We start from the raw sequence: 71,618 nt of genomic DNA on the forward strand, positions 1-71,618 counted from the left end.
GTTGTTGCTGTTGTTGATGGGTGCCATCGGTCCTGACCCATAGTCACCCGTGCGCAGCAGAACAAAACCCTGGCCAGTCCTGCAGCATGCTCACCACTGTCCTTATGCCTGAGCCCATTGTTGGCGGCCACCGTGTCGATGAATCCTGCTGAGGGCCTTCCTCCTCTTCACGGCCCCTCCACCTGACCAAGCACAATGTCTCCAGGGACTGCTTTCTCCTGAGGTGTCCAAAGTATGTCAGACGAAGTCTCACCGTCCTTGACTAGAAGCATTCTGGCCTTACTTCTTCCAGGACAGATGCATTTGTCCCTTTGGGCAGTCCATGGTACTTTCAATGTTCTTCTCCATCACCCCAATTCAATGCATCCATTCTTCTTCGGTCTTCCTTCCCATAGGAGCCAGCCAGCCCTCTGCTGGGTACCCTCCCTAATGAAGTGAGGTCCATCACAGGAGCAGACAGGTGCGCCCCATGTCATCGCTGCAGCGCTGTTCACAAGAGCAAGAGGGTGGAAACTGCCCAAATGCCCAGCAGCAGACGTGTGGATAGAGGAGCATCGGTACAGACACTGTGCATCGCTGACAAGCAGCGAGGAAGCCACCTAGCACCTCCTACATGGTCAGACGTGCAAAACATCATGCTGCGTGAAGTTAGTCGATCACAAAAGGACAAATATTTGTGAGGTGACTGTCATAGGGGAGGGGAGACAAAGACTTTCATAGTAAGGGGAGCAGACCTTGGAGATTGCCAAGGTGGGGGGTCAAGAGCCAGGGGAGGGAGGATAAAGCAACAACGACAGTTAACAGGTCAAAGTGTGGGGGAAGGTAAAGTATTGGGGGGCTGTATGTAGTTTAAATGGGTAAATACAAAACTGATCATCTGAAATGCAAACTTCCACATAATTTACAATCAGATTTGTTTAAAGAAAAGACGGGACATTGTGTTAGTCCAGGTAGACTAGAGAAGCAAATTCAGAGACACTCATGTGTATGAGAAAGAGCTTTATATAAAAGAGCAATTAAATATTGAAAAACATCCCAACTGAGTCCAGATCAAGTCAATAAATCCAATATTAACCCCGATGTCCAATACCAATCTATAAAGTCCTCCTCAGACTCATGCAACATCTGCAATGATGCTGAATGCAGGAAGATCACAGGCCAGTGGGTGGAAAGTCTTGTGGATCCAGTGGTGGTGGAAGCATCTCAGCACTGGCATGAATCTCCATGTGGTTCTTCCAGCTCCATGTGTCTTATCAATAGGAATGTCTCACTTGGAGTGAGTGTGTCCCGCCTCCAGAGAGCTATTTATCTCCTTAGCTCCTCCAAATGAGGTCATCAAGCTGCAACCTGATTGACAGATTAAACTCCACCCCTTCACACTTAAGTCTCAAGTTGACACCAGATTATGTAACTACTACAGGCGTCTACATACAGGTGAGTTGTGATGAAGAGTCCTTGCAATTGTCTTTGGATCTACTTTACAGGTGAAGGCATCGATGTTCAGAAGGGGCTATTGCCCTGCCCCCATGTCCCATCCCCCCGAGTGACCCAGACTGTTGATGTTGCGGTACTAACAAAACTCTGAAGCGCTAAGTCTTAAAGAACCAAAGCGCTTGTTTCCACACTGGCTGGTGTCTGGCTACCATGACTGAATATTTTGCTCAAAGAGTCCATAAGAACCGTGATCAAAAGGGGGGACATGTAGCACAGAATTTTAATTTCCCCTGGAGCCCAGAGTTTTCTGGAGCCATGGAGACTGAATGAACCCCAGAAACTATTGCCCTGAGGTCACCTTTAAACCATAAACCAAAAATAGGTCTTGGCTTCTGTAAACCAAACCCTTGAGGTTGTTAGGTGATGTTGACTCGGTCCTACCCACAGCAGCCCTATCTGTGTACAGTCGATTGAAACGTTGCCTCGGCTCCATACTCACAATTGTTCTTATGTTTGAGCCTATGACACCGACTGCAGGAGGAAAGTGGGATCAGTGAGCGTGTAAGCATCTCAGCGCTGGCAGGAGTGTATCCACACGGCTGCTCCAGCACCCAAGACCCTCCTCCTTTTCTCCACTTTACCAAGCCTGATGCCTTCTCTGGGGACTGGTCTCTCCCGACAACATGGCCAAAGTGCTTGAGACAAAGTCTCACAACCCTTGCTTCTAAGGACCATTCTGGCCATACTCCTGCCAAGACAGATTTATTTTTTATTTATTTTTATGAGAGGTCACTTTATTTCAATAAATAAACACATGAAAAAAGAAGAGAGGTGTTAACAAACCCAGGGACAAGGGAAAAACATGGGACCCCAAATGGTAGAGAAGGGGGAGTGGCAGACCTGGTGGGAAATGATCAAGGGTAAGGTTGCTTAGAGAAGAGGTATACTCTAGCCCAGGTGGCGATGAAGCATGGTAGTAGGGCAGGAGGAAAGTCAAGGGAGATGGAGGAAAGAGCTAGGAGTCAAAGGGCATTCATGGAGGTCTAGACAAAGACATGTACATGCAAATATATATAGGAGGATGGGGAAATAGATCTATGTGTCTATATTTATAGGTCAAGTATTAAGGTAGCGGAAGGACCTTGGGCCTCTACTCAAACACTCCCTCAATGCATGAATACCTTCTTTTATTAAATTGGAACTCTATGATGCTCACTCTCCCGACACAACGGCTGGAGCCAAAGTGGGTGAACAAGTAAATGTGGTGAAGAAAGCTGATGGTGCCCGGCTATCAAAAGAGATAGTGACTGGGGTCTTAAAGGCTTGAAGATAAACAAGCGGCCATCTAGCTCAGAAGCAACAAAGTCCACATGGAAGAACACACCAGCCTGTGTGATCGAGTGGTCCCAAAGGGATCAGTTACCAGGCATCAAAGAACAAAAAATCATATCATTGACTGCACACCTCCATGATAGGATCGCTGAAGACAAATTGGTGCATAAGCAAATGTGGTGAAGAAAGCTGATGGTGCCCGGCTATCAAAAGAGATAGTGTCTGGGGTCTTAAAGGCTTGAAGGTGAACAAGCGGCCATCTAGCTCAGAAGCAAAAAAGCCCACATGGAAGAAGCACACCGGCCAGTGCGATCACGAGGTGCCCAAGGGACCAGGTATAAGGCATCATGCAAAAAAAAAAAAAAAAGATATAAGTGTGTGTATGTATGTGTATATATGTGTATATGTATATATGTATGTATATGTATATATATATCATATTAAATGAAGGGGGAAGTGCAGAGTGGAGACCCAAGGCCCAAGTGTCGAACAATGGAGATCCCCTCATAGAGGGGTTTAGGAGAGGAGATGGGTTAATTAGGGTGTGAGGTAGTATCGATGAAGAACACAGCTTTCCCCCAGATCCTGGATGCTTCCTCCCCCCAACTACCATGATCCGAATTCTACCTTGCAGGGCTGGATAGGACAGAGGCTGTACACTGGTGCATATGAGGGTTGGAGGTACAGGGAATCCAGGGTGGATGATACCTTCAGGACCAAGGGTGTCAGGGACGATGCTGGGAGAGTGGAGGGTGAGTGGGTTGGAAAGGGGGAACTGATTACAAGGATCCACATGTGACCTCCTCCCTGGGAGAGGGACAGCAGAGAAGGGGGGAAGGGAGACTCCGGATAGGGCAAGATATGACAAAATAACGATGTATAAATTACCAAGGGCATATGAGGGAGGGGGGAATGGGGAGGGAGGGGGGAAAAAAAAGAGGACCTGATGCAAGGGGCTTAAGTGGAGAGCAAATGCCTTGAGAATGATTGGGGCAGGGAATGTATGGATGTGCTTTATACAATTGATGTATGTATATGTATGGATTGTGGTAAGAGTTGTATGAGTCCCTAATAAAATGTAAAAAAAGAAAAGAGAAAAAAATGATTAGGGCAAAGACTGTACAGATGTGCTTTATACAATTGATGTATGTATATGTATGAACTGTGAAAAGAATTGTATGAGCCCCAATAAATTGTTAAAATAAATTAAAAATATATTTATAACCCAAAAAAAAAAGAAAGAAAAAAGAAGAGAGATCATGGTCACCTTCTCTTTTTTTCTCTCTTTTAGTGCCTTTTTTTATGATTTTATTAAGGGCTCATACAACTCTTATCACAATCCATACATACATCACTTGTGTAAAGCACATTTTTATATTCATTGCCCTCATCATTCTCAAAACATTTGCTCTCCACTTAAGCCCCTGACTTCAGCTCCTCGTTTTTCTTATTTGTTATTTAGACAGTCTGTGGTACTCCCATTCTTCTTCAACAGCCCCAAAATTCATATGCATTGATTTTTCTTCAGTCTTCCTTATTCAATGTCCAATTTTCGCATGCAATGAAGCAGTTGAAAATATCATGGTTTGGGTCAGGTGTACCTTAATCCTCAAAGTAACATCCTTGCTTTTCAACATATGAAAGAGGTCTTAAGCAGCAGATTTACTTAATGCAATGCATCATTTGATTTTTTTTTCCCTTAAGGTTACCTATCATAGGTTTCACATACAGAAAAACCTAAAACATCAGAGCAAACTACAAGCAGCCCAACAATGACCGAATGAAAGAGAGGAAATCCTCCATTTGTCTGTGCCTTCGACAATGGCTGCCTAAGCTCAAAGTTGTTCGGTCTCTTGATTGCTCCTCCCCATGGGCTTTGATCGTGGATCCCAGCAAAAAGAAATCCATGAGAACGTCAATCTTGTCTCCATTTATCATGATGTTCCTGTTGAGTCCGTGGTGAGCATTTTGTTCTTCCTTAAATTGAGTTGAAATCCATACAGAAGGAAGGCTGCCATCCTTGATCTGCATTAGCAAGTGCTCCCAGACTTCGCTTTCAGCAGGCAGGGTTGGGTCTGCACAGCGAGGGTTTTTAACCAGCCCTCCTCCAATCCCGATGCTGCGTTCTTCTTCATATGACTCAGCTTCTCTGATGATTTGCTCAGCACACAGCAGGAATATGTCTAATGAGAAGATCATACAACCCTGATGCACACCTTTCCTGATGTTCAACTATTGCAGTACTCCCTTGTTCTGTTCACACAACTGCCTCGTGATCGATTACTCCAGAGCACAATGGAGTTTTCTGGGATTCGCATTCTTCTCACATAGTGCGTCATCGTCCACACTGTCAAATGCCTTGGCGTGGCCAATAAAGCACAAGTAAACATCTTTTTAGTATTCTCCGTTTTGAGCCAAGATCCATCTGAAGGCAGCAAAGATATCCCTTGTCCTGAGTTCTCTTCAGAAAACAGCTTGGATTTCAGGCAGCTCCCTGCCAGTGTGCCACCATACCCATTGTGAATGATCATTAGCAAAAATTTACGTGCAAATGACATTGTCCTCTCATCTGATCATCATGTGGAGCCACCTCTCATTGGAATGGGTACAAACCGCTTCCAGTCTGCTGGCCAGGTGACTGCCTTCCAAAATCCTTAGCATCGACCAGAGAATGCTTTCACTGCTGCATCGCTTGTGAAAAACGTTCTCATTGGTATTCATTCGTCAGCTCCTGGAGCCTGGCTTTTTGCTCAGGCCTTCAGCGCAGCTTCCTGGAGAGAGTGGGGAGGAGGGGGAGGATGGAATGAGACTCAACGTAATAGAAAAAAAGTCAGGCTTGCCAGCCTAATAGAACCTCAGACTACAGTCCTGAGCCACGCTTCCAGCCTGGAACTGAACTCCACCCACCCCACCCCACCCCTAGGGCTCAGCTTCCACTAAGCAATAGAGCGGCCTCTTAGGGGCTTGCCTAGGCAAACAGTTACAGTAGGGGGTTACAGGGTGCTCAGAATAGACAGCACTGGCCCAGGGGGGAAATTCAGAAGGCAGGATGGGAAATGAGCAGGAATAGAAATGGAGAACACAGGCAGGGAGGGGCAGAGTGCAGCCAGTGTCGTGAATCAAAATGGGCATGTAATGTTGAAAGGAAAACCAGTGTGCTCTGTAACCTTCGCCCAAATCACAATTCCGTATATACCAGATGGGTAGAGAGCTGGGATGCATACGCACACATACAAATTAAAATCAGCTAAGCACTACACGAAAATGAAAAATAAGTTAATCCCACAGGGGCCTAGATGTTGGACTGCTGACTTCAAGCTTGGTGGGTCGAACCCAACAGCCACTGCGTGGAAGGAAACTGAGGCTGTCTGCTCCCATAAAGACTCACCACCTCAGAAATTTTCAAGGTCACTGAGTCAGAGCCAACTTGATGCCAGTGGCTTTTTTAGTGGGGAGGCTCTCACCTGACCCCAGCCCCCCAGTACATGAGACAGAGCACCCCATCCCTGGGGTCCCAGGTGATGCCTCTGTTTTTCAGAACCCAAGAGTAAGTGGGGTGGGGGCGCACACCTAGGCGGGCCCCGCCAATGGTAGATGGACGGACAGCGGCTCCTGCCTCCCAGAGGGAGGTGCGCCATCTCTAAGGTGGTTTCAAACCATCGAGGTGACGAATTCAAAACACACCCCAAACTATGTAGATTTTTGCCCTTCCCTGTACCTCACTCCCAAAGCCCTCACTGCTCCTTGGGGTCACTTTCCAAGTGACTCACTTGCGCCCAGAGCCCTGCCTCAGGCCTCACTTCAGGGACACCTTCACTAAGGCAGGCTACTGTTATACCCCCTCCCTCCCTCCCACCTGGAGGTGAGCAGCCGGATGCTGTGCCACTGGGTCCCCACCCAACACACTGCCGTCGAGACAACGCTGACTCACCGCTGCCCTCATAACTGTTTATGGGAGCAGAAAGCCCAGTCTTTCTGTGGAGCTGCTGGTGGTTTCGAACTGCCGACCATGCGGCTCGCAGCCCAATGGGTAACCAGTACACCAAAGGTGAAGTTCCAGGCTGGCTCGGAGGAAAGTGACAGGAAGGGATCAGCCAGGTGACTTATGCACTCTCGTGCTCACTTACCCACTCTTGCCTCCCGGGATCACTCTGTCATCCACTAACCCAGATGTCCCCAAACTATGGCCCACAGGCCACATGTGGCCCACCGAGGCCATTTATCTGGCCCACCAGGTGTTTTTACCCAGTTTGCTTTTTTACTTCAAAATAAGATATGTGCAGTGTACATAGGAATTTGCTCATAGTTTTAAAAAAATAACTATAGGCTGGCCCTCCAACGGGTCTGAGAGACAGTGAACTGGCCCCTGTTTACAAAGTTTGAGAACCCCTGCACTAACCAGTCCTCGTTACACAAATTGGGTTGCTAACTTCAAGGTCAACAGTTCGAAACCCCCAGCAGCTCCTCAGAGGAAAGCCTTGCCTTTCTACCCCCGTGAAGAGTTAGTCTCAGAAACCCACAGGGGCAGTTCTGTAGGGCTCGACTCTGTCGGATGGGGCTGCTGTGACTTAGAATGGACAAGATGGCAAGGGGTTTGGTCGGATTTGGGATCCTTCCGATGACCGCAGAGCCCACTGAAGGGTTAAAGGAAATGTGTCCGTGCTGGTTTCTACTCTTATAAGAGCGAGTTCTCCCTGAAGGATGGACCCTGCTTTTCACAGGTTGTGAAGGAGACTCACACCTCCGTGTTGGTGTTGAAGGATTCTGGGACAGTGCAGTCCATTAAGGCATCCACTCAGGAGCCTCTGTGAGGACAAAGGGAGAAGCACACACTTCCCCCAGGGAGGAAACCAGGGGTCTGAAGGGACCTTTCCATCCCAGGCGGCATGTCTCATCTCAGTTAAATAGCCGCTCACAGCCAGGCCCCCTCTGAGCCTCTCTCTCGCCTGCTGAGGCTGCGTGGCCTCTTGTTCATTTCATCTCTCTCAGAAGCATCCCCAGAACTCTGCCAAGACATCTTCTCCCAGGGGCCAGAAAGCTATTCATTTCTCACCTAATGGGATGCTCTCAAAGCCTGGTTATGTTCACCGAGTCTGCCAGGCCCACCTTCTCCCAGGACCTGACCCGACTCCCCTCCTCCTTGTCAAACATCGTTGCTGCGCACCTGCTCTTGTTGTTAGGTGTCATTGAGTGGCTCCAGCAGGCCAAGGTCAAAGCCAAGGTCAAGCAGGACTCCCTGACGTAGCAGCTGGTCTTTCATGATGACACGCCCAAAGTAAGCGAGTCAAAGTTGTGCTAGACTCCTTAGAATTGATTTTGATAGAGGGGCTGAAAGAGGTAGTCTACTGTTAATCAAAATACTAGAAACATAACATAATTGAAATCGAAGATGGAGCTTGTTAATGATGCAAAATGTAACAAGCCATGCCCTTGCAGTAAAGATTTGTTCGGTAGCAGAACAGAGACCAGGGTGTCCACCTGGGCATGTGCCAATTCAGGCCAGTGGGGGCGAGGGGGGATGAGCACGGTACATCTAAGTGGGCAGTGCACCTGGATTAAGCCAATCTAGCCAATGGGGTCAACCAGTGCCGTTGACCATGCCTCCCAGCCGAAAGACCCAAAAAGGCTGGACCTGAGAGACCACCCCCTTCTTTTCCGCTGCTCCTCTGCTTCCACTCGGCCATGCTGCAGTCTCTCTCGGGCTTCAGGTCGCCACGTGTGTGAGGGTGCAGTCCAGTGTTTGGATTACTGTAAAACCTGAAATTCCTTCTATCTTTTATAAAAACTCGCTTGGACCACAAACCAGGCTTTGGCATGAATTTCTTTCTCGTGCAAAGTCAAGAATCAAGATATTTCCCACCCAAGGAAGCTAAGAGATTCCCTTTACAAGGGTGGGTAGGGAGGGGGAAGAAGAGAAGCTAATACCATGGGTTGGAGTAGAAAGAAAACGTTTTGAAAAGGATGGTGGCAACATACGTACAAATGTATTTGGCACAATGGATGGATGGATTGTTATAAGAGCTGTAAGATCCCCAATAAAATTATTTATAAATAAGTAAAAGGTTAAAAAAAGTTCCTCTTGAACTTAATAAGGCTGGTCTAATCCAAAAGGAAGCAGGCAAGGGCATTTAGATAAGCAATGGAGTCTGAGACTTGGGGGGCTGCAAGCCTGATCCCCTGGAGAACTGTAGATGGTTCCGGAAGCCTGCTCCTTTTGTCTGCCCATTATCTCCTGAGGACGTCGCAAACCTGGCTTTTGTCACAAAGCTTAAGGTAAAGAACTTACTGGATTTTCACTGAAATTTTGAACAGGTTGGAGATAGCAAACCGCACTGCTTCCTTCTCTCGTGCGCTTGCAAAATAAACTCAGAGTTTCTCAAATCAACCTGAGCTCAGTCTTTGGCTGACACAGTGATGGGTGATCCTGGGCCCCTGTTCCAGGCAACAATCTGACTTCTTGGCTGCCACTTCCATGAGGAGGGACTGAGGATCCACACAGAGTGTAGACCTGCCTTTGAACCCAGAGCTGAAGACTGTCATCACGCCGCTGGATGACCTCCCTGCCCGTCTCACTCGGAGTGGCCAGGGCCTCTGAGGGAGCTGCCAGCAAGGCCAGTTTATGCTGGACTGAACCACAGTGGACAGGCTTGGCAAGTGCCAGGGGGGTTGGCAAGCCCAGAATCAGGTAAGACACTCTTGAGTTTACCATGTGACTAAGGGCTTCCTGTACTCGGTGGGACACACACACACACACAGACACCTGTCCCGGCTCATCCCCTACATCTGACTGTTTCTAGGTCCCCCACACACCAAGTTCCTTTGCCCACTGTTCCTGTTGCCTACCCTACGATTCCCATCGTTGGCACCTAAACTCAGTGTCCAAGTCCCTGCTTAGAGGTCATCATCGAGCATTATTAATGACCCTGACCAGACAGCTCTGGCTCAGGCAGCCCCAAGTGGCTCAGAGTAGAACTGTGCTCCAGGGGGTCTTCCATGGCTGACATTTTTCCAGTGCGGATCTCCAGGCCTCTCTTCCAAGTCCCCTTGGCGTCTACTGGAACTGCCATTGGGCACAAACATTATCATGGACACCACTCAGCTTCTCCAGGGAGCATTAAGCTAGGAACCAGATTCTTTTCCGGTTCATAAGTGGGAGGATTGGGCCTTCATGTTTTTGTGTGATGTGCTTCCCATAAACCCGATGACAACATCAGCACATTAACCGTCCAACGTAGGAAAGACACTCACTGCCAACCAGTCCATTCTGATTCAAGGGGACCCTAGAGGACAGGGGAGAATTGCCCCTGTGGGCTTCCAAGACTGTCACTCTGCATGGGAGCAGCTGTTGGTTTTGAACTGTCAACCTCGCGGTCAGCAGCCCAAGAAATAGCCCATTATGCCACCAGGGCTCTTGTTGAGCCATAGGGGTCTAATTAAAATTTAAAAAAACACCAAGGGGGCTTCAAGAGGGTCCTGGAAAAACTCCATTGTCTTCCATTCTATTTGCCCACAAACGTTTTGAAGCCTCCTCACATGTAACCCACCGCCCTCGAGTCAATTCCAACGCACTGCAGTCCCCTCGGTCAGAGAACAGCTCTGTCCACAGGGTTTCTGAGGCTGTCTGTCTTTCCAGAAGCAGAGCGCTTCATCGCTCTCCGTGCATGGGCCGGTGGCTTCGGACCACGCACCCTTCCCTTAGCAGCCCAGTGCTAGCCCCACTGCACCGTAGGTTGGTGTGGTTTTGGTGGTGGTGATGGAGATTCATAGCAACCACAAGGAAACCCTGCCCACCCCTGCGCCATCCTCACGGTTGCGGTGTGTGAGCCCATCGGTGCAGCCACTGTGTCTGTCCATCTTACTGACGGCCTTCCTCTTTCTCACTGCCCCTCCACTTTGCCAAGCATGACGGCCTTCGCCAGGGACCACCGGTCTCTCCTGACACCATGCCCAAAGTATGTGAGAAGCCAAGTCCTTGCTTCTAAGGAGCGTCCTGACTGTACTTCCTTAGAACGAATGTGTCTGTCCTGCTGGCAGTCCGTGGTATTTCAGTAATCCTCACAACACCATCGTTCAAGTGCATGAAGTCTCCCTTATTCCGTGTCCAACGTTCACATGCACATGAGGGGACTGAAAACGCCACGGCGGAGCCAGGCCCGCCTTAGTCCTCACCGGGATCCCCGTGCTCTGCAGCCCTTTCCAGAAGGCTCTGCAGGAGGCTTGCCGTGTGTTGTCCGCAGAATGCGGATGAGGTCGCTCTTTCTTCGAAGCACCGTACCACCCTGCAGGGACAGATGGTTGTGTTTGGGTTACTTATTGTCGAGTTAAAAACAAAAACACTTTGGAATGGAAGGACTTGAAACAACAGTGTGTTTTATTTTGCTATTTGCACTCACAAACATACAGCTTGGGCAGGGCTCTGTGGGCGTACCATCTCTGCTACGTGCGGCACCCCCTGGGATAGCTAGATTCACAGCTGCCAGCCCAGGGCTACAGTGGGGACTCGATTCCTGTGCACATGAACCCCGACCCGGAGCTTGAGCCACCTCACTGCATGGTGGCCGCTTTTGGAGCCTAAACACCAGTCATCTTCTCCATTGGTCTACAGTCCGTGCAGGCTCAGGGGCAGAAGTCCAAAGTTCCGGTCCAGACAGCCACCATCTGCGGAAAATGCCATCTGCCACTAGGGCTTTTCCTGAGATTTGTAGCTCACTGTTTAAGAACATCGAGCTGCTTTCCACACCCCGAGTAAAATCCAGGTAACTACAAATATTTAACATGCAAACCTGAACCCTGGAGGCGCAGGGTGTCAGGAAATATCAAAGGAAGTGGCCCAGCCCCAGGCAAGGTCAAATCAAAACCCCTCTCTAAGTCCTTTTATGGAGTGGTTGCCATGGTGATGGGAAGAGTAACCAAGGGTAGCCGTGAGAAAGGACAAGAGTTGTTACCCTGATCTTGGAGCTTACACATCATTTGTCAAGGATCACTCCAAACACACACACACACACACACACACACACACACACACGCAACCTGCCCAAGGTCTGCTCAGCGGGGTCTTTGCAGGCTGTAAAAGATTAACAGACTATTCTGATGACCTGGAGGCCTCTGTCTCCTTTTGAGTGGCTTTGGGCTCCAAGTGTGACACACCTGCTGGATGGTAGGTCACCTTCTCCAGGAAGCCTTCCATGATGACTCAACTGAGATCCGCAAGGCCTCCTCGGTCTGGTCCCTTTCCCAAGCCCCGGCCCGCCCACCCATGAGGACTGAAGTTCTATTTGGGGTATTGAAGGTTCTCAAACCGAGGAGCACAACTTTGTGAAGAGAATCAGCACTACTGGACTGTATTCGTGACCGCGGGTACAGTGGCAAGTGTCCCGGCACGTGTATTTCGACACAACTTCAAAAGAAGAGGCAGGCCGGTCTTGGGCTCTTCGGAGGAACTTTGCAAATGCAGGCGTGGCTCGATGTGCTGGGCTTCACCTTGCGGGCGTCGGGCTGCGTGACTTCCGTGTCCTGCCTGGCTCTGGACACCACTTTTCCACCAGCGTGTGCTCACTTGCGTGTCTCTGTCACACTGCGGTCAGCCTCCCTCCGATACTTCTGACATGGCCATCACGCGTACTTCACAGTATCAGCATGGCTTTGATAGGCACTGCGCCCCACGCAGCCACGTGACTCTCCGTTTTGTGACCTTCGCTGTGGCTGTGGTCTGGAAGCCAGCCCACCATGTCTCCGGAGGTGTGGCTGCCCTCAGGCAGACTCATTCCAGTAGACGAGCAAGGCTATGTGCCCATAGATGCCCATTCGAACCAGCTTGCCTCCCAGATGCTGGGGAATCGTTGGCATCCAGTGGGAGCCGGGAGGGGGCAGGGCTTGTCTTCAGGAGTCACTCTGTGGTCCCCGGGTGGGAATCCGTAGAAGGGGTACAGGGGGCAATCTGAGGGGAGCATGGCTTGGTTGCTGTGCCGTTAGAGTCCGTCAAGTTGGCATCACAGTGACCCTACTGTGGACAACGGAACAACGTGCCACCCTGCTTGCGCCCATCCTCATAATGGTTCGGTTTGAGGCCACTGTTGTAGCCACTGTGCCCATCCATCTCCTAGAGGCTCGCCCTCACTTTCGCTGACCCTCTACTTCACCGAGTATGATGTCCTTCTCTAGGGACTGACGCCTCCTGACAACGTGTCCAAAGTATCTGAGATGAAGTCTCTCCATCCTTGCTTCCAAGAAGCACTCTGGCCGCACAAACAAAACAGATTTGTTTGTCCCTCTGTCAGTCACCAACACCGTACTGCGGAGGTGTCTATTCTTGTCTTCCTTGTGCACGTGCACGTGCCGATGAGGTGACTGAAAAGTCCCCGGCTTTATCCTCAAAGTGACCTCTGCTCTTCGATACTCTGAAGAGGTCTTGGTGGCAGATTTGCCCCGTGCAATTCTCATTTGGTTTCTGGACTGCCGCTCCGAGAGTGAGGATTGCAGATCCCACGGAAATGAAGCCCTTGGCAATGATCGTTGGTTGAGAGAGTTGAGTTTATTGTGCCAACCTGGCCCATAAACACAGGTGGGGTTAACTGAAAGGCGGGGAGATAAATGGCTCAGTGAGCCTCGCCTTTCTAGTTCTCGGGTCTCTTGCTTTCTGATGGTCAGACCAGGGTGCAGCTGCCTTAACCAGTTCCCTTCTTCAGCTGGCAAGGCTCACTTCCTGCAAGACATCCCCGAGAAGAAGCCGCATGGACCTACCCTGATGCAGCCCTGGGTGCTGGAGCAGCCGTGTGGAGACCCCTGCCAGTGCTGAGATGCTTACACACTCGCTGATTCAGCTTTCCTCCTGCAGTCGGCATCATTGCTTGTCTTTTGTGAGATTAAGAAGGACTTTGTAGATCAGTGTCAGGCATATGGGCTAATGTTGGACTTGTGGGCTTGGGCAGCAAAAGGTTGGGAAACTTTCTTAATGTACACTTACCTTTTATATAAAACTCTCTCTTACATACAGATATGAGTTTCTGTGGATTTGTTTCTCTAATGCACCCGGACTAGCACATTTGTGTTCCTTGTCATCTTGCCTCCCGTTCCCATGATGAGGATTCTGATTAACCTTGTAAACACCAAATTGCAGGGTGAACATGATCCCCCGCTTCTTCTCCTTCCACCCTCCCAAGAAACGCAGAAAACAGGTTGGGGCCGGCTTGATCTTTAACACCTCTCTGCTCGTCCCAAGTTAAGTCCCTACATGATGCAGACAACTAACATGCTCAGCTGCTAATCAAAGGGGACCCTCAGAAGTAAACCCTCCCAAAAGCCGGTCATTGGACACTCGATGGAGGCTCGATTGGATGCTCTGACACACCCAGTGTTGCCTTGAGTCAGGGTCATCTCCTTCCATCCTGTCCTAAGGACACGTTCCCTGGAAACTGTATCCACATAGAGTCTAATATCACCGTTTTATTTTTACCTAGCGTTTATTTCTGGCCCGTGCTGCTGGCTTTCCGTTTATAGTAGCGATGTGAAGCTTGCAGCTTAAAACATATGACTTTAACTTGAAGGCACGTTGGCTTTATAGTAAGTAAACAACAGCCCCGCTGGAGCAGGGCCAGGGGAGAGCTGCACAGGTGGGAGGCAGATGACGTGAGTTCAGGTAACACCGGGGGGGGGGGGGAGGTTTATCCTTTTATGAATATTCGAGACAGAACGATAGCTCGCCCTTGAGATGAATTTGACTCATAGCAATCTGGGCACAACAGACCAACCCATCTCTTGGTCCTGTGTCACCCTCAGGATTGCCAGCAAGTTCAGCGCCTGCACCAGTCCATCTCACCCTCCGTGGCCCTCTGCCAAAAGAAATCCTAATAAGCCCACTGCCGTGGCATCAATTCTGACTCATTATGACCCTACAGCGCAGAGGAGAATGTCCCCTGTGGGTTTCCAAGACTGTCTTTCTGGGAGCAGACAGCTTCATCTCTCTCCACCAAATACCATGTCCTCCTCCTGCAGCCTACACCTCTGGGTGTCCCAAGCAAACAAGTCAGACAATGATAGATAGATAGATAGCAAGATAGCTAGATAGCTAGATAGCAAGATAGCTAGATAGCAAGCTAGATTGCTAGATAGATAGATAGATAGATAGATAGATAGATAGATAGATAGATAGATAGATAGATAGATAGATAGATGTCGATATTTCCATAGGGTTCTCCCACTTGGCTCATTTTCGGATCCCCAGTCCTGTCTCCATTGACTCTGTCCGCCATACCTGACCCTGCCAGTCCGTGAACTTTCAGCATCACAGTCACACAAGCCACGCTGACTGAAGGGTAGAGGGTGTAACATCAACCGTGGTCGTTAGGTGACATCAAGTTGGTTCCAAGTCACAGTGATCTCACATAGTCCTGTGTCATCCCCACGATGGTCTTCATTTTCGCTGCCAGGGACTGGTCTCTCCTGAAGACATGTCCACAGTAAGTGAGCAAAGGCTCACCATCCTTGTTCTTAAGGAGCATTTTGACTGTCCTTCTTCCAGGACATATTGTCTGTTCTGTTGGCAGCCTGTGGTACTTTCAATATCCTTTGCCAACACCACCGTTCAAATGAATCAATTCTTCTTGAGTCTGTGTTTAACTCTCACATGCATATGAGGCTTAAATTTCACTACCATCAAGGCAAATGGGACTCACAGTGACCCTACAGGACAGGTCGGTCAGTTTCTGAGGCTGTAACTCTTGATAAGAGCAGAGAGCCTACCCTTTCTCCTGAGGAGCAGCGGGTGGTTTCCAACCACTGACCTAGATGTCACCAGCCCAATATACCCTCTCACCCACCACCAGGGCTCCTTTTGTTTAATATTAGGCTTCCTAAATCTTAACCCTTAGTCATGGGAGCCGCATCCCCATCTCAAACCAAGCCCGCTTCCAGCACCTCGGCATCAGCAGCGACTAGTCAGGGCCCCGCCTCCTGGTTAATAAGCTGGGAGCAGACGGAGCGCTACGGTACAGCTCAAGATGAGTTGTTCCAAAGGAGGCAGTTTAATGAGCAGCCGTTTGAATTGAGACCAATTTTAAAGTGTTTTTTGTTTTCCACCAACCATCATAGAAATTGCGACAAATGATGTGTTAATTCTGCTCCCTCGCGGGTCTCCGACGTGGCAAAGGGTGAATTTTAAATTGTTTGATCGGAATTAGCAGCATTAGTCACTGCAGATAGCCTTTTCATTTCCACAGAGTTGCCAAGGGAGCAAAAAATAGAACTGGCTCGAAGGGGTCTGGGCGGCAGATGTGTTGGAGGTTGGAGAGGCCGAGTAACCCTTCTGGTGGAATATTCTGGAAGCAGGTACCTGGTGTCAGTCCCACTTTCACACTTCCTGAGGGCGAGCCCCTCTGGAAGCGGCCGTGGCCCTGCTAGCCTTGTAGGTAGGTGCCATTGGGTCAAACCCGGTTCACAGTGACTCTATAGGACAGCGTAGAACTGCCCTGTTGGAGTGTCCTAAGCTATCTTCTTTATGGGACGAGAGAGCCTGATCTCTCTCCGGTCTCATTGCTGGGTGGGTTCAGATTGCCAACCTTCTGTTTCTTGGCCAAGCACTGACCAATATGGCATCTGGGCTCCTCCCCTCCCAGCCCTGCCTGGGCTGTCCATCCACCCACACACACACTCATGTCTCCATTACCAAAACCCCACTGCCACCAGGTGCTTCTAATCCATGGAGAGCCTGTAGGACAGCGTAGAACTGCCCCTGTGGGTTTCCCAGACTGACTCTTTACCGCAGCAGCAGGCTCATCTTTCTCCCCAGGAGAACCTGGGCTAGCAGCCCCACAGGTGACACGCACTGCCACCAGGCCCCGAGTCCTCCAGGCGTGTTCAGGAAAAAAAAAACCTTCTTCTAGGCCTGTGCCGATGGGGAGGAGGGCGCAGTGCTGCGTTCTGCTGTGAGTGGGGCTGCCTCCACGGCACCGGACCGCAAGCACACAGCGTGGCTGGGTCAGAGTCCTTGGGTGGGAAATGCCTCGGCCCTTGGCTTCGCACGAGAAAGAAATTCATGTGATCCACGTGGGTTTTTATAAAGGATAGAAGTTTCCGGCTTTACAGTAACTGAACACAGGCACCCTCATGGAATTGCACACGCACACGATGGCCTGAGGGGGGAGCGGGAGCGGGGAGCGGGAGCGGGAGCGTCTGCTGGGAGGCATGGTCAATGGTACGGGTTGACCCCATTGGCTGAATTAATCTCACCTTGCCTACTTCGAGCCAACCCAGGTATACCATCCACCTACATGTGCCACCAACCTGGCTCAAGGGCCTGAATTGGTGCATGCCCTTTACCCTTTCTTGACTTCCAACTTCCTGTAGAGCGCTGGGGGGAGGGGGGAGCCTTGGCATGTAGAGGAGCAACCCCTGGTTCCTGCTCTGCTACCTAACAGCTAGATCTTCCTGGGTCCCTGAGGGCCCCCTGAGCCAGCCTCCATTGGGAACGTTTCATCTCACGGAGAAGCTTCCAAAACCCACAAAACCAAACTGACTGCCATGGAGCTGATGCGGACTCAGGGCAACTCAGTAAGACAGCATAGAGCCCTCCCAGTGCGTTTCCAAGACTGCGACTCTCACCGGAGCGAACTCTCTTTCCTGAGAGAGGCAATCAACCCGCCTGCTTCCAGCCATGGAGGCATGAAGGGCAAGACAGTAACCACGGCGGGGGGGGGGGGGGGGGGTGTGTGGAGGGCGCGCGAGCAAAGACACAATGGGAGTCTGATGAGCTGCTGAATGGACAACTGATGATCCGCTCTGCAACCCTTCCCCCAATTCACAAGGAAATGTTGTTCTTTGGTTCTTGTTTGTTTGTTTGTTTGTTTGTTTGTTTGTTTCAACACCCCAGCGGCTTATCCTTCCTCCTGGAATAAGAACGGAAGCCCTGGTCAACGTGACCTCACCTAGCTCATTCTCTCAAAGAGCACTATGCTCAAGGCAGACGTACTTCACTCCTGAAGATTAGCTGCTTGTGGTTGTGGTTGTGGTCGTGCGGAGTCAGCACCTTCTTCTGGATGTCTTCATAGCTTGTCCGTGAGCACACCCCTGTGGAAGTCACATAATCTGCTGTCAATTTGAGAGGACTAAGAGTGAAAGGGAGGCATTTAGCCTGTCCATCAGGTCACAGCTTGATGACCTCATTTGGAGGCTGTAAGGAGATAAATAGCTCGATGGGGGTGTGAGGTAGTTAGTTTATTGTGCCAACCTGTCCCATAAACACATGTGGGATTAATTGAAGGGCGGAGAGATAAATGGCTCAACAAGCCTCGCCTTTCTTGTCTCCCGCTCTTTGATCATGAGACCAGTGTGTGGCTGCCTTGCTTGTTCTATGCCTCAATTTGCAAGCTTCACTACCTGTGGGACACCTAACCCGTGGACTGTGTCGCTGTAATTTGAGGTTCCTTCGAGACCTGCTTCACCACACCATTGGAATTTACATCTCTTAAACTGGGGACTGACTATTGGTGACCTGGCTGACTGTTGGTGACCTGCCTTGCTGTTTGCTGCCTGTGCCCGGATAGCCTGAATTGCTCTACAGAGGACTACCTGGCGGCCCTCAAACTTGAAGGACTGCCAGTGTCTCACAACTGTATCACAGGAGTGAGTTGCACTGAGCCATTTGTACTGCTTTATAATTTAATTAGCCATTTATTTCTTGTTATATATCTATCTGTATAAATACATATAAAATTATTAGAGTTCTGGTTTTGTTTCTCTAGAGAACCCTGTCTAACACAGGGTAGAATACATGATCACTCCCTGCAAGACATTACTGATGATGAGCCTGATGGAGTTACAGTGATGGAGCCAGAGCCCTGGGAGCTGGAGGAGCCACGTGGAGACCCACACTAGTGCTGAGGTGCTGCTACCACCACTGGATCCACAAGACTTTCCACCCACTGGCCTGTGATCTTCCTGCATTCAGCATCTTTGCAGATGTTGCATGAGTCTGAAGAGGACTTTATAGATTGGTATCAGACATGTGAGCTAATATTGGACTTATGGACTTGATCTGGACTGGGATGGGATGTTTCCTCAATATTCAATTGCTCTTGTATGTAAATCTCTTTCTTATACACACATGCATGTCAATGAATTTGTTTCTCTAGTCAACCCGGACTAACACACACCCCCAGCAGGCAGGCTTCCTTCCCCTTCTGAGAGCTGTCTGCCAGAGGGGCTGCTACTGCAGAGGGAATGGCAGCAAGATGAGTGGCCGGCAGAGAACATTCTGGAGCCTGTGAGGGTGGTGAGGGTGGAAAAGGGCAGAGGGGAAAGGCCACAGCTCTCACTGTGAGTCTCTCCTCTGAGGCAGACTGGGGAGGGAGCCAAAAGGGTTCCCAGGACTGGGAGGTGGAAGGGGTCACAGGGAGAGCTGCTGAGTGGTGGTGGCACCCTGTGACAGGACAGAACCCCGGGCCTCCACAGTTACACTTCCTGCTCAGCCCGGCTTCATGGCTTTTAAGTGGCAGGCAGCAATTTATTTTCTTTCCCGCTCATGGGTCTCCCTTAGGAATGAGGGTGGGAAGTGGGGGCTCAGGGAGCCGTTGGAGAACATCAAATGAGCTAGCTTGGTCATCACAGAGCATGCATAAACCCTTTCCATTAATTTCACCAATGGTTTCTTCCTCAGGAGTGTTTTCCTGGCCATGAAGAAGCCACTCGGCACGCCCAGGGTGCCGGGGCGCAAGGATGCATGCTCCATTGGTCTGGAGCCAACCCGGGCATGCTCAGAGAGGGTGATGTGGGTGAAAAGTGCCTCCGAGGACAGTCCTGGCAGCCCGCCTCCGACAACACTGCTCACCGAAAATGAGTCTGCTAAACAAGGCCACTACATCCCTGAAACCGAGGGACAGGGCCCCGAGCAGCGGGCATGGACTCCAGTGCCTGCTGGCCGTGTGAGGATGCGGCAGGACAAGACCAGGCACTCTCTGTTACGGTGACGGGCCCCGCGTGTCGGCACTGACTCGGGGCCATGCAGCAGCTAATACCTTCAGTCCACTGCTTCGGGGCTTCCTGAGTGCTTCCCTCCAAATGCAAACCACATTCACTGCCATTGAGCACAAACTGCCCCACAGCAACCCCACCCCACCCCCCGCCCCCCGAGGACCTGCCCTAGTGGGATTCTGAGACTGTCACTGTTAGCGGAGTCGAAAGCCTGCCTTTCTCCCTCAGCCTGGGTTAGTTTCATGTCCACAGCAGTCCGTCCTGAACGTATCAGCTTGTCCTTGGCAGAGTGGAAGCCAAGGACCCTCAGCCAGCTTGGTGGGGACAAGGGTCTGCACACAGTTAAACGCTCAACTGCTATGGGACAGTCTGGCTCTTGACCTCTGGAGAGACCCCTTGGAAGGAGGATGTGGTGAACTGCTTTTGTAAACCCGGCCGCGGGGGAAGAGGGGTGACGCAGGGCAAATGGGGGCAGGTAACAGCTCTCTGTCTCATCTGTTTGCTGTGAGTTGAAGCCGATTCGGTGGCACATCCAGCTGCCTCCCTGACTGGTGGGCCTTGCTCCTCACTTTTTTCCCCCACCCCACCCCCCTCAATTCGGGAAATGTGGGAGGACTTGAAACGAGGGAACAGAATGGAGTTGTGCAGCCTTAAAGTGGAACTTCATGTTGTGTTTTCACAACTCAGGGTCAAGTCAGCTCGGCAGGTCTCTGTGCATGTACACATGTGTGCGTCCGTGTGTCTGTGCACTCGCCCACCAGTGCTACAGATCAAACCAAAGCCAGGGTCTGGGGAGAGAGGAAAAAACAGGCAACAAAATTCAAAAACATAAGAGCAGAGTTACTGCTCTGAAAGACACTAGCAGAACCCCCAAGATTATGGTCCTTAAACACCCTTCAAGCCTGGAGCTGAGCCCCCCACTGCGCACCCACCCCCCCCCAGGGGGATCAGCTGTCAGCAACAGCAGCGACAAGACTATAAAGGGAACACAGGGAGAGTCCTTGAGAACGGACCGCCAGCAACCTAATAGTGTAAATCTTTACATGAACTATGAATGATCTGAACACATCAATCCTTAAAACAGAAGTTGTCGAATTGGAGAAAAGAGTGAGACAGACTGTATGTTAAGTGCACATAGAGTTAGTGGGTTATACAGAAAGCTGAGCATCAGCTGCTAACCTCAAAGTCAGCAGTTCAAACCCTCCAGCCACTCTGAGGAAAGAGAGATGAGGTTGTCTGCTTCCACACAGAGTTAACGGTCTCTTTCAAAACTCTATAGAGAACTACAACACCTTAGTAAGCAAAACAGCTCAGTCAAAAAATGGGTACAAGACATGAAGAATTTAGTAAAGATGACATGCCGACAGCCAACAATCACAGGAAGAAGTGCTCGCATTCATTCGCCATGAGAGAATTCCAAATTAAAACAAGAACGAGCTATCATCTCACCTTAGCAAAACTTAAAAAGCAAAAACAGAACATAATAAATCCTGGAGAGGATGTGGAGAGATGTGAACACTCAGACACTGTGGGATTCTAGAATTGCACAACACTATGGAAATCAGTCTGGCATCTCCTTAAACAAATGCAAACACAAATACCTTAGGAGCCTGCAATCTGGCTACTGGGCATGTACACTAAAGAAATAAAGAACAAAACGGAACATACATGCACCCATGTTTATTGCCGCAATTTCAAGAATAGCAAAAAGATGGAAACATTCAAAAACTCTGACGATGGAGGACTGGATATACAAACTCTGGTGCATTCATATACAGTAGAATACTGTGCAAGCTTTTTTTAAAAAAAGACAATTTTGTCAAACACCTTAATACATTTACCAAATTAGAGAACATTATGCTCAGCAGTCAGTCGATCTCATAAAGATAAATGATCTACGACACCATTATTATAAATTTTAAAGGATGCTTTTCACAGTAAAGGATAAGACTGTAGAGGCTATGATGAGGCCAGGGCTGGGGGAGCGGAGGGTGGCGGGGTGGGGGGAGGAGGGGGGAAGGGACAGGAAGTAAAGAGGGGTGGCGGGGAGGGGAGAAACACATATACAGGGGGGTAAATGGGCTACTTTCACTGACTTGGTATGAGGGGCTGTGTAAATCACAGAGGGTAGGTTGGTGTACATTGTATTCCCCAAACAAATGAGAAAAAATAAAGAACGTGTATATAAATAAATAACAGCAAAGTTACAACTAAAAAGAGAGAGAAAGGTCACAGCCTTAAAACGCCTCCAGATTCCTTACCCATTCGATGCCAACGTGGGTCTGTGGCTCTAAAAGTAGAAGAGGGCTTGGGTTCTTTTGTGACGTTCAAGTTAGTTGCAACAAACAAAAAGATTTAAAAGTCTTGGAAACTCTGTGTTAGCTAAGGTCACTGAGAGTCAGACTGGGCTCAGTGACAGTGCGTTTCCTTGTGGTCTTTGAATGGTGTACTGATTTCAGAGAAACCCACTTTAGATCCCCGGTGACACAGCGCCAGGTGCACCAATGAATTTTAATGACGTGGAGTACAAAGTGTTTATGGATGTGTTTTCATATTCCACATTGTAACCCTCCTTTAAGAAAATGTCACTTGTCAAGTTTTGATGTGGTATCAAAGAAGACTGCCCACACTGCTATGAAAAGGCTATTGAAATCCTCCGCCTTTTCCAGTTCCTTCTCCGTGTGAGTCCGGATCTTCTTCATAGTTCTTCCGTCAAAATTGCTTTGGGAACAGATTGCAGAAACAGATATGAGAATCCAGCTGTTTTCCACTGAGCGAGACGTCAAAGAGATCAGCAAAAATTAAAACAATGCCACTCTTCTTAGTTAGTAAAACTTTTAAAAGCTATTTTTAACCCCCAAAAAATTACATTAGGGAAAAAAAGAGTCCGTGGTCCAAATGTCTTGCCTTTGCATTGTGATCATGTAGACATGTGGCTGATCTTCATTACGTCGTTGCTGTTTCCTACTGAGGAGAGTCTGCTTGCAGGACCCTGCAGGTGGAGTTAAAGTGGGCTTCCAAGTCTGATCTTTACCCGGGGAGGGGGGAGCAGGGAGAGAGGGGGATAAAAAAGAGGACCTGATGCCAAGGGCTCAAGTGGAGAGCAAATGTTTTGAGAATGATGAGGGCAAAGAATGTACAGATGTGCTTTACACAATTGATGTATGTGTGGATTGTCATAAGAGTTGTATGAGCCCCTAATAAAATGTTTTTTAAAAAAGACTGATCTTTACCAAAGCAGATTGCCACGTCTTCTCGAACAGCGCAGCTGGTGGATTTGAACCACTGCCCTTCCAGTTAGCAGCCAACTGCTTAAACATTATGCTACCAGAGCTCTTATTTTCCACTAAAGCCACTCCGCGTGCGTGTCTTAGGGGAAAGTTTACACAACAAATTAGATTCCCAATTCTAATTCATTCACAAATTTTGTTCCTGGGGGTTGGTTACAATCTCTGTAACATTCCCACTGATTTTTGCTTTGGAATAAAGTATTGATGTGATCTGGTATGGTTGATTGTTTAAGCAGTGGTTCTCAATCTTCCTAATGCCTCGACCCATTCATACAGTTCCTCATGTGGTGGTGACCCCCCCAACCATAAAATTATTTTTGTTGCTACTTCATAACTGTCATTTTGCTACTGTTATGAATCGGGTGACCCCTGTGAAAGGTCATTTGACCCCAAGGGGTCACGACCCACAGGTTGAGAACCGCTAGTTTAAGGGGCCATGGTCCCCACAGGTGTTATTGTTCCCAAGGCTAGCCATCCTTACAGGAGCAGAAAGCCCCATCTTTCTCCAAAGGAGTAGCTGATGTGTTTGAATCAGTGACCATGTGGGGAAGCCCAACACGTCCCCATAGAACTGCCAAGGCCCCTTTGTTTATTGGGTAGGCCCATCTGTGCTTCGGATGAAAGCTGACCTCTAAGGTTGGCTTCAGTTCCAGGGTAAAGGCCTATCTTGGAGCGATAGTCTTAGGATCCCATCCTCCCCACTCTCTATCCATCCAGGGCTTGTCGGGTGCAGATTAAAAGGTGATGCTGACTCGTGGAAACTTCCCATCATGCACCAAACCCAAACCAAACCCACTGCCATCCAGTCAATGCCAACTCCTCGAACCCCTATAGGACAAGGTAGACTTCCCCTGGGGGTTTCTGAGACTGTCACTCTTTACCAGAGTAGAAAGCCTCATCTTTCTCCTGCAGGACAGCTGCTGCATTTGAACTGCTGGACTTGCGGTTAGCAGCCCAACATGTACCCACTATGCCACGAGGACTCCTCCACCATGCGCAGGCCAGCAGAATCCCAGCTGCAAGCAGATGCTCGCAGGTAGGAACAGGTGTGAACTGGTGCTCAGAGATGGAATCCCCTAGGACCACCAAGGGGCCATGGACAGGACACCACCAGCATCAGTTATGGCCTCGGAGCAGGCGTGCCTCCTTCCCGGCAGCACTTCTGTGACGAGCAAATAGGGTTCCACCCCAGAGCAGGCCTGGCCCAGAGCAGGCCGACCAATGCCACGAGATTCCCAGCCACGCGGCTGCCAAGCAGAGCTGGGGGACGGAGCATTAGTGCCGGAAACTGCTGCTAATGGCCCTCAAATCATTCCATTAAAAGTTGTAGTGATGTCTGCAGCCGAAGCCTGGCCTGCTGGGAAGGCCATTGGGTTAATCAAAAGAAGAGGACAGCTCCCCATCTCCTCTTAATTAACTAATTAGGGCCACTGCCGACTCAGCAGAACGAAGAGGCAGCCAATGACCCTTGCGGGGAGGCAAGGCAAGCAGTGGCAGCCAGCCCATACCCACAGGAGGAACTGGGCACCCGCAAGAGAGGGCTGCTCTCGCTGGGGGAGGCAGGGCTTCCAGACCCAGATACCTGCCACTCTGCCACCCTCTAGTGTGAGTCTCAGACCAGGCCGGTTTACCTGGGCCATGGAGTTCTCTTGGACCAAACCCAGCACCGAGCCAGCTGCCCCTGAGTCCACTGCAACTCACTGGAACTGTGCTCCCCGGGGCTCTGTCGGAGGCTGGTTTGTTGGATGCACTTGGCCAGGGCCTGCTTCTGAGGCAACCGTCTTGGTTAGCAGCCACGTGCTTTCACCTTTTGCACTACCCAGGGACTCTGAACCAGGGCTGTCCCCAGCCAACCTGGCCACTGGTACTCCGGGGACCAGGTCTGTTTTGTTCCCAGCTGCATCCCCAGGGGGAAAACGGTGCCTGGCGCCCAGCTGTACCTGTTGTCAGTTGCCAGGGAGCCAGTGCCCACACACAACAGCACAAAGTCTGTCCGGCCCGTGCCATCTTCGTAGTCTCTAGTACTTTGGAACCTGTGGGTAACAGCTACCATGTACCTTCCAACCTGGACGCCGGGAGGTCCTCTCCCAGCACGCCCTCTGTTATGGCTCATAGGATTTTCATTGGCTGGTTTTCTTAAGTACAGCACCAGGCCTTTCTTCCTACTGTGAGTTTCAAAGTTTCACGGAAGCCCATCCACCAGGGGTGACCCTGCTGGGATTTGAGATGCAGGCGGCCTCGCTTCAGCATTACGGCCACACAGGATGACACAGGAACAGATGACCCAAACAAAAGCAAACCTGTTCCACCAGGTCGATCCCACCACCCTGAACTCAGTTTCACCATTTGAGAAATGGGTAGCAGATACAAAATGATGCAAAGTTGAGTGACCTGATCTTTAGAAATTGGATAAACTCTTAAAATGAACACACACAGCCGCTGAATGTATTCCAACTGATAGCAACCCTATAGGACAGGGTAGACTGCCCTTGTGGGCTCCTGAGGCTTTAAATCTTGACAGCAGACAGCCACAAAGTGACTGACGGATTGGAATTGCTGACCTTGAGGTTGACATCTCAGTCCGTCACCCCCCACACCACCAGGCTCTTGACAGTTGGAAAGAGACATTTCAATCTGCACTTACAGCCGGCCTCCCAGAGTAGAGCCCAGGATGCTGGGAGGTGGGGGTCGCCCGATGGGAGCAGATGCCACATCTTTCTCCAGCAGAACAGCTGTGGATCCCAAACACTGAGCTTGCTGTTGGCAGCTGGATACTTCACCATCCCGCTCACAGCGTTCTGCAGTGAAGGAGGCCACAGCTCCCCCACCCACGGCCACCACGCCCACTCAGCTCAGAGCTCAAAAACTCCCAAAACTCAGTGCCATCGAGTCAGTGCCATCTCTTGGTGACCCTATAGGACAAGGGGGAACTGCCCCTGTAGGCTTTTGAGACTCTTTAAGAAAGCCTCATCTTTCTCCTACAGAGGGGCTGGTGGTTTCAAACTGCTGACCTGGCAGTTAGCGGCCCAGCGCACAACCATTAAGCCCCCTGGGCTCCTTTTCAGGCTCGGAGCCATGCCCTGTTCCATTGCCAAGCCGGCCAGGTCTGCGGGAGCAGACTGCTTCATCTTTCTCCAGAGTCGCAGCTGGCGGATTTGAACCGCCTACCTAGTGGGTAGCCACCCAACAAGTCATCCCCTGTGCCACCAGGGGTCCTGGTGGAGGCACATGGTGGGAAATCAATATTCATCAGATGACTATGTAAATGTCCATCCCCCTGACCCACGCCCCACCCCCATGCAGCACAGCCCTGAGGGCAGCTTTTTAACCTCTTGTTGTGATTGGAGCAAACACTGACTGAGCCGATTGGCTTCACTCGGCAATTCATACGGCAGAGTATAGTCACCTATTCTACTCTGTCTGTGCACACACACATTCGAGTGAATATGCATGTCATCAGACCAAAACCAAAACCCACTGCCATCGAGTGGGTGCCGACCCTAGGTACATTTCCAGCGCTGCCCATCTTTACAGGGACAGACAGCCTCGTTTTCCTCTTGAAGGCAGATGGCAGTTTGAACTGCCCACCTTGTGGTTAACAGTGCAATGCTTACCCAACAGCACTGTCGGGATTTCTGCTACCGAAACCAAACTCGCTGCCGATGCTGACTCGGACTCACATCGGCCTCTGGTGGGCTTCAGAGACTGTAACTATTTATGGGAGTTGAAAGGCCAGCCTTCCTCCCATGGAGCTACGGTGGTTTCCCACTGTCGTCTGTGCGGATGGCAGCCCAGTGCGTAACCACTACATCACCAGGGCTCCCGGGGCTTCTGTTAAGCACATCCTAAAAGCTCACTAGTCGGCAGACTCATCATGACCCTGTGAGATAGAGCAGAACCGCCCTTTTGGGATTCTGAAACTTGAAATCTTTCCAGGAGTAGATAACCTCAACTTTCTCCTGTGGAGCAGCTGGTGGGTTTGAACCCCTGGCCTTGTGGTTAGCAGCCCAACATGGAACCACTACACCACCAAGGCTCCGGTAAATACATCATAGAGGGCTCTTTTGCTTGTGCCCCAAAAAAGGAATTATGTCACTGGCATGATTCAACCATTTTCTCTTTCCCTTAACGACAAAAGTTCAGCTCTTTCCAGATCCATCCAGATAGATCACTGGGATTCGTTAGAAGGCCGGGATGCTGATGTGCCTCCACTTACTCGATCGTTCCTCTCTCGGTCACGCCGTGCTTCCCATGTCCTCCAGTGTGAACAGCACAGCGGTCCACACCCTGGTGCACACAGCCTCACGGGTGGGCGACTTTGTCTCTTAGGACACATCCAAGAAGGTCAAGGGGATAATGGATCGAAAATAGTTTTCTTTTGTTGGCATTTGGGGGAAAGTATTCAGAGTTTTCCGTTCAGTAATTTACCCATTTCGTTTCACGGCACTGGTTGAATTCCCTGTGTGTAACAGCACTCTTCCCACATCCTCCTGTGTCCACCGTTCTAAATTTATCCCTCCTTCCTAGCCCTTCCTCTTCGGGGCTTGGCTGGTGGGCAAATGCTGTTCTTCCAGTGACTGCTCTAGAGCACAGTCCTTATCTGAGTTGTCGGTCACTCTCTGACCCATCTATTGTTGGGGCTCCGGCTGTGATGTCCGGTCCTGGCAGCTCAGTGGGATCATTTCAGTCTATCCTACAGGCCATCACAACTTGGAATCAACTCGGTGGCAGTGGATTTAGTTTGGGTTTATGGTTTGGCTGAATATTGACCCCTAGTGGTAGACCCAGTGCCAGGCTGGAGAAGTGTCTACGGCCCACAGTATTGGGCCTTCTGCCAGTCTCTATCCGACCCAGAAATCTGGTCTCTTGTTATTTCGAATTTTTCTCTCTCTCGCTCTCTCTCCATCCAGGATCCCGCTCAGAGCGATCAATAATTGCAGCCGGCATCAATCATGTAGAGCTTCTGGTCTCAGAGACACTGCAAGCACTGGCCTCTTCCCATCCAGATCAAAGAAGAGGGAAGAAAATCACAAGTGCCTGGGAATCCTTAGCCCAAAGGACCAATGAGCCATGTGTACACCAGCCTCAGTGACCTTGAACCCAGCAGGACCCTGCATTTTTTATGTAAACAGACGTCAGGAGACTAGATGCTCTGGATTGTGCCCACTACCAATGCTGGTGGTTCAGACCAGAGCCACGAGAGAAGCTCCTGGCTAGGATAGAAGAAAAAGGTGGAACAGAATTCCTTTAAAAGGTCAGTTATTGGGGGGAAAAAAATTTTTTTAAAAAGGTCAGTTATTGGACCAGAGGAGACTACAGTGACCCAAGACTATCACCTGCCCTAAGATGCCCTTTAAACAGGACATCGGAACTCTCTCAGCAAGTCACCCACCAGCCAAATAGTTCGGCTGACAAAGGAAAGGGTGTCCCCATGAGTAACGTGCTCCCTCACATCCTGAACTACAGGAGCTCAAAGGGCAGCATTTCCCCAAGAACAAAGGTGAGACAGAGGGGAGGGCAACCGAAGAACAGGAGGGCAGCTAGATCAGAAAGAGAACAAACAGAGGGACATCGCGATGATTTGGACACACTGTGAAAAACTGTCACTTAGGGCAGGGGACAATTTAAAATAAGATGGTCAGGAGATAACCTAATTTGCTATGTTCAATGCTCACAGAAGCAGCAATCAAGAGAGCAAAGGCGGTCTTGCATGAGGTCAGTCTGCTGCACAAGCTCTCCTGAAAGTCTTGAAGAACAGGGATGTTCCTTTGAGGACTGAAGTGCTCCCGACCCAAGCTCTGGTGATTTCAATCACCTCCTGTGCCTGTGAAATTTGGGAAATGAATAAGGAAGACCAAAGAAGAATGGATACATTTGAATGGTAAAACTGACATCAGGGCTGACCTTTATTGAGGCAAGGCTGAGAAGTTTGTCCTAACCTCCCCACCACCACCACCGCCGCCACCAAGGTCCCTGGGTGGCAAACATGGATAATGTGCCTCAGAAGAAAGGCCTGATCATCTACTCCCCCAAAACAAGTCCCTGTAAACCCTACCCAGCACACTTCTACTGACATCAGGGGGCTGCTCTAAGTGAGCATTGACGCGACGGCGGCTGGTTACAGATCTCAAATGCCCACTGCCCCAGCCCCCTCCCAGGGCGGAGAGCATCAACAAAGGTTTAATGGGGACTTGGGGAAGAAAAGCAAAAGGTGACATGGTGCCTGGTCCTACAGAACAGAAAGAAACCCTGAACACTCGGTGGGTGTCAGGTACTGTGTCAGGCGCTCACCTACAGCACTCTGTCCATCTTCCAATCAGCTACAGAGGTGGAAGATCACCCCGAGGCTACAGGAGAGGACCTGGGGGTCGAAGAGTCACACAGCTGGCTTGAACTTGGGTCTGGAGTGCAGGCCGCACAAAGGTTAACCACATTGCTCAGCTACAAACTGCAACGTTGGTGGTTTGAAGCCACCCAGCTGCTCCACAGAGACAGGCTCTGGTAAACCGCACCCCCTCCATAAGATTCCAAACCAAAAGGCCCAAACCCAGTGCTGTCCAGTCGATGGCAGCAGACCTGCTCATTCTCTACATCTGCATTTTCTCTCAATGGGGCCTGCTTATCCCGAGCGTTTGGCTGCTGGCAGCCAGCTCCGGGCCTCTCATCCGGAATGTTGCCCTGAAAAGAACAGCGTGGACTCCACTGGCAGAAAAGACCCTTTCTCAGCAGCGCCCATCTCCCACAGAAAGGCTGATCAGCGGTTGCTGGCTTAGAACGAGGGAAGGCGGTCCTGCAGCAGCCCCTGCTGGCCATGTTGGGGATGGCTGGAATTAGAGCAACTTCAAGGTCTTGTGTTGGTCCAGCCTCTCCCACCTCTGGAAAGAAGCACATTCAACAAACGTATAAATGTTTTGACACAATGGCTGTATGTGTGGATTGTGATAAAAGCTGTACGAGCCCCCAATAAAGTGATTTTAGATTTTTTTAAGACAGATCACCCAGTGCCTAGTTTTCTTCCACAGCTCAAATTTTATTCGTCTTTTTTTAAAAACATATTAGGGACTCATACAACTCTTATCACAATCCATACATACATCAATTGTATAAAGCACATCTGTATATTCTTTGCCCTCATCATTCTCAAAGAATTTGCTCTCCACTTAAGCCCTTTGCATCAGGTCCTCTTTTTTCCCCTCCCTCCCCACTCCCTCTCCCTCGTGAGCCCTTGATAATTTATAAAATATTATTTTGTCATATCTTGCCCTTTTAGATTTTTTTAAAGAAAAAATGAAAATTCCCCAGAAGGGACACTGTTCTCTAGAAAAATGCCCAATAGTGTACAGGCTGCCTGTCCACTCACGTTGTTTTTGTTGTTGTTTACTGTTGACTCTGATGCCAGGCAACCCCATTTGACAGAAGACATCTGACCCCCAGCGTTTCCTAGGCTAAACTCCCCAGGAGTATTTTCACTCACCTCATGGCTGGTCGCCAGATGAAGAAGACCAAAGGAAAGTGGGTGATGTGAGTGGAGAACAGTACAGGTACCTTGGACTTCCAGGAGAACAAACATGTGTCTTTGAGGAAAGATGGTGAGACTTTCTCTCACATGCTCAGGCAGGACCCTTCTCAGGCCCTGGAAAAGGCCGTCGGGCTCAGTAAAGCAGAGGGCCAGCAGAAAGAAGACCCTCGGCGAGCTGGATGGACACTGTGGCTGCAACAATGGGCTCAAGGGCAAGGGCAGCGCTGAGGAGGGCGCAGCCTGGGTGGGGGTTTGTGAGTCGGAACTGACTCGGCAGTGCCCGATGTCAGCCATCACCTTTGTGGTGCCAGACGGCCGGGTCTTTTCTCCCTTGCAGTCGGGGTGGGGGTGGGGGGAGAGGGGGGAGACTGTCCAAAGCACCCAGCCCTCAGTCAGCAGTCAAAAGTTGAACCATCACCCGACAGGGCTCCTTGCCCATTCTCAACCAATTCCCACAGTCCTGCACAAGGTAGCTGCGTGTGCCATCCCTGCCATTCTCCAGCTGAGGTCTTCCAGGAGCTGGGTGCAGCAGGCAGGGCCTCAAGAAAGCCAGGCCTGCTTGGCTTGGGAGGCCGTCACAGCCAGCGCCCACAGACCACCTCAACGCAAAGGAGGAGGGCTTACCCAGCGGAACATTGCTTGCACAGCACCAAAGGAGGAAGAGGATGTTGCAGCACGTGAAGCACACGAGGGGCTTTGCCAAGGTCCCTAGGTAAAGAGTCTTTGTCACTTGGCCACACACACTGTTGTCCGGAGATGCTGTCTAATGACCATGTCCAGTGTTACCACCGAGACCACGTGGCCTGCCTCATGCAGAAGATTCACTAAAGGCTCCTTAGAGACCAAGCTCCCTGGGCTGGCACCTAGTAGACTAGACAAACCAAAGATAAGAGAGCACGGGCATTAGTGGTGTCGCCCGCTGTGGGGTTTGCCCCAACTTCTAGCCACACCGAATGCTGCCCCGTCCTGCACCATCCCCAGGGTGGGCCATCAATCGGGCATTTACGATCCAGACGGGTTCTATTGGCTGGTTTTCAAAGTAGTCGCCATGCCTTTCTGCCATGGCACCTCCCCGTGGCCTCAAGCTTCTAGTCTCAGGGAGCTGCCCAGGGACTCAGTGGCTAAGGAGAGCTCAGTGAGAGATGGCTGAGAAGTCACCATGGACTGGCTCGGGATCCTGGAGCAGGAGCTGCCATCTGGCTTCTGTCTCCTCGGGGGTCCAGATGATGGGGCGGGGTCCCGAGAGCATGCTCCAGTGGGCTGATAGTGGATGGGGCAGGATGGGGGCGGAACGGGTGGGTGTCAGTTCTGGGAGCCGGCCAGACGCTGTGACTTCAGCCACCAGAATTTATCATGGCAGTAACCAGGGTAATTGGATGGAAGCTGGGCAGTCAGGAACAGTTGCCAGGACAATAACTCAGCAGTGACCACCCTGCCCACACGGCCACCGCATTCCCATGAGTTATCGTGGCGCACCCTGGGCTCGCCTTCTGGGCCAGGCAGAGGCGAGAATTTGTCTTTATCAAGGGCTTTTCAAGGTTGCTTGTCTAAGTGGCTGGGACAAGGTCCCCAGGGGTGGGAATGCAGGAGAGGGCTCAACAGTGGGTGACAGCATTCTGAGGACCTCATCCTGGTGGACACACAGATTCCAGCATTTGCCCGAGCCCACGAGCCTTCACTGTGCAGTGATCCCAGTGTCCAGAAACTCCAGACAGGAGTTCATAGTCATGGGACAGTGATGGCTCACCTCCCATGAGGAAGCCTGGGTTCAATTCCCACCTCACGGGCCTCATGCACGGCCACCGGACGGTCTGCCAGGGGAGCCTTGTGTGCGGCAAGGATGTTGAACAGATCTCAGAGCCATTCCAAGACTGAGAGAGACCAGCAAGAAAGGCCTGGCAGGTGAGCTGCTGCTGAAAATCAGCCAATGAAAATCCTCTGGGTCATAAAAGTCCGATCCACAATGGATCATGGGGTGGCACCGAGGCGGGAGGCATTTTGTTTGGTGGTGTGTGAGGTCACCCAATGGGACTGCAGCTAAAAGCAACAATTATACCATAAGAGGAGCCCCCTGGTGATGCAGCGGTGACGCATGGGACTGCTGACTGAGAGGTTGGCCGTTTCAAACCACCAGCGGTTCCTAAGGAGAAAGACAGGCTTTCTCCTCCCGTAGAGTCACCGTCTCAGAAACTCACAAACGCAGTCCCACCCTGTCCTACAGGGTCGCTGTGAGTCGGCGCTGACCTGATGGTAGTGAGTGGGGTGGGGTGGGGGGGGCGGGGTTGTTTGTTTGACGGACTCATCAGATGAGCCACAGAAACGCAAGTGCTCCTGGGAGAAGCCCTAGGGGGCGGGGAGTAGATTGGAAATCTCTGTGCTTCCTGTACACCTTTTCTGTGAACCAAACCTTGCTCTAAAAAATAAATACCCATTTAAAAAGTTGCTTATCCTTCTGCTCCCATCCAGTCTTCCCGGTCCTTCTCCACATGCCCGCCGTCTGCGACTGTCACCAGCCTGTGATCACTGCAGCCGTGGAATTTGCTCAGAGGGTTTTCCTAAAACAGAGGCTGTCACGCAAGTGACCTCCCAAAAGCAGGCCTCTCAGGGCAATGTGGGCCCCCTCCTTCCCCCACAAATTAGATATGTAGCAGGCAGTTCTGTTGCTGCACATCCCACACCCGTCCCCTGGGATGAGGGTCTCAGAGGGGGCAGGATGATTCACACACGGGGAAGGGCTGCAGCCAAGCTGGTGCTGGTGCTGGTGACAGCTGGCTGTGTTTGAGTCTGCCCCGTGGAAGTTTCCTGCCCGTCACCTTGATGGGGATGTATCACCAGGTCATTTCCCCACCACCAGCCTGTGGTTCAACACCAAGCACATCGCCATTGTGCCACCGGGCTTCTTGCACACAGGGTCCTGCCCTCACTGCCAGCCAGTCGATTCTGACTCCCAGCTACCCAACAGAGCAGAGGCGAACTGGCCCTGTGGCTCACAAGGCTGTAGCTGTCACATTTTTTTAATGAATAAGAAAGAGTTTTATATCGAGAAGGCAGCCCAGCCCAGCCCAACGGAAGTCCATAAAGTCTTGCAGACTTGGAGGCATCAGTTATCGACTGGTTTGAGATCCCTGCGTGCCTCTTCAGACTCACGTAGCCAGAAGAAGATCACAGGCCGGGGTGCCATCGGGTGGATCCACGGTCAGTGGAGACACAGTGGGCCACCGGCAGCGCCGAGGCTCTAACTCTTCATGCAGGTGGAAAGTAAAAGCTTCATCTTTCTCCCTCAGAGTGGCTAGTGGCTTCGAACTGCTGACCTTGTGGTTAACAGCCCAGTGCCTAGCCCACCAGATTGCTCATACAGTGATGGGGACCCTGTGTGTGGAAACAGTCTCACTGACCATACCGAGTGCACAGGAACGCTGAGCCTGCGAAGCCTGCCACACCCGCCCCTCCACACACCTTCACCTGTCTACAGTCCATTGCTATCCGGTTGACTCCGATGCCTGCCAACCCCGTGTGCCAGGGCACAACTGTGCTGCTTAGGGTTTCCAGGGGTTGGTTTTCTGCCATGAGAATGCCAGGCCTTACTTCTATGGTGGCTTGTAGGAGGTGGAATTGAACTCACAACCATCCTGTTGCCAGTCAAGCTAGTTGAACTAGGTCTCCACAGTAAGTTCAACATTCTTCACAACTAAGGGCTGCCTGGCTCCATATGACCATAATCCTAAAGCCGAGTCAGAGAAAGATCAAAGCAGAGAAGGACACCCCCACACAGGAACTGGCCTCTGGGGTTGATTCAACCAGGAAGGACCACGGGAGACAAGTCTTGAGCTAGGTTCTCGAAAGACACAAACCCCAGTGAAACTTATATATAAAGAGGGGAAAAAATCTATCTCAAGGAAATAGCTCACACAATTGAAGAGGCTGGCAAGTGTCAAGTCCATGGGTCAGATGTCAGGCCAGAGGCTTCTCCTGACTCACATAGCTGCAGGAACCGGTGAGCCTAAAGCAGCAGATCAGATGGCAGGCTTCTAGCTGCAGAGGGTAATGAATCTAAGATGGGCAGGCAGGCTGCTGACTTGGGTTCAAATAACTGGAGGATAAATGATGAATCGGATATTCATCCAGACCCAGCAAAGGGCAAGCAGACATTTCCACAGTGTCCACTTATATTGGAAGCAGGCCATGAGGAAACTTCCTGGGAGTAACTACATAGTGATACATTGTGCTACTAACTGTAAAACCAGCCTGTTCAAAAACCACCTGCTGCTTCTGCAGAGAAAGACAGGCTTTCTACTCCTGTCAAGAGTTATGGTCTCAGAAACCCACAGGGGCAGTTCTACCTTGTCCTATAAGGTCGCTGTGAGCCAGAATTGTCTTAACCATAGTGAATTTAGGAGTTCGAACTGCCAAACCACTGAGAAACTTAGTCAAGTTAACCCACAACTTTAATTAACAAAGGGGAGCTGGGGGCGGGGAACAGGCCCCACAGCCACCTCTGATTTGTTACAAATTCACTAGATGAACACTGTGAAGACTGGAATATCGCTAAAGACCCCTGCACTTCAAAAGTATCTATCACCCGTCGACACAGACAGAGCACACATCGTCTGTGTCTCCCTGAAAGCTTGCAGAGCGCGGCCTGGGCTCCGAAGAAGACGAGTGACCCAGGGAGACAGGAGGCCCAGGTGGAGGGGCAACTTGGAGCATCATTTCTGATAAGCAAGCCTGCCACTGAGTGCTTCAGGGTGCTTTGTTCTCCTTCCAGGAGTTTCGAAGCACCTGTTTCCATGACAAAGCTGGTCCCTGCTACACCCCAAGAAATGCCCATCAGTCGACCCCCTAAACCAGCTGCCATCCTGTCGCCCTGACTCATGGTGACTCCGCAGATGGCTTCCAATGGCTGATTCTTCAGGAGCTCGCCACCCTGGGGTAGGGTACTGTGGGGGGCTCAGGACCATAGTCCTGGGGGCTCTGCCAGTCTCTTTCAGACCAGGAACTCTGACCTTCTCCATGTTCTTGACTTCTGTTCTCCATTGTTCCCTCTCTTTCTGCGCCCTGGCTTTGATTTGATCTGTAGGACTGGCGTGTCTGTGTGCGTGCATGTGTACACACACGCACACGCACATGCACGCACACACAATGACCTGCCAAACTGACTTGCATCTGGAGTTGTGAAAACGCAACACGATCTTACACTTTGAGGCTGCACAACTCCGTGCTCCGGCCTCATTTCAAGTCCTCTCAAATTTTCCAAATTGAGGCAAAAACAAAAAACAAGTGTCTAAAACCCATCTGGATCATGAGGCTGCGGGGTACCTCTGAGTCTGGGTAGACTCGACCCCCCAACCTTTCAGTGAGCAACCAAGCCAGTTACCACGCGCACCATCCGGGGCTCTTCTGCCATGTAGAGGGGACAGCTAAAACACTGAAGCAGACGAGCCTCTGGGAAGCCCATCCACGGGGCATAAATGAAGGAAGAGAAGCGGAGGTTTCACTCGGCACACACTCACCTGAAGGAAAACATGGCTGTCGCGGCAGGGAAGCGCAGGCCTCCGGGGTCGAGAATCCACAGCGCAAGGATGGATGTGGCCCCAGCCACTCCAGGGTGCTTGCCGGGCTAGCCTGGGGGATTTGATCGTGCTTTACTCTTTGCTACAGAGAAAACATTTTCCCAAGGGACTTTAAAAATACACCCCACTTTTAAGTTGGGACTAACTTCAGTTGGGGCACCTCTAGAGATGTACAGAAATTTTTTTAATTCTTGTGGGGGCGGCGGGGAGAAAAATTAATTTTTGAAATTCTTGCTACCATCGAGTCAATTCTGACTCGTAGCAACTGACAGGACATGGTAGAACTGGCCCCCCTGTGGGTTTCCGAACCTGGAACTCTTTACGGGAGCAGAAAGACTCATCTTTCTCCCAAGGAGTAGCTCCTGGCTCCAAACTACTAACCTTACAGTTGGTACCACATGTAACCCACAACCAACGGCTTTTGGTTGTCCAATAAAAATTGACTTACCGTACGAAATACTGCTTTATGGGATAATCAAGATGGTCAGAGCCACCCAAACCCACCGCCATGGGGTCAGTTCCAACCCACAGGGACCCCGGAGCACAGAGTAGAACCGCTCCTTGGCATTTCCCAGATGGTAAACCTTTACTGGAGCAGACTGCCTGGCATTCAGAGCTGCTGGTGGTGAGTGGCCGGTGCGGTCCCGCCCCCGACGCCCCCAGACCACCACAGCTCCTCATGCAGCTCTTCATTCTGACTGCCTTAGCAAACCATCGCTCAGCTGTCACGTTGTCATACTGCGGCGGCTTGCCCGTGCCAACAGCATGGGGAACCCATCGAAGGTGCCTGGCCCAAGCCAGAGCCTTGTGGGTTGCCTGGGATGCGTGTGAATGTCGTACAGTGAATAAAGGAGAGTGAAGAGGAGGCAGGGCGCTGGTGTCGGGGAAGAACTGGGCGAGTACCGTGGGGTGGCAGCGGAACAACCCATCTGTCTTGTCGAAGGACAGCCAGAAAGCTCATCTTGGGAGCGAAGATGACAAGACTTTGTCTCACATACTTCGGACGTATGATCAAAGCCAGTCCCTGGACAAAAGAGGGCGTGCCTGGTAGGGGGTCAGTGAACAAGAGGAAGCCCCTCAATGGCCCCAGCGAGCTGGGGGGACGCAGTGGTGCTTGCAACAATGGGCTCAGACAGACGGACTTCTGTGAGGACGGCGCAGGACAGGGCAGTGCTCGGTTCTACTGTACATCGGGTCCCTAGGAGTCCGAATCAACTCGACGGCACCGAGCAACAACTAAAATGTTTAGGAAGCGTCTGTCAGTGTGATCACCGGTATCCTTCTCCCTGCCAAAGTTCCACTGAGGACTGCTGGGTGTGTGTGGTTCTTTTAAGGTGTCAGAGATGAACATCTCGAGCGCGGCGGTCTTAAAACGCCTTTCTGTTCATGTGCTGCTGCTGAGCCTGGTCAACCCTTTCCTCCTTCAGCTCTGGCATCCTTGTCCTTCTTCCCCCGGGTTCCTTCAGGACCTAGACTCGCATTCTGAGGACAGGCCATACTTTAGAGAACCAGGGACCTCAGGGGTCAGAGGGCCCTTAGAAGTCACCGAGTCGACAAACATGAATCGGACACAGTAGGGCTCGTCGAATATGTGATCACTGGGTCATCCACAGATGACACACGAGCGGGGCCCACTGATGCCTGGAAAATGCTCGAGCGTGTCTCAGTCCAAAGAAAGGCGAGGAGAAGATGCAACAAAATTGTTTTCAAAGGCTCGGCTTCAGCTGCGGAACAATTGCACCGCGTCCTTTGATAAACACAATAACCATTTCAAAGAATGCATGACTTCTCCAATTAAAATACCATGCAGATGCGTAAGCTGAGTCCCATGCCAGCTGAAGCATTCGTCAAAAGGAAGCCAGGAGGAATTTCAAAGGAAACCATTTCGAGTTGACGGCCCTGTTTGTGATCCTGATGTTTTCTTCCCAGGTAAGTGAGGGACTGTTGGGAAGGACAGCCAACAAGAAGCTGATGACATTTCATTTTGTTTTTCTTTCTTTCTTTCTAGGAGGATGCTTCTCCAGAGTTTTCACTGGGGATGAGAGACAGTCTTACTGGATTGCTGAAGAGGCACGGGAGAAAGGCAAGCGCGTCCTGGGTGCCTACAGCTCACTTACATATATCTCATTTAAAATTCCCCAGAACTCTTTGATGGAGGTCAGCAACCAATAACAGAGATCCCGAGTAGCAGTGGTCTAAATAACACAAGAACTCCGTGTGCAAGAGCCAGGTTTGAGGCCCAGCCAATGCACCTAGGGCAAAGCCACCACCCCTCCGCCAGGGGAGCCCTTGTATTGTTCTGAGGTTAGAAAATCAGCCAATAATGAACATTATGAATCACAATGGTCTGGCCTTCCCCTGATCCACGAGCAGCCAATAGCAACAAAATGTAACAAATTCACTTTTCTGTAACATAAAAATCGGTCATTAGAAGGTCCAGGACTTGTGTGGCGGAGCTGGTATCGGGAACATAAGTTTCTTCTGTCAGATGAACCCAGTACAGATGCCCATTTTGCGTCTCTAAAGCCTCCTCGCGTCCTAGATGGCAGCTTCATCTACAGACGTTACCACGGCAGCCCCACACCATGGACTGAGAGAGGCAAAGGAAGAGAAAGGGCAACACCCCTTGGAAATTTCATACCCAGCACTTGCTTACACCCCATTGGCCAGAATCTGGTCATATAGCTACAAGGGAGCTCAGCTACACGGAACCACAGGGAGGCTGGGAAGTGAACTTGTTATGTGAGTAGCCAGACGAGTGGAATGGATCACGGGAACAATGAGCAATGTTTGCATAAGTAGATTCTGCACCTACTTCTCTCTTACCAACTACTTTGTTATCCAAAAACTACTATCGGACAGTTGTGTGCACTAATCCCGTGCAGCTGGAAGAAACAAACACCGAGGTGCAAGGCAAGCGAAATGCTGGCAGTGATGGTTAAGTTTATCTCTCGGCTTGGCTGGGCCACGATTCTCAACGGTTTGGCAGTTCTGTAATGACGCAATTTGGCAGTTGTGCAACGCGGTAGTCTTTGTCCGTTTTGTGATCTCATGTGGTCATCCCCCATTCTCACATAACAAGCTCCCACAACAGCCTGGTCTCTGGAACCTAAGCGTGTCAGTAAGCGAGGGGAAGGTGTCTTGATGTCTTGACTGCTGTTTCCCTGCATGCTGTTTGTGGATCCCAGCAAAATGAGATTCTAGCCAACATCGCTATTTTCCGTTTGTCATGATGTTGCTTATCGGTCCAGTTGTGATCAGTTATGTTCTCTTTACCTGGGGAGCAATCCACATGGAAAACTGTAGTCTTTAATCTCCATGAGCAAGAGCCTTACGTCCCCGTCAGTCAGCAATCATGGTCGTGCCACCTACATATTGCAGACTGGTTGGAAAATGAAGAGTGGTCGTAAAGGTCATTCTAAACCTTGACGTTTAAAGATTTCAAATTTAACATCTCCGATCTTAATGTCGCCTTCTCCCTCAGATGGCACGGCTTCTCGGTTTCTCTGCCCAGCCGTCAGATTGAATGAGCGTGGAGAAAGCTGTTAAACCGCACGGTACTCTCATACCCGTTTGAAGGCCCTACTGCCTCCTGGTGTGTGTGCAGGCGCTGCAGGGGTACAGTCCGTGTTTCGGGACTCCTGGTTCTTCATATGCTATATCTGTAGTTTGTTATGATCCATACAGCCCAATGCCCTGGTGGAGTCAATAAAACATAAGGAAATGCTTTCCTGGTATTCTCTGCTCTCGGCCAAGATTCCATGCGGCATCATCAATGATGCCCCTCCTTCTACATCCTCTTCTGAATCCAGCTTGACTTTCTGGCACTTCCCTGGAGTGTCCTGCTGCAACCAGTTTTTAACTATTCACCTGCAAATTGCTACTTGCATGTCATTATAATGATACTGTGTGATCATGTCCACATGCTCTTGGAACACCCTCCTTTGGAACAGGCACAAACAGGGATCTCTTCTAGGTAGCTGGACAAGAAGCTGTCTCTCAAAAATCTTGGATACCAGCCTTGGGAATCCGGCGGGACAGTTCAACTAGACAGCAATCGGTGTGAGTTCGGAGAAGTAAGCAGGAGATGCGTGTTGGACTCCTTCTGCACAACCACGCCCCATCCGTCAGCACAGGCTTGCACGTGGTGGAATCCTGAACAGGGCTCGGCAGAGCACTCAGATTCAGAAAGACTAAGAAGAAAGTCCTGGTGAGCTACTTCTGAAAATCAGCCAATGAAAACCCTGCAGCACAGTGGCAGTTACATAATCTTCTGTCAACTTGAGTGAAGGGGTGGGGTCCAGCCTGTCAAACAGGTCACAGCCAATGAGGCCTCTGTGTGGGCATGGCCTTCTCCTGAGGATTCTGGGACCTCCTGTTTTCCTCCCTGGAGGTGGCACACACATACTCTCTGCTTCATCTTCCTGCTGACATGACACAAGGAGCCACGCTGATGGAGCCAGAGCCCTGGAACTGGAGGAGACACGTGGAGACCCACGCCAGTGCTGAGATGCTTCCACCGCCACTGGATCCACAAGACTTTCCACGCACTGACCTGTGATCTTCCTGCATTCAGCATCATTGCATGTGTTGCGTGAGTCTGAAGAGGAATTTATAGACTGGTATCAGACATATGGGCTAATATTGGACTTATAACCTTGATCTGGACTGGGCTGGGATGTTTTCTTACTATACAAGAAAGTTCTTTCTTATACACATATGAGTGTCTGTGAATTTGTTTCTCTAGTCTACTCGGACTAACACAAGCACGCAAGGACACAGGGAGGGTGCAGGGCCGGGCAGGGTTTGGGTCAGATGTACACTGGGCACCATAAATCAGGGACTGACTTGGCAGCAGCTAACAACACAATCCTCATAGCAAGGAGATGAGGGTTCTTCTACCTCTCGGGGGAAGTGGGAGAAAGGGGCAGCCTTTCAAAGGCCAGAGTTTGAAAACAGCCTGGCTACTGTCCCTGTCCACTCAGGTCCCTCTTACTGCCATGGCTGCACACCACTGCCCTCTGCTGGCCAACTGGAGCTCCGACGCGGGGAAACCACAGCCCATCTCCAGCCCATGGAAGAGAAGCGCTGGGAGAGGGGCTGAGACAGCACCATGGATGGGTCATAACGGATGAGCTGCTCATCTCCAACCAGGGCAAGTGCAGCGGGAAGCGTAGATGGGACAGACGGGGAAAGGTGAGTGAGCCAGGTAAGCTCAGGCTTACAGGGGGTGGGGAAACAGGGGAACCAGTTCACTGCAGTAAGCACAAGTCAGCCTCTGCTCACCTTGCTTATTGGCCTCTCCCACATGGAGAGATGATGATAAGTAGCCTGGTGGGGGGTAATGGAGAACCTAGGGTAGGGGAATGCTGAGGGCTTTGGGGAGGAAGAGGGCCGAGACAGAAGGACGCACCCAGCAGTCCACTCACTGGCCACCTCCAAGTCAGAGGACACTGATGACAGGACAGGCTGGGTCCCACGCACTCCTCAAAGGAATGGGCAAGGAACCAACCACCGAGCTGGCTGTACTCGGCCCTGTGTGCAGCAGAGCCAGACACCAGGTGCAGATGAGCCCACCAAACAGCATAGTGGGTTACATGTGGGGCTACTAACCGAAAGGTCAGCAGCTCGAGACCACCAGCCACTCCAAGGGGGTTCTTCCCTGCCCTAGAGGGACACCATGAATCAGAATTAACTTGATGGTAATAAGCTTAGTTTGGGGTTTGGGTTTCAGGGTTGTTTTTTTTCTTTCCCTTTTCTGACTCCCATAAACAGTTTATAGGCTCAGAAACCCAAAGGGATAGTTCTACCCTGTCGTATAGGGTCGCTGTGAGACAGAGCTGGTTTGGCTGTCTAAGCTACGGGGAGCATCTCCTGACACTGGAGCAGACAATATTCTGTTAGGCTCCACAGATGTTGACTGCTAGGCCTTCACTGCTCCTCGGCCTTGGTCCAGCAGCTCTGCTGAAACAAGGTCCACCAGGGTATTTGCAATCACAGTGGCATAGCTTCCAGTGTCACTGCAACACACGAGCTGACAGGCGGATGGCAGAAGAAGCTACTGGCTGATCAAAGGAATAGGAGCGCCTGGTCCTTCCGGAAAAGGACAGAGGGAAGAGGCACAATACGCCGGGGCAAAGGCAAGGCGCTGATTCACATGGAGGGAGAAGGCAGGCAGCATGTCTCTCGGCCATGACTGCCAGAATGAGGTCCCAGCAGGGGAAGGTGGGGCAGAGAGAGACCCGCAGGAGCAAAGGTACTGGGGGTGGGGGGCTGGCAGAGCAGCTAGTGCACAGTAGACTTGGGGAGAGTGACATGAATGGAGCTGGATGAGGTGGGAGGAAGGCAGTTACCAGCCCGTGAAGGGTTGTGGGCAGGGAGTATAGTCAGCTCAATACCTTGGGAGGTTTGTGTTTCTCGTATTCACGGGGCATTGTCTCATTTAAGGAACCTGGTAGTGGTTGCCCCCTGGGCTGATACTCACAAAGTCAATGGTTCGAAATCACCAGGGGCTCCAAGGGAGAGAAAGATGAGGCTTTCTCCTTCCATAAAGAGTAACAGTCTCAGAAGCCCACCAGGGCAGTTCTACCCTGTCCTATAAGGTCACAAAGAACCTGAATCGACTCAATGGCAGTGGGTTTTGCCTCGTGGGCTTTGGCTTTGCTATCGGGAGATGCCACTCCCTAGAGAAGGACATCACACTTGGTAAAGTAGAAGGTCACCAGAAAAGAGGTAGATCTTCAAAGAGATGAACAGATGCCGTGACTGCGGCCATGGGCTCAAACGTGGTCACAAGTGTGAGGATGGCACAGGACCGGGCAGTGTTTTGCTCCGCTGTACAACAGGTTGCTCTGAGTCAGTATCGCCTCGACAGCAGCCGCAGATGGAGGACCAAGGACTGGGAGTGGGCATTTGTCATCCTGTGATGACTATGTAACACCTTCCTGTCTATTTCAAGGGTCTTGACCTTTGACCTGCAGTCTTTGTAAGGACCTAACTGTGCATCACCCATTAGCCTGTCAGCTCTGTGCACGCAGAACCATGTCTATTCTAGCTACCAGGGTTGCCCCGCACCAAGTACAGGTCTGGCCACAATCAGAGGTTAACGAATACCTTAGCCTGGGTGTCTTCATCTGGACCTTTGGCTAAAGCTGAGCCGAGATTTGGACCATTGGATCCTGGATGTGCATCTGGAAAAATGGATGAACTTGCATGCCTGGATGAGCACCTGGAAGAGTGGATGAGCACCTGGATGGCTGGATGTGCACCTGAAAGAGTGGATGAACTTGGATGCCTGGATGGGTGTATCCACAGATGAGCCTCAAAGAGTTGAGAAATCTCCTAAAAAGCATCCATGTGTATTTCTTCAGGGAGAGGAGTCTGTGGCTTCCATGATTTTCAAAGGGTCGATGCCAATCTCCTACTCCTCTCCCCACTCCTAAAAATTGAAATCCTAAAATAGCACTAATCCAGGTCAATGGGCTCACACTTCACAGGGCCTGGGAATCACCTGGGGAACATACACAATTCTAGGGACTACGCACACACATACCCCACAAGGCTGAGTCAGGAAATTTGGGATGAGCCCTGGGATCTTACCAAGAGCCTCCCACCAGGTGATTCAGGGCTACAATTAAAGAAACACTGCCCCAGGCTCCCTTCAGCCACACAGACAAAACTTGATAAAGCAATCTGACGGATTTTTCTAGGTTGGTGTGCTCAGAGGTTCCCAGAAAGCTGCTGTGGGCAGTGAGGAGGGGCTGGGGCAGTGTCTGATAAGGAGCTGCAGCCAGGCAGGCGTCCTGCAGCTGAGCTGCCTCCAGATGGCAGAGCCTGGCCAGAAATGAGCCAGGGAGCCACCCCAGGAGACACTTAAAGGAGGGGGAAGGGTGTTTTTACAAGGAGAACCCCACTGCCTTAGAGGTAGAGGGGTGATGGAGAAGCCCAGGGCCACAATAGCCCCTACCCCCTATTTACCTGTGTAGCCTAGCACTCCGACTCTGTTCATTTGAGGGTTTGACTTTTCCAGCATAATGACTGAACAAACAAATGAGCAATGCAGCCTCCTGTGCCTGAGCCCGTTGCTGCAGTCACCGTGTCCTTGTCAAGGGGTCTCCCTCTTTGCTGCTGCCCCTCCATTGTACCAGCATGATGCCCTTCTCAGGGCCTGGTCTCTCCTGACCCCAGGTCCAGAGTATGTGAGTCTAAGCCTTGCCATCCTTGCCTCTAAGGAGCATCCTGGCTGGACCTCTTCCAAGACAGATGCTGGTTCTTTGGTCCATGATCTTGGCCAGCACCATCCCTCAAATGCATACGTTCTTCCTCAGTCTGCCTTATTCCGTGTCCAACTTTCACAGGCCTAGGAGGCAATTAAAAATACCGTGCCTTGGGTCAAGTGTACCTTAGTCTTCAATCTGAGATCCCTGTTCTTCAACGCTTTAAAGAGGTCTTGTGCAGCAGATTTACCCAATACAATGTGTTTGATCTCTTGACTGCTGCTTCCATGAGCATTGAGTGTGGATCCAAAATATAAAAAACAAAACTCACTGTCATTGAGTTTTGCCAACTCAGGCAGGACAAAATCCTAGACAACTTCAACCTTTTCTCCGTTTTTCATGAAGTTACCTCTTGGTCCAATTGAGGATTTGGGTCTTTACATTGGGTTGTTATCCATACTTGCATTAGTCTGGGATGACTAGAGACAAAAATCCAGAGACACTCATATGTGTAAAAGAAAGAGCTTTATATCAGAGTAATTGTATATTAAGAAAACATCCCAGCCCAGTCCAGATCAAGTCCTTAAGTCTGATATGAGCCACTATGTCTGATACCAGTCTATAAATTCCACTTCTGACACACACAACACATGCAATGATGCCGAATGCAGGAAGACAACAGGCCAGTGGGTAGAAAGTCTTGTGGATCCAGTGGCGGCGGAAGCATCTCAGCGCTGGAGTGGGTCTCCACGTGGCTCCTCCAGCTCCAGGACTCTGGCTCCATCAGCATAGCTCCATGGGACTTGTCAACAGAAATTCATAAAGGAGAATGTGTCCTGCCTCCAGAGAGGAAGGCAGGAGTTCCCAGAATCCTCAGGAGAAGGCCATGCCCACACAGAGGCCTCGTTGGCGATGGCCTGATTGACTTCACTCAAGTTGACAGTTTATGTGACTGCCACAATACTGAAGGCTGCAAAGCGAGATCTTTATCAGCGAGTCCTTCAAGTCCTCCTCACTTTCTAGAGGCAGAGTTGTGTCATCTGCATACTGCCGGTGGCCAATAAGACCGCCTCCAATCTTGGTGCCACATTCTCCCTCATATAATCCAGCTTCTCTGATGATTTTCTCAGCATACAGGTTGAATAAGTGTGGTGAGAGGATACAACCCTGACACACACCTTTCCTGATGCTAAATGCCCTAGTTCTGTTTGCACAACTGCTTCTTGATCCACATACATGTTCCACATGGGCACAATTAAATATTCTGGAAAGCTCATTCTTCTCCAGGCCACCATAGTTTGTTATGATCCACACAGTCGAATGCCTTGGCTTGGTCAATGAAACACCTGATACTCAATACTCGTGGACCATCTAATTCACCAAACCTGGTGCTCTCCTTCAGCAAGTGATACTCTTAGTCACATGTCCAAAGTTAGGACGCCAGACCATGCACTGTGGTGATCCCCAGTTTGTCGCTGGTTGGTTTTTCAGAAGTGGCTTGCCAGGTCTTTCTTCCTAGTCTCTTTGTCTGGAAGTTCTGCTGAAACCAGTCCATGCACCTCAGGGAACCCTGCTGGAGGCAGGACATAGGCTCACTCTCTGGGAGACATTGCAGCTGACAAGACACATGGAGCTACGCCAGTGCCCTGGAACTGGAAGAGCCATGAGGAGACCCGTGCCAGTGCTGGGATGCTTCCACTGTCATTGGATCCAAACGACTTTCCACCCACTGGCCTGTGATCTTCCTGCATTCAGCATCATTGCATGTGTTTCATGAGTCTGAAGAGGACATTGTTTTTAATCATGTTATTGGGGGCTCATAAAATTTTATCACAATCCATGCATCCATCATGTCAAGCACATTTGTACATTTTTTGCCATCATCATTCTCAAAACATTTGCTTTCTACTTGAGCCCTTGATATCAGCTCCTCATTCTCCCCTCCCTCCCCACTCCCCTCTCCCTCATGAACCCGTGATAATTTATAAATTACTATTTTTATATTATATTATTATTATATCTTGCACTGTCCGACATCTCCCTTCACCACTTTTGTCCATCCCCCGGGGAGGAGGTTATATGTAGATCCTTATCATCGGTTCCCCTTCTCTACCCACCCTCCCTCCACCCTCCCGGTATCGCCACTCTCATCATTGGTCCTGAAGGGATCATCTTTCCTGGATTCTCTGTTTCCAGTTCCTCTCTGTACCAGTGTACATGTTCTGGTCTAGCCTCATTTGTAAGGTAGAATTGGGATCATGATAGTGGGGGGAGGAAGCATTTAAGAACTAGAGGAAAGTTGTATGTTTCATCATTGCTACACTGCACCCTGACTGGCTCGTCTCCTCCCAGCGACCCTGCTGTAAGGGGGTGTCCAGTTGCCTATAGATGGGTTTGGGGTCTCCACTCTGCACTCACCCTCATCTACAATGATATGATTTTTGGTTCTTTGATGCCTGATACCCTTTGACACCTCATGATCACACAGGCTGGTGTGCTTCTTCCATGTGGGCTTTGTTGTTTCTCAGCTAGATGGCCGCTTGTTATCTTCAAGCCTTTAAGACCCCAAATGCTAAATCTTTTGATAGCTGGCCACCATCTGCTTTCTTCACCACATTTGCTTATGCATATATTTGTCTTCAGCGATCCTGTTGGGAAGGTGTACATCATGGAATGCCAATTTAATAGAACAAAGTGTTCTTGCATTGAGTAAGTACTTGAGTGGAGGTCCAATGTCCATCTGCTGCCTAATACTAAGAATATATGCATGTAGATCTATTTCCCAACCATCCTATATAAATATATTTACATATGTACATGCTTGTATTTAGACCTCTATAAATACCCTTTGCCTCCTAGTTCTTTCCTCTATTTCCTTTTACTTTCCCTGAAGAGTACTTTTTAAATTGGTATCAGACATATGGGCTAATATTGGACTTATAGACTTGATATGGACTGGGATGGAATGTTTTCTCAATATTCAATTGCTCTTGTATACAAACTTCTTTCTTTTTTTTTTTTTTTTTTTTGTTGATGCCAAATTGCTTTATCTCTGACCAGATCACAGTGCCCAGCAGCAACAGCTGTTACCTGATTTTTGTATATTCAGCGTAGTCATCCCCCAATGGGCTGTGACTTAAAAGGTCAGCAGTTGCCAACCATTCCCTGGGCGAAAGACAAGGTTCCTGACTCCAGTGAAAAGTCTGTGAGTTTTTCATCGATTCAGTGGCATTTTTTTGGAGAACCTAGGACAGAACCTGCTTGGCACACCAATTTGTCACGCTTATTTTCCAGAGCTCATTAGTCCAGCATGGGTTTAACGATTCGCGGCTCTCTCAGCGCCACCATCACCTTCCATTCTAAGTCATCAAAAGACGTCTATGTTTGCATGGAGGTGCCGAAATGTATGATGAAGTCAGGCACTGGATGACAGACATCCGTTGAATAAATACACAAACAGGTCCAGATGCTTCAAGAGAGGAGCCTCTCAAAGGATTTTGGAACTGGGGTCCTGGTCGTCTTACCAACTGTGGTTTATTGGAATCCACCCCCAACTCCCCGGCCACTTAAAAAAAAATCTTATGGGCAATGTGGTATATATCCGCTTCAGTCACCTCTGCAGTTTGGCACCATTCCTAAAGTAACTGCCAGCCCACAGTCCCCCAATTCTGTCTTCCGACTGCAGTACTGCAGGGGGGGGGGGGTGAAGGGAAGAGGGGAGAACAACTGCTCCAAAGAAAAAACTTCAAGGTTCAAACGATGACTTCTTCCTTCAGAGCTGTTCTCTGATATTCCTGAGGGGGAAATGGTTAAATTTACATGGCCAGAGCCGAAATCGCCTTTGAAAAGCCAGCTCCAAATTCAGCCCAGGCAAGTTAGAGAAGAGCGGTCTCGTGCATGTAGGAAACCAAGTGCAATCTTCAGGCATGAATGAGGCAGTCTCTTAAGCTTCCAGAAATAATCCTCCGAGATTATTTCTCGGGATAGATCTGAGCCCAGTGGGCTGGCATACACCTTTTTTTGGATCCGACTTTGGGCGGAAGTTCAGGTGACAGCCTCCTCGAGGGCCAGGGGGTAAGAGCAGAGACGGGAAAGGAAAGGACGGGGGCGAGCAAACTGGGAGAAATTCGGTCCCACGAGAGTCGGAGTACGTCCGTCCCCCCAAAAAGGCCATTTTCCTGTTTTATTTCTTCCATTTAAAAAAACCCAGCTCCCGACATCAGGCTTCAGGGAGACAGAGGGCAACCTTCTTAGCACGACGGCACTGCCTATCCCGTGCCGGTTCGCCCCCCGGCCGGGCGGCCGGCGGCGACTTGGCCCCCAACGGACGGCGGACACCGGGGGCCCCGCAGCGCCCGGCCCGGCCGGGAAGCCCCCTCTTTTTTTTATTATCCCTAAAACTTGTTGAATATAAACCTCTTTCTTATACACATTTGAGTGCCTATGAATTTGTTTCTCTAGTCTACCCAGACTGACACATGGGCCTTCCTCTTTTTTACTTCCTCCCTCCTTTACCAAGCATGATGTCCTTCTCCAAGGACTGGTGTCTCCTGACAAAATGTGCAAACTACAAGGGACCAAGTCTCACTCTGCATCCTTGCCTCTAGGGAGAATTCTGACTGTATTTCTTCCAAGACAGATTTGTTTGTTCTTTTGGTAGCGAATGGCATTTTCAATACTTTTCACCAGCGCCACCTAGGAACCCAATAAGTCTTAGAAAGCATTAAATTCATCTAAGCTCTCAAACGATTTCAAACTGTTATCGCACCCACATTGGACCGATGAGGAGGCTGAGGCAGAGAGACGCCCAGGGCCACAGCTTCCGCTCAGAAGTGGTGGTTCAAACCCAGACTACACTCTCAGGGCTTCATTTCATCAGCTGAGTTGATCTTTACACAGCCTTCTCAAAAGTTCTCAATGGGCTGTTTTCACGGAGAATTTCATTGATACAAGGATACTGAAAAGGCATGACTGAGCCATCAAAAGCTATTGTCTCTCTGGGGCTTTGGCCCAGGAAACACTGACAGTTTGCTTGAAAGGAATAAAAAGCAGAGGGAAGCATGTCAAATTACCCCAATGTCACATTTTGCCCTGGGTCAGAAGCTCCAAGGGGAGAAGAACATGCCTTGTTGGATCATGGAAGGAGTTAGCAGGCAGGAAGAGAGTCTAGAGAGAAACTTCCTCCATGTCTGAGTCCCTCACCCTCTCTGAACATCAGTCTCAGAGTCCGACTCCCAGTGAGCCTCTGGGGCACGGGAACGGTGGCACAGGTTCTCTGGATAGGAGCCCTGGTGGTATAGTGGTTACAAATTGGGCTGCAATCTGTATGGTCGGCAGTTCAAAATCCACTGCAGTACCAAGGGAGAAAAACTGGGCTTTCTACTCCCATAGAGTTAGTCTCAGAAACTCACAGAGGTTCTCTATAAGCCAGCATTGACTTGATTGGGGTGAGTGATCTTAAATATAACTTAGGGAGAACATTTATTAGACCTTTTTTCTATTATTAAGTCTTTTTTTAAATAATTTTATTGGGGGCTCATACCACTCTTTTCACAATACATATAAACATACATTGTGTCAAGCACATTTGTACATTTGTTGCCACCGCCATTTTCAAAACATCTCTCTACTTGAGCCCTTGGTATCAGCTTTTTTTCTCCTCTCTCCCCCACCCTCCCTCTCTCACAAACCCTTGATAATTTTATAAATTGTTATTTTTTCCTGTCTTACACTGACCAATGTCTCCCTTCACCCACTTTTCTGTGTGCATCCCCCAGGGAGGGGGTTATAGGTATATCATTGTGATCAGTTCCTCCTTTCTTCCCCACCTTCCCCTTACCCCTTCCTGGTATCGCTGCTCTCAATATCGGTCCTGAGGGGTTTATCTGTCCTAGATTCTCTCATTTATTAAATCTTAAAAAGGATAAAGACGCATCATCCTAACGAAGGAGATCATTAGCACAAGGTCAAATGGCATCAAGGTTTGCTGGGCCACAGAGCTTTATAAAGGGCACGGGAGGGCAAAAGAAACTGTCGCAAATGTACGACTTGGGGCAGATCAAGACATCAGTTACAGGTGGGACCTCAGAAGCAGGAACAGGACCATGATTGGGACCTGTGCATCATGTTAGACAGAAGGGTTGACAAGATTGATCTAAGGCCTTCCAACCAAAGCAGTCGGGGCCAGACTGACGGGGCATGACTCAGGACTAAGGGTTCCCTGTGCTGTCCCTAGAATGCCGGGTGACTCACATCAAGGCCACACCCACGCAAACCAGTAGGAGAGACTGCCCCTTCCTGGGCTGGTGGGAGAAGGATGGAGGTCGTCCACTCTCCAAGGCATTCTGCCTGAGATTACCCACATCCTCGGCCCCTTGGTCAGAACGCATTCAATCTATGTGAGCCTGAGCTAGGTAATGTGCTGTCACCGTCATCCGCAGCCTTTGCAAACGGGGACATTCAGAATGTCAGCTCGCATGCAGTTGGGTAGCAACCGAGCTTATAAACCACTGTGCAGCCGACTCACGAAACCAACGAAAAACTCACTGCCATAGAGTCGGTTTCAACTCAGTGGCCCCATAAAAAAACCTCCAGACTCCCTGCCACTGAGTGGATTCCGACCCATAGCGACCCTCCAGGTCAGAGACAAACTGCCCATCTTTACGGAAAGAGACAGCCTCCTCTTTCTCGCGAGGAGCAGCAGATGCATTCGAACTGCTGTTCTTATGGTTAGTAGCTCAGTGCTTAGTGCAGTGTGCCACCAGGGTTCCTTAGAGGACCCGTAAAATAGCGTGAAACCACTCACAGGCTTTCTGAAGCTGTAAATCTTTACAGAAGCAGATCAGGCTAGTGGTTTCAAACCATGGACCTTCGTGAGCAGCTGAGCACTCCTTAGGGGAGACTGAAGAATGGCAGGACCTGCAAAGGGCCACAGAGGGCGGCTGCTGGGCCCTGGCTGGCCCCAGCTCCACTGTAGCCCGTCATACCTTCTTCCTGTGGGTTGGCTCCTCCTGCCCTCCTGCTTACCCAGAAGGCAGCAGAGCAGGGGCTGCACAGAGCCGTGGCCTGTCTTCTGCCCGGTGCACGGTGGTGGATGGAGCCCAGCTACAGCTGGGCCCCAGGCAGGGCCTTCTGAAGAAATGCCCGGAAGGGCAGGTCCAGGGTGTCCCCAGGACCCCCATCCAGGGGTGCGGGCTCTAGACCCAGAGAATAAACTATGGACAGTCCTCCCTCGCAGCCACAAATCCAGAGCTGGAGAGAGGACCCATTTTAGAGGTGTGCAAGTATGGCCTAGGGAACTGACCAGCTGGCTCTGAAGGCGGCTGAGGCGGGGAGTGGGCACACTGTCCTCCTACCAGGCTGGCAGTAAGAGAGAGTCCAGTCGATGACCCTGTGGGGCGGGTAGGAGGACACTCTAGGTCTTTGCCCCTCAGAGTGACTGCTTTGAACTGCTCACCTAGTCGTGGTTCGCACCCTCGGCCCAGAGGGCTCCTGAAGGAAGGAATCCCAGGGATTCTAAACGTGGGTGCGTGTCCGTCTGTCTCTGGCACTTAGGTGAGGCGGACACGGGGCTGCCGTGAAGGCCCAGCGGGCACAGTGGGTAAACCAAGCTAGGGCGGCCTTACCTGCCAAGGGCGCCCCAGGGGAGGAAGTGGCGCGGAAGCAGGGCCAGCCAGGTCCCTCTGCACACTCGGGCCTCAAAACCGCCTCCGGAGAGGCTCCGCCAGCGCAGGCGCCGCCCAGGAAGTCTGGCCCTTTAAGGTCCCGGGGGGGGCGGGCCCAGCCGTTTCCAAGGCGCTGCTGCCCCGCCTTCCACATTCCAATTTCCAGGTCCAAACAGGAAGTGAGTCGCGGCCCGGGAATGCGGCTCGCCGCCCGGGGCGTGCTCCGGTGGCCCGCGGTTCCCCGCGGCCCGGGGCGCGGGCGGGGACCAGCTCTCCGCGTCCACTTGCTGGTAAACAAGCGGGTGACCAATGACGCGCGTGCGACTGCAGGGGAGAGCTCCTCCCGGGTGGCCAAGGGCAAGCTCGGAGCGGGCGGCCCGGGGAGCTAACCTTGACCCCCCCCCTCCGCCCCCACGCTCTCTCCCCGAGGGTCACCTGCCGAGGAGACCCCCCCCCCCCACACACACACACACACACACACCGAGCCGGGCAGAAACGCCCTGGGGCAGTAGGTCTGCGTGTGCTTCCTGAGCCATCCACGCCGTGGTGCAGGAAAGCCGTCTCTTGCGGACATGCAGAATTTCTTGGGTGAAAAATACAGCCGGAGGGTTGTTTGTGGAAGCAGCCGTCAAGAAATCAACGCCCATATTTGCGAAATCAAAAAACTGCCATTGAGTCACTACTGACTCACAGTGAGCGGATAGGACAAGGTAGAACTGCCCCTGTGGGTTTATGGGAATAAAATGGTTCATCGTTCTCCCGGGGACCCTTGGTGAGTTAGAACTGCTTACTTGCGGTTAGCAGCCCCACTAGTAATCGCCGTGCCACGGGGTGTAGCTCTCTGTGTAGCTGGGGGGGTGAATCTGCCACACACACCCTCGTGACCGTTTACAAGAGCAAGGAGGTCGCTTTGAAGACCATTGGTGCCCCTGACCCAAGCCATGGTACTTTTAGGCCTCGCGTGTACATGTGACCATTGGGCAGTGAGGCCGGGCTCTGGCGCAATGTGCAGCGCAATGGACTCCTACCCTTCTCAGCAAGTGATTCAAAATGGGGCAGTGAGTAAAAAGATCAAAGAGAAATCGATGCACTTGGATTGTGGTGCTGGTGAATAATATTGAGTGCCATGGACTGCTTGCTAAAAGGACAAATCGATCTGTCTTGGAAGAAGTACAACCAGAATGCCGCTTAGAAGCAAGGATGGCGCGACTTGGCCTCCTGTACTTTGGACGTGCAGTGTTTTGTTCTGTTGTGCACAGGGTCGCTATGAGTCAGAGCAGACTCCACATCGTCTAACAGCAGGGTCCAAGGCTGTCAGATATTGCTTGTCCAATGTCAAAAGCCCAGAGACATGAGTTCATTCTTGAAGGAAATGATGTTGAACTTGAATCACATTCAGCTGCTTTAACTCAGCAAGCTGAGAGAGGGAGAGGGAGAGAGAGAGACACACACACACCAAGAGACCAAGCGTCTCTGAGCCTGATGGACGGTTTGGGGTGTCCCCGAGTTGGAAGTGCCTGAGTAGCAGTGAGTTTTGGGAGAAAAGGATTGATGTAGCTGAGGGCTGAGACCTGAGGGTTGACCTGCTCCAAAAAGGTCGCCGCGTGATTCCTAACGCCGATGGGGTCAGATTTTTAAGATGCAATACAGATCCATCTATACATTTGGGTCTTTGCATTTTTAAATGCCGCCTCCATCCTAATGACTACTGCAGATCTGTCTGGTTTTCAATAAAGACCGACTTTGCTTTCCAACTCCTTGATCGGATCATGTCTTGGAAGAATGAGAGACAGGATGCTTCTTAAAAGCGAGGAAGCTCAGACTTCCTCTCTACTCACTTTGGACGTGTAATCGAGAGAGCAGTCTCAGGAAAAACCTTCGTGATCAGGAAAGTAGAGGGGCAGCAAAAAAGGGGAAGACCCTCATTGACCCGGGGGTTACCAGGGAGCTCAAGCATACTGGTTGTACGGGTGGCACTGGCCTGGGGCGTGTTTTCCTCTTGTACTGTGGGTCACTGTGAGTCCGAACGCACTCAGAGGCACCCAACAACCAAACTGACGGAAGCAGACTGCCACATCTTCCTCCTGCGGAAGAGCTGGTGGGGGTTGAACCCCAACCTTTCAGCCCCAGCTTAACCACTGTTCCACCAGGGCTCCCTGTAGAACTCAGTGAAGATGACATCGTGCTGTAACATCCCGGGCGGAAGCCACTGAAGGGTCTTGCCCCATCTACCTGGAAGGTAGCCCCAGTTTCAAACCCACCGCCTCCAAGCACGGCTAGGGTAACCGGCTGTGCCCAGAGGCCTACCCAGCCTGAGAGGGCCAGATCAACACCCCGTCTCTCCCACCACCCCTGGCATTTTCCCCGATGTAAACAGTCTGCTTGCCCAGGAGCACGTGTCAGCAGCTGGAGGGAAGCCCAGTGCAGTGGACGCTGCAGGCAGCCCATCCCGTGATGATTTAAAAGGACTTCATTTGGCTCTTGTGGATTCCGAGAAGACAGGGCACCTGCAGCACTGCAGGAGCCCACCTGTTGCCCCTTGGTGCACCCAGGTAAGTAGAGGGGTTGGAGCAGTGAGTGGCTGGCTGGAGACAGGCTGTTGCTTGGTGGTGGGATAAGCTGGCTATGTTCCCTCCACCAGCACAGCCCTGTCATGTGTCCCACGGGCCTCACTGCACCCCATCATCCTCCCACAGGGCCCTTCAGTGCCAGCCCCAAACCCGAGATGCAGCGCTGGCAGCCTGCAGGCAACCCGCAACTCATCAGGCCATCTTGTAAACAACCCTCTTATTGCCTATAATAGTGGGACCCTGTGGGGTCAGCAGTTCAAAACCACCCACTGCTGACAGGCAGAACGATGAGGCTTTCTCTCTCATAAAGAGTTAGTCTGAAAAACCTACCGGGGCAGTTGTACTCTGCCCAGTCTGAGTCTATGCCATTGAGTTGAATTTTGTTTTTGTTTTTTATAGCAGGAAAGATCTGAAGCTGGCAGTTCGAACCCTCCAGTTGCTGCTTGGGGGAACGTCAAGGCTGCCTGCTCTTATCAGGATTTAGCCTGGGAAATGCAGGACGACCCTACCCTGTAGGGTTCGATCCAGTGGATTTATAGCTGGGGAAAGCCAGACTTCAAATTGGTGCATTCTTGGGCAAACCCTATGGAGAATTTGCCTTTCCACCTCAACCCGGGTCTCCTAGTGGTTTTTCATTGGGCTGCTAACTTCAAGGTCAGCAGTTTGAAAGCACCAGCTGCTACAAAGGAGAAAGATGAGGCTTTCCACTTCTGTAAAGAGTTAGCAATCTCAGAAACCCTCAGGGGCAATTCTCCCCTGTCCTATAGACAGAACAGACTCCATGGCAGTGAGCCGCCAGATACACATTTTAAGGAGGCCCACCCCCGGTGAGGTAGTTCCTGGGTTACAAGTTGGATCTTGGTGATTTGTCTTCTGGTGAGATTGTGTACTGCAGGCAGGCATTCCAGAAGTCCCTTTTGTGGGTCAAGCACTTTGGCACCTGGCTGCACTAAGGCTTCTACTCCAAGTACAGGAAGTACCAGGACTGAGCACCACAGTGCCAGCACAACATGAGTGCTTGGCTCTGCACCTCCACCCACTCCATCCAGAACATGAAGGCGGAAGCAATCTCAGCCAGCCATTGTGCCATCAAGCGGTTCCAGGCTCCAGAATGAAGTTCTGGCTGCCCCATGGGGCCCTACATTGTGAATGGCACAAGCACCTTCTAGCCCCTCCCACCCCAGACACACCAGGAAGTGCTTTGGGAACGAGAGCACAATGGGACAAATCCTGCTCCATGTGATTCTCACTGAGGCTATCCCAACAGCGAAGCTCCACCGCTACGGTGTAAATTGTTGCTCAGGAACATTTGCCTATGGGGTTCCTGCCAGGAGCTGTTGCTGGGAGCAGGCTTGAGTTTGTGTGTCTCTATGGGGAGTTGCTGCAGGAAGGCTGCCAGCCTGGGGGCAAGTGTGACGCCTGGCCTGTCCAGGCGAGGACAGGCTCTTCCCTTTTCTGCAGCGCCCATCCTCTCCACGCCGGTGGCGTTTGGGCTGCACGGACAGCTTCCGGCACAGGTGACCACCAGCAGCACCGGCAACAGTTTTGGGAGAAGATAGGTAGACACTTCCTTGCATGTTCTGCCAAATGGTACGGGGTGATGGGTCTCAGCATCTGATCTGATTTCTTAAGTCCCCTGTCGTCCATCCTCTGGCCTCGGTGTGGGGCAGGAGTGGGGAGCCAGTGGTGTGTTTTAAACATGCCCTCAAGGTGTTGTAGTCCAGCCAGATCCCGGAGAGGCCATGTCCTGGGACACAGCTACTGGGTCACTCCCAAGTAGCTCAGACTCACTGCAGCCCAGGGGCTTTGTGGGTACAGACCTGCAGGTCACAGGTACAAGAACTCTCATCCATTTGTCTGGGACACAGCCTGACTAGCTGACTGACACACATGCAGGCTGAGCAACACATTGCACATGTGGTGACAGTGAGGCTGGAGTCTGAGGCAGAACCCCGAGCATGGCGTTTTATACAGAGGATAATGGCAACACACAGAGTGCCTCACACCCAAGGCCTCACCGTGTGCCAGACATCATCCCAAGGGACTTCATCTCACCACAAGAGGAGGGCATCACTGATCCCATTTTACTGAGGCGCCAAGGAGGCTGACCCTCGAGCACAGGCTGTGAGGGTGCGACATGAATGCCTAGATGTTTCTCCCACTCTAGTTTTTCAAGCCACCTGTCACTCGCTCCAGCAGCCTCCCAGTGTAAGGTGCAGGAAGGCCAGGCGCCTGTGTTCGTTGTGTCTATAAACGAGGGCTGTCTCGCTGCTGTGGATGTCAACGCAGAGTGTCTGTGAAACCCCATGACAGGGGCCACAGGCAGGCCTACACCATGTGAAACACAAGCAAGTTTTCTATCTACGATAATCCAGTATTTCACTTAACCTGGAAAAAACCCCAGAACACAAAATTCATTTCCGCTGAGTCCACTGACAGCGACCCTGCTGGGCAGAGACCTGTTCCCCAGGGTTCCCAAGCCTGTCATCTATCCTGGTTCACAGCAGGCTCCTGAACTTAACCTGAAAGCCCCAAAGTCCATCAGGGTACACCCACCCTGAAACTACCAACACAGGGAGGAGCCAGGAAAGGGCCCCACTTCCTCCAGAGGCTCCTGAGATACCACCTGCCCCAAGGATCTATCCTCACAAAGACACCTGGATTGCCTCAGCCACACCAGCTTGGGCTCTGCAGAGCGGCTCTCTGGCTTGAGGGCAAGTGCCAATGAGGCCAGGGAGGCAGGACTTGCCAACCAAAAGCGTCCTGTGGTAGTTAGTCACTAGAGGTCTGAAAAACAGCTCACCGATGGGCCCTAGCCTCCAGAACCACTGTGTAGTACACAAGCTTTACTGGTATGGCTTTACATCTATAGCGTGTAAACATGAATGTAACACGCCTTGGAAGCTAAAGGGGGAGATCATGCCATTTGCAAAAGCCTGTAGGCCGTGCACGTGATCTTTAAGAATGTAGGCCATGTTCCTGTGGTGTACAGCCAGGCTAGGGCAGAAGATGATGGGCCACTTCCAGGACTAGAGCTTTCACGTTCATCTGCAGTAGCTGCGTAAGGGAACTGTCCCACAGGGGTGCACCCCAAGTAACCATGCAGACAACCCATTTCCAGGAAAGGGCCTGGTGTTACTCTCCAAACTGATTCTACCTTTGAAGAGGGTGAAGGATAGGCCCAAAGGGTCTTTACCAGAATACCTGCATTTCAATTCTCACAAGACTGCATTTACACAAACCCTTACATCGCAGAGTCCTACGTGTGGACTCCAGTGTATCAAACTTCCAATGAACTCTAGTATTCCAGTCACTCCATTTTGCATCACTTCGTCTGATACCCACTTTGACAGTGAAGCCGAGTCCAGGTTCCCCCGAGTAGTGGAGTCCGCAGTCAGAGCCAGTGGCTCCTCGCATTCTCCTCTCCAAGGCGAGAAAGCCTGCAGAACTGAAGGTCTGCGCACTTGCATCACCTGCTGGTGGACCCTACAGAAGGGAGTGGGACATCCGGCAGTGTCATCTCACACAGACACACACACACACACACATGTATTCACTTCCCAGAGTGACCACCAGGACTAGTGGAGCAGGTGGGAAATGGGGAGGGGGGAATTGATGTTCGGGGGAAAGCCATTCAGAAGGGTGAGAACGTTTGCCCAAGTTGAATGTCAACAGACTCACTGGACATGCACAAGCCTGACGTGGTTTGGGTTGAGCATACTAGGGCTTTGGTGGGGGCGGGATCACCTCTACATGGCTGTACAGACTTCAGTGGTCACCACCACCACGCATGAGGGCTACCTTCAAACTTGGTTGCTGTGCAGCTGCACTGGTACCAAAGGCACTTCCTAAATTTGTTTAAAAGCACCAAGTCAGCTGGGGGTCAGGGTGGCACAGCACTGAGAACAGCCATCCAGGCTGCCATAGGCCAAGCCCAAGATGGGGCACAGCCCACCTAATCCCCAAAGGCTTCAGCACACCCTCACACTGCACCCCTGGGAGACCCCAGCTTGAAGCCCTGAGAAGGTCCTATGAAGACCAGGAGACAGCACATTAAACAGCCACACTTAAAAACAAGGGGATCTTGTGGCCAAAAGAATCCGCATTCCGAGAGTTCCGTCTGTGCCCCGATTCCCATCCTCATCTTGACTAGACAGCCCCGTGGCGTCTGATGGATGCCTGACTGGACTCCAACCATGTGATACAGCGCGCGGAGGTGACATCAGGAAGCAGGCTGAGTCCAGGCCAGTCCTAGCCAATCAACGGTTCTGATCATTCATATTTGCTGAAGTGAACTCCTCCTCCACATCCTCGATAGAAGACATTTTCTATTGATCTCCTGGCACTGTCCACCTTCATGAATCCTCCACACCAACCACTGCCATCCCCCGACTACACAGGAAGCTAGGCCCCTGCTGTCAGCGTAGGGGAGGAAATTTAGGCCCAGCACCAGAATTACACAAGCTTAATGCCCCAACCAGCCTTCACAAAGAATGTTTACAAGATCAGTTCTTTGTTCAACCCTACGGTCATGGATTTTGGACGAAGTTATCCAGAGATGACCCCAAAAAACAAACCCCTCTCTTGGGTTTTTATAAAATGATTTATTAGCTTTATGATTGGGGGGAGCAGTGGTGCAGTTGATGCTCCAGTTGGATAAACCACATCCAAGAAGTGACTGTGGGTTTCTAAAGCTTCACCCTGGATGTTTTCCATTACTTTTGCTCCGTAAGTTACCGAACAGAAGAGCTGAGTTTAGAAACCTCAGGCCTGCTCAGGAAGGAGCAGGGTCCAACTGGGGGGGGGGGAAGGAATGCTACAGGGATGGAAAGAGACCAAGCTTAAGATAAAGTTCTGATCCCGCAAAGGCTTAGTCTTTTGTTGTTCTCAAACCCTGAAGACGTCAATAGTGCCACATACACCTGCCATCTTCTGGAGCTTGGTGTGCTCCGAAAAGTCCTCCTAAGCCCAAGTGCTCCAGAGAAGCGTTTCTGTGGGCCTGTGCCCCAGTGGCACCCGAGAGCAAGAGAACAGGGGTGCCCTGACACAAATGGCAACGGGAGAGAGGGACAGGGCTCGAGGTGTACACGTTTAATGGAGCCAATGTGAAGGCATCGAAATTGGGTTCCAGCAGACAGGAAGACCTGCTTTCTTGATCAAAGAAAATGGCACACGGTTTAGCAAAATGTTGACAATTAATTGAGTAAAGGGTACGTTTCAGAGCACCGATATAAACAAAAACATAAATGGGGATGGGGGAGGTGTCAGACCCTTTTCATTCATCTGAGAGGCCAGTGGAGATGACTGACGAGCGCTCCTCAGTTTCAACATCCTTGGGGAACAGCAGCCTTGACCCCTCCTTGAGAGCAAGGTCCCACCCCAATCTAGACTAACACCCAAAGATTTGGGTGGGGGGGTTTTCCCAGGTATACCAGTCTAGGTCTATTCCAAAGTGAAGGCAACTCACTGAGAGCCATTACACACCCGGCTGGTGCTCGTCAAAGATGACCTCTTCCTGCTATGCTATTCAGATGGGGGGACGGGATTCACGTCTGCAGTTACCTGACTAGCATTCCTAATTTCAAGCTTGAAATCCACTTGCTTATATGAGGGCTGGACCTCTCTTGGGCCCAGAACACCTAGCTCACCCAGCCTTGCAGCTCCTTTCCCCACTGTCAGTACACGTGACCAGTACACGAGTGAGCTGAGCCAGGGTTCTACACACACACACACACACACACACACACACACACACGTGAGCTGAGCCAGGGTTCTACACCTACACACACACACACACACACACACACGTGGAAGGAATTGCAAACTTTAATAAAGTGCTGTGAGGCCTGCAAAAATCCTTACACTGATTTGCAATCGTCTTGAAAGGATTAAGCAGTAACTGATAAGGGAGGGCTTATCATAGCCACTGTCCTACTTGAAACAGAAGAGGACAGACTAAATGCCAGTCCCTGGCAGGCTGACATCAGCTCATCCTCTCCGGCTATTGTTCAAGTCGAGACAGTAAGGACCAGGATCAAACACGCTGAGGCATGCATCGCTGTGTGAGCAGGCTGCTGACTCCACAAGGGAGCACTCGCCAGCTTTGCTGTCGGGTCTGCCTAGAATCTAAGGGACCTTGTGTGTTATTTCACTGCCTCCCACCCTTCTTCTGGACCGTGGGCCCACATTTCACTGTGAGGCTGTCTCTTAAGGCAGCCTCCAGAGACCTCCCACCTCATTCCAACACGCACTAAGCAAGTTGGGCATTTCAAAGGCATGTCCAATAGGACAGCAAGCTCACCCATCCTCCTCCCTCCTCCCGCGCTCATTTCTGGTGCACCCAAAGCAAACCCAACTGTGTGCGCGCACGCGCACTTGCACACCCCTCCTCGCCCAGCGGTCACCTTCTGACACTTAGCCACAGGACAGAAGTAGGGCTTGCCTGAAAACAGAGGACCAAGAGGCTATGGAATTGGGGACAGGGGCCGCAGCGTTTAATGATAATGCTGTTGGGGGCGTACTAGCACACGCCCCTACTCGTGCTCGCTTGTGTGCGTGCGTGCGTGTATACACACACACAGTGACTCCCAATACCACTGAGTATTGATTCAATAGTAAATATTAATTGCATGACCATCATAGCACCTCTGTACACCACACAATCACCAGAATTAGAAACTGCTTAGGAAACTGAAAATGGGTTGGGGGGTGGTGGAATAGTCCGAGGGGGTGCACCCGCTGCCTGCTTCTCGAGAGACCAGGTGCGTGGCACAGTGCTGCTGCTGTACCAACAATGGAAGCCAAATCAGGGTTCGAAACCATTCTGAAAGACTAGCAATACTGTTGAAGCAAAATACTCAACACAGCAGGTAATGGAGAAAAAAAAATAAAGCATTCTATAATCAAATAAACATCTGCTATTCCCTTTCCCTTTGAGAATAAATACAGTTAAGGTCACTTTTAGCCTTGGAACGGATATGTGTTTGCCTAGGATAAGATGATCTTGCGAACGACTACACAGTATCTGATGTCCTCTGCTAGGATTCTATGTTTGTTTAAAGAAAGCCGTAGTGACACGAGGCATCTACCGGAAATACCTAGAGAACTTCCTTTTATGGCAACCACTGGAATTCACACGTCTTAAACAACGAACACGGGAAGATGGCCTCGTGTCTCCTTTGCGGTAATATATGTTGAGGATTCGAGTGACTGTCAAGCAGCATGGTGGGTGTGGCCGTGGCTGCGGTTTAGATCATTCGGTTGCGTTTATGGGTTGGTGAGTCTGTAATGACATCGCCACACTGGGCTGAGGTGCGCTTTCTAGTGCCACCATTGTCCAAGTGGAGTGCCATTTCTTCTGATATGAAAGTGTTCAAGTCCATATCATGGAGTCCATTTCTCCTTCGACTAGCATTCGGTCCACTGCTTACATGAGTAGGAGAGCCTGGGGTACTTGACCGCACGCTTATGCTAGCCATTGCACCACTAAGACCTAGGAAGAAGAAAACAGGTTTTAGAGCTGCTCCGTTCGTCACCCCTTCAACACCGGCCACGCCTGCCTTCCATCAGGCCAAGGCCGCCTGCCTGCTCTACCCAGCCAGGGAGCTGTCAAGTCCCGTTCACGACCACCAGGAGGGGGTTCCTGGTAGGAACCACCACCATTCCCCTCCAGGCCCCCATGAGTGACTGGAACTGTAACTTTCCTAGTAGAACGCCTCATCTTTTGTTCAGAGGGGCTGCATTGGAACTTGTCCCTGCCGTTAGCAGGCCAGTATGTAATCACCACACAACCAGGGCTCTCCTCTCCCAACTCCACGTGGTGGCTGCGGTGGGCTGGATGCAGGTGGAGACACAGCTGCTTGCTTTCCGGTAGAGCATGCTGGTCACACCAGCATCCCAGAGTTGGTGGGAGGGTGAGTGTGTAGAGAGGACAAGATCAACTGGGCTTGTCCAATCTCCCTTTTTAAGGGGGCCAGACTTCCATCATCCAAAATGGTCCACATACTACTAAGCCTCGAGAACCTGACTCCAAATTATGTAAAGATGCTGTTAGCCTTCAAAAATAAATGTTGGCATCTAAATCCTCCCAAGCCCTGTCCACAGCCCCACCACGCTCTTAGAATGGTGTCAGGGCACGTGGGCTGAATAATGTACCCTCAAGCGAGCGGCCCCAGAACAAGCAGGCTCCAAGTTGTCTACAATCTTCAAAGGTGGTATGGTGGCAGGCACTTCAAAGGCTTTGCTTTCAAGGGACACCCCCCTCCCTGGGAGTGCCCAACCTAACCACCATGCTGCAGACACCACCTGTGAGAAATCTCTTGATCAGCCCTAGATCAAAGACCTTATGTCACAAACAAGAGATTTCCATACCTAACTGCCCATGAGCCTCTCCGAGCTGAAGTTATGCCCCACAATCTCGTCCAGTGGTTCTCAACCTTCCTAATGCCGTGATGCTGTAATACAGTCCCTTATGTTGTGGTGACCCCCACCCAACCATAAAATTACTTTTGTTGCTACTTCCTAAGTGTAACTTTGCTACTGTGATGAATCAGGCAACCCCTGTGAAGGGGTCGAACCTACAAGTTGGAACCGCTGATCTAGTCTGCTCACTGTTTCTGAGTAACAGACGGTTTATGCCTTATATTTTAATGTACATTTTGAGACTCAACTTGGTCGGGGCCCACTCGTGTAGAAAGCTTGAGTTTGGTGTAGGTTTGAGTGCATAGCCAACCACCTCCATTCCTTGGACGATGCTCATGCTGTACATACACACACACACACACACACACACACACACACACACGACAGACAACACTCAACAAACCCACAGCCTCAGGCCTCCATCTCGGCTCCAGCCCACACCTCTCAACTGCACCCTCTGCAACCCTACATCTTAGGTCCCCTAATCTTTCCCGGTGAATCCAGTCCACCTTACTGCTCTCCCTCCCTTCACACCGGTGGCCAGAGGAACCCTACACAGCCTTAGCGCTAGTCCTTCACTAATCAACTCTTCAGGAAGAATCACCAGTGGTTAGCAACTCACTATGAGCAGAGAACAAAAGGTAGGACCCACCAGGCTGAACCCAATTGAGCAAGAAGTGGCTCCAACTCCAGGGTCACTGTCCCACACACACGCACACACACTTGTCCTCTGAGGTCGTCCTGATGCTGCTCCTCTTTTCAGTCTATGGCTGTCTCCACTGCCTCTCCAGTCTCAGTGGCCTTAAAGGGCAACTCTCCAGCCCCGCAGGATGGTGTCACCCAAGGTGGACACCTTCTAATTCCCAATCCTGTACCCACAAGGGTAGACATCTGAGCTCAAAGACCTGTCCACAGGTCTAGCTGCCAGCTAGGTAACGTTCGTTCCCCCAGCCCTGTGGGGGGCCTAGAATGGGGCTCAGGGAGAACAGTCTTGGGCCAATGTCAAGCTGCACATTAAAATCACCTGTCAAGTGTTTGTCTAGCACAATGAGCAAAGTGCGGCCGCCTCAATGAATTTTGGGGGAAGTAGCTCCAAGAACTAGGCCACACTTCCGAGTTTCAAAGCTCAGCTCTGGATGCAGACTCATCTCACCAGCTCCTTTAGACTACCCTCAATCAAGGCTAGCCCTTCCCAAGTCACCCTTCACCGTTGGTTTGTTGTTGAGCTTCCCCCACCAGGAGTCCCCAGGGGGTTTCAGTCATGTGGTCTTCTCCCTCGTCTCCAGCCCAATCTGACAGGCCACTCAAAGGAGGAGGGCCCACCCCTCTTTTTTTTACTTGGTTCACTAGATGCAAGTCTCAATGAACTCTATTCCACAATGCTGGCATTCAGCATCAATGAGACTGCTTTGGGAATGAAGTTCAGGATCCCCTTGGTCTTGTGTCATCACCAAACTCAGTATGACCCTGTCAACCCAGGTGGTTCCTGTCACTGGCACCCAAGGCGCTTAAGGCGCTGCACCACCAGTGGCCAGGGCACTTTAAGATGCTTCACCTCTTTTCCATGGAAGGCAATATGCCCCACTAGGAAATCCAGCAACACATCCTGAAACCACCACCACCTTGCTCAGCTGGGTACCTGACTTGAGGTCTTGATTTGACCGCAAATCTCACTGCACACACTATCAATTGGTCGCATATCTGGCCGCTGCCTGAAGATGCTTTTCCAGGGTCACTAGGCAATCTCCCCTCCGCCCAAGGCCTTGGACAGTATGTCTCCAAATTAGCATTAACAACCAACTTGTCAATATACTCTGAACAACGCACTTTGTTATAAACCGATGAATGGCTACTGAGATGCTTTGGAACATCTTTGCTACACCCGTCAAAGATCTATACAAGTAGTCCAGGAAAACCTAACAATCAGGAAATCTGAAATTGTTTGAAGGACACCGTGACTGTTTGTGAAGACACAACTTTCCCCCCAAGAGCCAAAGGAATACCCGCGAAGCACGGCAGCAGCAGGACTTGAGTGCAAGCCTATGTTGTAAACTGCCGGTCCGCGCGGCCGAGGTGGGCAGGCCAGTGCAGAGAGCAGTAACAAACTCTCAGGGGCACAAAAGCTATGACCAATTCATGCTTAGAGGGAACACGCAAATCCCGTTTTAATTACGCTATTTCAGTTCATCACCACACACCGCCATTAGGTCCCACACACGCTAATTCAAAGCCAGGTTGGGGGGCAGCTGCATCCAAGCTCTGACTTGTTCCTACCCGACCCCACCCATCCTGAGACCTGTTGCAGCTCTCCTTTCCGGTGCAGACATGGAGGGAGGGGGACCCCTGGAACCCCACCACTCCCTCAAGGGACCCACAACCTGACCCTGGAACCTATTCAATGTGTGCACACCTGGGTGCACAGGTGTGTTTGGGTGGGCAAAGCCAGGCAAGCACATGTCAATGTTGTGTTTTAAATGTAACAGGAGTTGACCTAAAAATAATTCTACTAATAAATAAAATTCTACTAACATAATGTGGTGGGTCATTTAAAGTAGATACCACACTCCTCAGCCCCATGTGTGGATGGAAATACTGAATTTTTATTGAAGTCAAAGCATACTAAATAAAGCAAATCAAGTACAGATATACATGTGGACAACCAAGAAAACATTTCCAGTGAGACTGACAGCCCAAAATGCTTTCAGTTTTTCAGCAACAGTTTTTAATGCCAGGGGCACAGATGCTCAGGACATTTAAAAGGGGGGGGGGGAGCAAGATACATATCATTATGTAACATGAGCTCAGCTATGTGAGAACCTTGTATATTTACACATTAAGGAAAAAAGGCTGGAAGAAAAACGCACCCAAAAATTCACGACAGGATAAGGAGGCTGATCCTCTCGCCTTTCCAAATTTCCCCAAAAATTATTATTTATAAGTCACTAAAAAATTATTAAGAATTACACTTGGATACTAAGTTGCTTCCTAACTACCAGTTAGGTGTCCCTCAGAATGCCCTCCGCAAGTACTATACCCTTTAAAGAAGGAATCACCACCAAAGTAGTACTGTGGGGTCAAGACCACCAGGGTTTGCCATTCGCCATCTTACTAATTCCCGTCTCGGACAACTTTCCGCCAGCCGCCCAGCTCAGCGTGCACTGTGGTCTTAGCTATGTTTTGCTTCTAGTTCTCAAAGGCTGGGTCCGAGCTGAAGGGCACCTTTGAGCAAGTCCACCTGCAGAGGACATTTAGTTCACAAGATCTTGATGAGATTGCTCCAGTAAGGTTCACCGTGTCCATCCTTACTCTCCAAGTCCCACTCTACAACTAAAAACCACTTTACCAAGTGCCCACGAAACTGCGGGCCTTTTAAGAAGATCCTCCTCTGACTTTCTGGACTCCTTCCTCAGGGTGTTGATAAGTCAACCAACCGCTGTAAAACATTCATTTACAGGCCAATTCTGGTTTGCACTTAGAACTGCATCTACACTAGATTATCACTTGCGTTTTTAAAGAAAGCTGAAGAGCCTTTCCAACCTGGCAGCCATGTGATGGAAAGTGACAAGAAAGGCAGAGGCAGAAGGCAACAGCACGTGTTTAAAATGTCCTGATCTCAATGCCCTGCAGCCACCAAGAAATCCTTCTTCCCAAAAGTTGGAAACTTCCCTTTCAAAAAGGAAGAGCTACAGAGACTGTTAAAGTGAAAGAAAATCCCAATTCCAGAGCAGGAGGCACCAGCCATACCCTTTACACTCAGCAAAGTCGATGTCGTCTCACCTTTCATGCCGACAATAGCCCCTAGCCCGGTGACTCCAAATTCATGACTACCCTTGTCTTGTTGGTCCTTTATCCATTGTCTCCAGTTCAAAACAATCTGCCATCAACTTCAACAGCCCAAGAGAATAAAAACTCCCATGCAGGTCACAGAAGACTATGCTGGGCCCCAAGAGGAACGCCACGGAGTCTGACGCCTGATGCAGCAGCACTGTGCCCCAGCGCCATCACCTGGGTGTATTACACTTCAAACTGTCGTCCTTGGCTAGACACTCCTTGAGAAGGCCAACCGGTGCCTTGGGTCAGTCAATTATGAGCGATCACAATGGCTCATCACCTCCTCCTGTGATGTGAGTAGACTGCGATTAGGACTAGACCATGTGATGTCACAGATAGCACTACCTGCAAATGATGCAGTAGCCCCCACTCCCATGGTTCCCGCTGCCTGTGGTCACCTGCTCCAGCAGCCACTGGCACTCCAGCATAATGCTGGCAATCCATGGCTTTGCCCAGCCCTTGTTAGAAGTTGTCCTGCAGTGTTTTCAGCTGTTGTGCCTGATTTAGAAATGAAGCGGCATCAAAGAATCACCTGCCTGCCTGCCCGGTATGCAGGGTTTGCCACATGGTCTACAAAGGGTTTCAGGGATGGCCTGACGGTTCTGTTGGAAACTAAACCAGCCCAGAGCTCTAGCTAGGGCACACCAGCCTCTCTGGCACTCAAAGACAATGGCCAACTTCCAAGATCACCACTTGGCAAGAGAAGCAGCGTCCTAATCCAGGCACTGCCTCCAGTGACAACTGCTATCTAAAAGTCCCTCCCCTACTCACCTTACTGAAAAGGGGAGGAAATAAAGCATCCTGGTGCCACTGGATCCCACCAAGGTTGAGGTCTGCCATCCTGTTGGGCCAAGGGTACTTGGAACCAATCCATAATTCTCCCCTTCTCAGGGCCCACAATACCTAGCAGCCAAGGCTGAGCAAGGCAGAAGCATGCCTGAGTGCTTTCTTTCTCTCCCCCCTCCCCCCACGAGACTCAAGAGGGTCAGCAGTGTGCCACAGTGAGGCTTAGACCGGCCCCAAAGCTGCACTAAGCTAGCAGCACCATCCTAGGTGCTTCATCCAGATTAGTTTCTGGGACCCAGCCCCCAGAGAAACCGAACTCCTGATTTCCTGACAAGCCCACACATTTCCCGACCACACTGGCCAAAAAACCCAGAGCAAGTCTCCCAGTCTGCACACTGGAGCTGGGAACAGCCCTATCTACTCTGCCACTCCTTAGTCTTCGTCAAAGGTAACCATCAGGACTTCCATACCCTGTGACCCAGAAGTGAGAAAGAAGTTCAGAAAACTTCCTCCAGCGGCCCCCTAACACATGGGATAAGAGATCGGGCAGGCTCAGGGCTGGGAAGTTAAGACACTTTCCTAACATGTAAGCTCACCTCTTCCAGAAAGCCTTCCGTCCTGTGATTTTACACATACCACCTGACATGGGAATAGACCACCCCAATTATTTTGCCTCAACGGAAGAAAGTGCTGCTCCACATTTGCTTCACCTTTGTGTTCCCAGAGTCTGGAGTCTGGGTGGCTAAAGGCCATAACCAGGTTTGGTGCTAGGTCTTTGAGGCTGATGGCCAGGGTACTAACCTAGAGAGACAGATAGGGAAATAATCACCTCACCCAGGCTTGCTGAGGAGCGCGGGAGACAGCCCTGGGGAATTTGCAGCAGGGAAAGAATCTGAAAGGAGATCATGAGGCTGGCAGCCACCAAGAGAAAGATAACCACCAATGTGTCCATCTGAAATAGTGTTTACATGAAGACTGTGTCTATTAATGATTCCCAAGTGGGTTCTCAATGTTGTTTTAAGTAAGAGCAACATCTGGGGGCAGGGCTCAATTTAGCAAGCACTATATAGAATTGTCATGTAACATGTCTCAAGAGTCCAAACTCCCTGATGAATAGCTCCAGGAGCACACAGGAAAGGAAGACTGACCAGTTCACCTAAGTCCCTCTTGAGAAACTGCTCCAAAAACATCTTACTCCTTATGTCACGCCCTCGGTTGTGTGCATGAGTGCCAGAAAGATGTGAATTCTGTGTAATTTCCTTCCAACAAAAGGCTAGTTTTAGGCATCTGCACTTGGTGGCAGGAGTGGCAGAGGCAGGAGATTAATAGCCTATTTAAAAGGAACTACAAAGATGGCGTGAAAAAAGATCCCTATGCATAAAGAGACAGTGAAACCTACACTCACTTTTGCCCAGATCTCACCCTCCCTGCGACTCGCATAGCAAACCTCTCAGTTCACTTAGATCAGATCCTCCCGCCTAAGTAGAAGGCTGTGAATTTACATTCGGCCTTCAATTTGGCTAAGCAACTGGTATGCAAATGTGAATTCTGGCACTGTGAGATGTTTTCAAAAATCACTTAAAAATTATCACTTTAAGTCATATACTATTCATGAGGAACAAAAGATCATGAAGATTTAATATCTGATTACATAGTCATTAATTTGCATTACATGAAATTGCATTGCCATATATACTTGGGTATAAGCCGAGTTTTTCAGCACTTTTTTGCAGTTTTTGTGGTAAAATTAGGTACCTTGGCTGATAGTCTAATCGGCTTATACTCGAGTATATATGGTAATTTGCGATGGCTCGTACTAGAAATCAATTCAAGACTGAAATCTCTCCAATTCAAAGATGGTGTTCTCTCAATTGCTCACAGCACAAAACTGCTTCTGAAAGCGAGCAAGAGGCCCTCGGCCTTCAGCGCCACACTGCCCTCCCTACACCTGTTCTCTGTAGCAACCCCAGGAACAAGATCTTCAAGACTGCAACTAGCAATATTCTTACCAATGTACTCCAGGGTACTTCGTTTCTACAGCTTCATATTAATAATACCTTTGAAGAGCCTCACCATTTAAACAGAAGTCAGAATGATAAATATTAAAAAAGCCTACATTGGCATTAAAACTATAAAAATCAATGATGTTGAACAGGTTCCATTTGAAAAAACTAATGGGGGCTGGAGGATAAGGTAGCTGGAGAACTTTTTTGAAAAAAATTTTTTGAGGGGGGGCAGGGGAGAGTTTGTCCCTTTCACTATACTAGTTCACAAAGATTTTCTGACACAGCTTTTGTATTTCTCAAAACTAAGTTCCTATCGTGTTCGAGGACCAAACAGAAAAAGGTGCTTTAAGAGAAGAACAGAACGAACATTAACCCACCTCCTACCAGAAGAGGAGACTCAGGACAGACGCTTCAGGAGTGACAAGGCAGAGCAGTACGTCTAGCACAGCCCCCTCCTCCCCAATTACCAAGGGAGAGAGATTGGGGAACTAACCCAATAAACCTGTCTCTCTCCTGCATGAATTCCAAACGTTCTGATGGCTTGACCAGCTCAATATATTACAACTGGCAGCCAAACACACTTTGTTTCATTGAACTTGTCAAACTGACTTATCAATTGGAGGGGGATAACGTACAGACCACCCCCACCCCACCGCCCTATTTTAGAACATCCAATCCTCTGGCTGATTTGGGGTCTAGGAAAGAAGCAAAGTTTGCCAAAGTTTCCTGGAGCTTTTATTATCAGGCCCTTTCGTATGAATAATCTCCTGAGCGGTCCCTGTCTGCTGCATCCCTCAGAAACATGTTGTCTTCTTTGGTCTGTGGCCAGTCAATGCATGGTGAGTGCAGCCCCCAAAGAGAAGGGATGACTCTGCCCCCACTGCCCTCAGTCTGTGATAGGCAGCGAGTGACAACAGCCTTATCACAAACTTCAATGGCCATGCCTTGTTTAACCTACAATAACTTTTGAGGACAGGCCTGACCTGATCAATGACAAGGCTTGTCCACTGGACAATCAAAACTAGAAGAACCTAACGGACAAAAAGTCCCTATCTGCTCCTCCTTGGGTCACCAATGTACAGCAGCTAACAGAGTGACAGAGGGCGCTCTCATGAGAACTAGCTCAAGGTTGACTTGCCAGCCTGACTAGGCCTAGCAATTACAGATGTAACAATTCTTCTGACACAATATCCCTTTTAACTCAACAATGAGTAAGAAAATGTACAATGTACAAAATGCAAAGCAGTAAATTCCAATCAGCATTGCAGAAAAACTGTTATTTGTAACACTGAGCTCAAACTCACTTTCTAAAGACATCAGTAATTAGGATGGGCTGGCCAATAGGCCTGAGTCCATGTTACATTCTACCTTACATTCTATTTAAACATTTCTAGCTTCAGTGTCTACTCTAATTGACAAGAACAAAAACAAAACAACACGGACAATATTATGTCTGGTTACTAAACCTACATGTGACAAATGGGCCCACCGGCACACTCTTAGCCATTTTCCAAAGAAATAGGTTTAAACAGCTTTACCATGCAGAGCTATGGCTTCCCGGAAGGGTTGCAAATCAGTCTCTACAGATGAGCTAGTTTCCGTTGGAGTAGCTCGGTTAGGGGACACTACAGTCAGTCTTGGGGGAGCTCTAGAGTTCCGTGGTGGAGGAACTTTCCCGCACAAGAAGCTGATCAAATCTTCTCTGCGGATAGTTCTTCTGCGTTTTTTAACCCATGCCAACACATCCTTATTGCGTCGCTGATAGCCAATCTGAATGCCAATATCAAAACTCCGCTGATGGGTATCCACGCTTTCTGTGAAGAGAGAAGACAAAACACAGGTGATGGTCAGCACGGCCTTGCTCCATTGAACATGGCTTCATCCCCAAATCACCACCTGGAAAAAGGCGAGTCTCTCCAGGCCTAGCAGTCACCTATTAAAGAGGTCTGCACATCATTGGCGCTGTGAATGCGGCACCCACTCCCTTGTAAGTTAAGCCAGTCAGCCCCTACACCAC

At 50.4% G+C, this 71,618-nt stretch overlaps 1 protein-coding gene, 1 long non-coding RNA gene and 1 other non-coding gene across 3 annotated transcripts in view; 1 reads left to right on the forward strand and 2 right to left on the reverse strand.

Annotated features, from left to right (window-relative positions):
- The first annotated feature begins 9,896 nt into the window (after positions 1-9,896).
- On the forward strand, positions 9,897-9,998 carry LOC142423713 (small nucleolar RNA U13). Its single transcript, XR_012779314.1, has one exon. It is a non-coding gene; the product is annotated as a small nucleolar RNA U13 (small nucleolar RNA).
- Positions 9,999-26,652: 16,654 nt separating this feature from the next.
- On the reverse strand, positions 26,653-52,228 carry LOC142462430 (uncharacterized). The gene is made up of 3 exons (XR_012787255.1): positions 51,949-52,228; positions 30,493-40,707; positions 26,653-29,893 (listed from the first exon to the last, which is right to left on the reverse strand). It is a non-coding gene; the product is annotated as an uncharacterized LOC142462430 (long non-coding RNA).
- An 8,801-nt stretch (positions 52,229-61,029) lies between these two features.
- Positions 61,030-71,618, reverse strand: part of HAPSTR1 (HUWE1 associated protein modifying stress responses) — a 20,561-nt gene continuing 9,972 nt past the window's right edge. The window contains exons 3-4 of the mRNA XM_075564300.1: positions 71,140-71,415; positions 61,030-62,049 (exon numbers count right to left, since the gene is read on the reverse strand). Of these exons, the coding sequence (XP_075420415.1) occupies positions 61,805-62,049; positions 71,140-71,415 (521 nt within the window). The 3' untranslated portion in view covers positions 61,030-61,804. The remainder of the gene's footprint in view (positions 62,050-71,139; positions 71,416-71,618) is intronic.

This window comes from Tenrec ecaudatus, chromosome 12 (assembly GCF_050624435.1).
Source record: "Tenrec ecaudatus isolate mTenEca1 chromosome 12, mTenEca1.hap1, whole genome shotgun sequence".
NCBI lineage: Eukaryota > Metazoa > Chordata > Mammalia > Afrosoricida > Tenrecidae > Tenrec > Tenrec ecaudatus.